Source organism: Triticum dicoccoides, chromosome 3B (assembly GCF_002162155.2).
Source record: "Triticum dicoccoides isolate Atlit2015 ecotype Zavitan chromosome 3B, WEW_v2.0, whole genome shotgun sequence".
NCBI classification, from domain to species: domain Eukaryota; kingdom Viridiplantae; phylum Streptophyta; class Magnoliopsida; order Poales; family Poaceae; genus Triticum; species Triticum dicoccoides.
Genome location: NC_041385.1, coordinates 561,752,213 through 561,824,301, shown reverse-complemented (window position 1 = coordinate 561,824,301; position 72,089 = coordinate 561,752,213). Strand labels below are relative to the sequence as shown.

General features: G+C 46.2%; 3 protein-coding genes across 3 annotated transcripts; 1 reads left to right on the top strand and 2 right to left on the bottom strand.

Moving 5' to 3' along the window:
* Nucleotides 1-27,009: 27,009 nt before the first annotated feature.
* Nucleotides 27,010-30,249, bottom strand: LOC119277080 (exocyst complex component EXO70E2-like). The gene is made up of 2 exons (XM_037558298.1): nt 29,963-30,249; nt 27,010-28,990 (listed from the first exon to the last, which is right to left on the bottom strand). Exon 2 carries the CDS (start codon nt 28,949-28,951, stop codon nt 27,152-27,154), a length of 1,800 nt encoding a protein of 599 aa, XP_037414195.1. The 5' UTR covers nt 28,952-28,990; nt 29,963-30,249; the 3' UTR covers nt 27,010-27,151.
* Nucleotides 30,250-30,559: 310 nt separating this feature from the next.
* Nucleotides 30,560-40,339, bottom strand: LOC119277081 (glycerophosphodiester phosphodiesterase GDPD6-like). Its single transcript, XM_037558300.1, has 11 exons — nt 40,176-40,339; nt 38,293-38,471; nt 37,857-38,040; nt 37,309-37,383; nt 36,719-36,828; nt 36,168-36,386; nt 35,862-36,017; nt 35,098-35,293; nt 34,314-34,475; nt 31,232-31,380; nt 30,560-31,072 (listed from the first exon to the last, which is right to left on the bottom strand). Exons 1-11 carry the CDS (start codon nt 40,189-40,191, stop codon nt 30,803-30,805), a joined length of 1,716 nt encoding a protein of 571 aa, XP_037414197.1. The 5' UTR covers nt 40,192-40,339; the 3' UTR covers nt 30,560-30,802.
* A 17,471-nt stretch (nt 40,340-57,810) lies between these two features.
* On the top strand, nt 57,811-61,846 carry LOC119277079. Its single transcript, XM_037558297.1, has 2 exons — nt 57,811-58,320; nt 61,547-61,846. The coding sequence occupies exon 1, from the start codon at nt 57,917-57,919 to the stop codon at nt 58,313-58,315; it is 399 nt and encodes a 132-aa protein (XP_037414194.1). The 5' UTR covers nt 57,811-57,916; the 3' UTR covers nt 58,316-58,320; nt 61,547-61,846.
* The last annotated feature ends 10,243 nt before the right edge of the window (nt 61,847-72,089 follow it).

Here is a 72,089-nt window from a genome sequence, read left to right as displayed (position 1 = left end):
ATTCAAACGAGCCCTTATAGAATTACTTCTCTTACAGATAGTTGTCAAAGAAAACCTTGTGTGGTTTGTCCCGCTCCTGCTGCGCCATCGTCCACCCCAGCTCAGCTACTCCAACGATAGAAGGGTCTAGCACAGCAGGGATCCGGCCTCCAGACTGTCTTTCGCCGCCTCAGATCTTCTTCCCCGCCGCCGGTAGCCATGAAAACTGCATTACCATCATCAACCGAGCAGATGACCTCGAGGACTACATGGGTCCGCAACAGAGGTCGCACTCTTTCGTGTCAGCTTACGTTATGCATCGCTTAATATTACATGCTACTTTATTGTCCTGTTCACCGATTAGACTCTGAGTCAGCTCCAAACTAATGGTCAAACTTGAGTTTTTAAATGGTTGTGGGGTACATATCGGAGGCCGCAATCAATAGTATATATCTACTATCTGGTTAATCTCCGGTGTCTACTATGAGTTTCATGTTGGGTGGGAAACAAACAGTAAAGAAGCCATTATCTGTATTTTTTAACTGAAGCCATTATCTGCCTGCTATTATTGGTTTTGGGTCTATCCATAGGTTGCTACCATCACTCTGGATTTCTGCATGCAGTCCTTACATAATCTCACTATGTTTTATTCCTATGCATGACAGTTATTGTAAACAATGGAACTGAACATGTAGAGCAAAAGGGACGAGCCTTGCGTGGCAATAAAATTTCATGCAGACGTCGCTCCATGGTAGGCGCAAAGGCAGCCCCCCCTCCACGCATTTTGGATTGTAATCAAGAGGAAGATATCTGTTCTGAGGGGGATTCAAAAGGAGAAGACAACTCCTATTTACCCCCTGAGGTCTTCGCTCTAACTTGGCATGCTGATGGTTGTTATATCATGCATATGGTGTCTTGCATTGCTTACTTTATACATCAAATATGTCATCTGCTTAGTTTATACATCCTTTGTTGGAATGTCATCTGTTTAGTTTATTCATCGTTTATGTTAATTATGCAACTCCATCTTGTTTATCCTGGCATCATATATGTGAATTTTGCAATGCCATCCTGCTTAGCCATTCATCTTATATGTAAATTATATCAGGCCATCCTTTTTTTCGTTACATATTACACTTGTCAACAATGTTAGTACATTCGACTGCTCTTCGTGTGCATCAGCCATTTGACACGGTGATGGCAAATTCTGGAGTGAAAACAAGGTCTACAGAGCAGACTATGCTATCTGACAAAGCGCATATCTCGCTGGTTACGAATAGCTCCTCGGAGGAGGATTCAGAGACAGATGACCAGTCCTATCCCCCCCCCCCCGAGGTGTATGCTCTAACTTGGCAGGGTTATGTTGCTCATATCGTGCGTATGGTGTCTCGCATTGCTATGTCATTTGATTAGTTTAGACATGCTTTGTGTGAATGCCACCTGTTCAGTGTCTAATTACCATATATGTGAATTATGCATTGCCATCTTGTTGCAAGACATTATATATCTAAATTATACAATGCTATCTTGTTGCAAAGGCATTATATATGTGAATTATGCAATGCCATGCTGTTTAGCCAATCATCATGTATGTGAATTATATCATGCTATCATTTTTTTGTATTACGTGTTCCATTTGTTGACAACGTTTGTATATTCAACTACTCTTCCTGTGCATCAGCCATTTGAAGCGGTGATGGAAGTATCTGGAGTGAAAATAAGGTATTCAGAGCATACAATGCTACCTGCTGAAGCAGACATCTTACTGGTTATAGAGAGCTCCTCAGAGGAGGAATCAGAGACTGATGACCAGTCCTGTTTCCCCCCTGAGGTCTATGCTCAAACTTGGCCGCGGTAACCTTCTGTATCCCTGAGATCCCATCTTGGAGCCTTCGCCGGTGCTTCGCAGGAGGGGGAATCGACCATGGAGGGCTTCTACATCAACACCATAGCCTCTCTGATGAGTTGTGAGTAGTTTACCATAGACCTTCGGGTCCATAGTTATTAGCTAGATGGTTTCTTCTCTCTCTCTTTGAATCTCAATACAAAGTTCTCCTCGATCTTCTTGCAGATCTATTCGATGTAATTCTTTTTGCAGTGTGTTTGTCGAGATCCGATGAATTATGGGTTTATGATCAATTTTATCTATGAGAAATATTTGAATCTCCTCTGAATTCTTTTATGTGTGATTAAGTTATCTTTGCAAGTCTCTTCGAACTATCAGTTTGGTTTAGCCTACTAGATTGATCTTTCTTGCAATGGGTGAAGTGCTTAGCTTTGGGTTCAATCTTGCGGTGTCCTTTCCCAGTGACAGCAGGGGCAGCAAGGCACGTATTGTATTGTTGCCATCGAGGATAAAAAGATGGGGTTTATATCATATTGCATGAGTTTATCCCTCTACTTCATGTCATCTTTCTTAATGCGTTACTCTGTTTTTATGAACTTAATGCTCTAGATGCATGCTGGATAGCGGTCGATGTGTGGAGTAATAGTAGTAGATGCAGGCAGGAGTCGGTTTACTTGTCACGGGCGTGATGCCTATATACATGATCATGCCTAGATAATCTCATAATTATTCGCTTTTCTATCAATTGCTCGACAGTAATTTGTTCACCCACCGTAATACTTATGCTATCTTGAGAGAAGCCACTAGTGAAACCTATGGCCAGCGGGTCTATCTCTTATCATATAAGATTTCAATCTACTTTTGTTTGCATCTTTACTTTTCCAATCTATATCATAAAAATACCAAAAATATTATCTTATCATATTAACTCTATCAGATCTCACTTTCGCAAGTGGCCGTGAAGGGATTGACAACCCCTTTATTGCGTTGGTTGTGAGTTCTTGTTTGTTTGTGTAGGTGCGTGGGACTTTTGAGGAGCCTCCTACTGGATTGATACCTTGGTTCTCAAAAACAGAGGGAAATACTTACGCTACTATTGCTGCATCACCCTTTCCTCTTCAAGGAAAACCAACGCAAGCTCAAGACGTAGCACTGAACTCTAGGATCGGCGCCCAGTCAGACTCGATGGGCGCGGATTCACGCAGTTCGGAGCCTGTAACCGGAGACGAGTCCGAGGCTCCGATGACACGGGCCTCGTTGGAGGTAAAATCTGTGTTCAGCTCTAGCGCCGTCGAGTCTGCGGCTTCCGTGTCGGGGTTGAGCCTCCCGTCCTCTGATGGCGCGCTCTGCTCTAGATCTAGGGCCAGTGCGGCTACAGGTGCAATCTCCCTCATACCATCTAATGACATATTTAGGTTGTGTTCATCGTGGCGGCAGGGCACGGCTGTCATGGGATCGAATCCGTCAAATATCAAGTCTCCGCGGATGTCGGCGGTGTAGTTCAAGGTTCCAAACCTGACCTGATGGCTAGGGGCGTAGCTGTCGATCTGCTCCAGATGGCCAAGCAAGTTAGCCCACAGTGCGAAGCCACCGAAAATGAAGACCTATCCGGGGAGAAAAACTTCACCCTGGACCGCGTTGTTGATGATTGAAGGAGCCATCAAGCCTTATGGTGACGACACAGTGGAACTCTCAATGAAAGCACCAATGTCGGTGTCAAAACCGGCGGATCTCGGGTAGGGGGTCCCAAACTCTGTGTCTAAGGCTAATGGTAACATGAGGCAGGGGACATGATGTTTACCCAGGTTCGGGCCCTCTCGATGGAGGTAATAACCTTCTTCCTGCTTGATTGATCTTTATGAGTATTACAAGAGTAGATCTACCATGAGATCAAAGAGGCTAAACCCTAGAAGCTAGCCTATGGTTATGATTGTCCTTGTCCTACGAACTAAACCCTCCGGTTTATATAGACACCAGAGGGGGCTATGGTTACACAGAGTAGGTTACAGAGAAAGGAATCTTCACATCCGAATTACCAAGCTTTCCTTCCACGTAAAGGAGAGTCCCATTCGGATACGGGATGAAGTCTTCTATCTTGTATCTTCATAGTCCAACAGTCTGGCATTCGCATATAGTCCGGCTGTCCGAGGACCCTCAATCCAGGACTCCCTTAGCAGGCACTAACTAGCCACTTCACAAGCCTGAAGTAGCTGCTAGGGATGGCTTTGGCAGGCCATAGCCGGATTATCAAATCCTTCATGGCTAGTTCGGCCGCTTTGTGCAGTTTGACCAGCTATTTTAGCTGGTCGCTCAACGGCACCGGATATTCTGGCGCAAGGTATTGCGACCAAAATAGCGCCTCCGTAGAGCTCCCCTCTTCGGCTTGGAAGAATTCCGCAGCGTCTGAAACGCTGCGCGGCAGATCCACAAATGCCCCTGGAGAACTCCAAATCCGGGCCAGTAATAGGAACCTTTTCTTCAAATATTTGCTCTGTATGATATAGGCCTAACCTGGCGCGATTTCCTGGCCTCCTGGACTTCTTGGAGGGTGCCTTGGGCTTCAACCCGGGCATCGTGTGTGTTCTGGATGGCCTTATCCAGTTCGTACTTTTGATCCGCAAGGTCGTGCTCCAAGGACTTGCACTTCTTGACGGTGTCCTGGAGCTCCTGCTGGACCTCGCTGACCCTAGCCTCATGCTTCTCACAGGCGGCCTTCTCCTTGGCCGCTTTCACCTCGGCCTCGGCCAGCGCCTTCTTGAGGGTTTCCACCTCGGTCTCCGTGCCTAACAAATAAAATGGCAGTTCAGCCACTATAATTTATTCATCCTTCCTGACTGTATACAAGATTATTGCATACCACGGCTATCCTCCAACTGCTTTTTAACGTGGCCGAGCTCCTCCTCGGTCTACTCCAGACTTTGCTTTAGTCCAGAGACTTCCGTAGTATGCGAGGTCGCAGCCAGCAGCGATGCCTGCTTATTCACATGGACATTTTAAGTTAGCCTCCTGCAAAAATTATTTGATCCTCTGTTCAGCTTTTCTTTCCAAACACTGGATAGAGTATCAGGGGCTACTGTCTATACTATGACATTCTCTTACCTCAAAGCCTGTTAGAAGGCTTCTGCAGGCCTCGGTCAGTCCGCTCTTCACGGAATGATTCCTCTTAATCATCGTACCCATAAGGGTACGGTGTTCTTCAACAATGGAAGCACCTTGCAGCACTTCCAGCAAATTATCAGGTGCCTCTGGATGGACAGAGGTCACCGATGGAATATGCGCACTGCATTATTTTGAAAAAGGCAGTTGGCCTGATTCCGGAGCTGTATATGTCTCCTAAATGGTATTCAGCTAGGGGCCGAACTGGATATGGCCCCCATCGTCGGTATCCATGAGGGTTTGCTCCCCCATGTGTCCGGCACCCGAGGCCTCATCCTCCGGCGCCACCCTGACGGCTTCCTGAATCTCCCCCGGGCCTGGGATCCTTCAGGACGACGCCTCGGTGCCATCTAGGTCCCTGGGAGAGTTGGCCGCTGGAAGGGTCCCGATGTCCATCGCCGCCAGGTCCAGCGAATCCTCTTTAGATAAGGACCTATCGAGGTCAGACCGAGCCGGACTACAAACATATGACTCGATATGTCAAAACAATGAAGTAGAGGGGCCGAATATATAAATGTGTCCGGATACTTATGATTTGCCCAGGGGCTTAGCCCTAGGGCGCCACTCCGAACTACTGTCGGCGGCCGCGATGGAGCTGTCTGGAAGGGAAGCTTTCCCCTTCTTGGACGCCTCGGCCTCCAGATGTGTGGAGGCCAGCCTCTTCTTTCTCCCCCCTGCAGGGGGGAACGACTTTCTTCTTCTTCCTCCTCCTCCTCCTCATCCTCGGCGACGGAGGAGTGAGTCTCGCATCTTCAGACGTCGCGTCCGAAGTGCCCTTGCGACGGAGACCACTTTTGGTCCCCTTGGCCTTCTTCTTGGGCTTCTTCTCCAGCACCTGATAAGGCGCCGGAACCAGCATCTTTGTCAGAAGCGGAACTTCTGGGTCTTCGAGCTGTGGAGCCGGATAGTTAATCCGCTCCACCATCTCTGTCCAGGCCTGAAAAAATTAATAGGGAGGCTTAGATGCCTTCCTCAAGTATGCAAAGGGTATACCTTGAAAGCATGAAAGAACTTACCGGACTAGCAGGGTGCATCAAGTCATGCCCGCAATCCTCGATCGTGGGCGGCGGCGCCTCATTGGCCTTGAAGAGCACCTTCCAGATATCTTCGTGCGTCGTGCCAAACAGCTCCAATAGGGTCTGGTGCTTGGCCGGATCGAACTCCCATAGATGGCAAGTCCAGTGTTGGCACGGAAGGATCCAGCGAACAAGCATCACCTGGATCATGTTGACGAGCTTGATTCTCTTGTTTATCATGTTCTGGACGCACGTCTGGAGCCCCGTCAGCTCATCCGAGGAAGACCAGGTCAGGCCTTTCTCTTGCCAGGAGGTGAGCCGCATCGAGACTCCGGACTGGAATGCGGGAGCCGCGGCCCAGTTGGTGCTGCACGGCTCTGTGATGTAAAACCACTTTGACTGCCACCCTTTGACAGTCTCCACAAAGGAGCCTTCGGGCCATGTGACATTAGGCATCTTACCCACCATGGCGCCTCCGCACTCTACTTGTTGGCCACTCACCACCATCGGCTTCACATTGAAGGTCTTCAGCCATAGCCCGAAGTGAGGTGGGATGCGGAGGAAGGCCTCACACACGAAAATAAATGCCGAGATATTGAGGATGGAGTTGGGGGCCAGATCATGGAAGTCCGGCCCGTAGTAGAACATGAGTCCATGGACAAATGGGTGGAGAGGGAATCCCAGCCCGCGGACAAAGTGTGAGATGAACACCACCCTCTCCTGGGGCTCTGGGGTGGGGACGATCTGTCCCTTGGCCGGAAGCCGATGAGCGATTTTCCTTGGCCAGGTACCCGGCCTCCCGAAGCTTTGTGATGTCCTTCTCCTTGACAGAGGAGGCCATCCACTTGCCTCCTGCTCCGGATCCGTACATGGTTGGGGTGCTTCTTTTTGGACGGAAAAGGTGAGAGCTTGGGCGCTAGAGCTCGAGAATGGATGGGCAGAGGAAGGAGAAGGCATGGGTGAAAAAGGGGTGAATCCTTATCCCTTTATAAAGGTAGTGAATATTATGCGCCTCCCCACTCGCCTTAAAGCTCGTCTATTCCCCAAGGGCCGTGAGTATGGCACGGTTGGGTTACCCATGCCTGTATTGATGAGAATCCCGCAATAAGGGGACACGATCTCTGCTTTGACAAGACGTGCCAATGAAACCGCACCTCGAAATATGGAGCGGCAGGCTAAAAAATGGTTCGAATAATAGCCGGGCGGTGACGTGATGTCAAGCTACGAAAAGTTGTCAGCGGATTGGACTCGTGAAATATTATACTCTCTACGGTTGTGTGTGGTACCTGTTTTGCAGAGCCGGACACAATTCTTGTGTTCGAAGTCTACTTTGAAGTATTCGGAGAAGGAACCTGCCTTGCAATGTCAAAGACAATCTTCATGCCGGACTCATCGTCATTGAAGCCTGGTTCAGGGGCTACTGAGGGACTCCTGGATTAAGTGGTCCTCGGACAGCCGGACTATATACATAGGCCGGACTGTTGGGCTATGAAGATACAAGACAGAAGATTTCTTCCCGTGTCCGGATGGGACTCTCCTTTGCGTGGAAGGCAAGCTTGGCGATTCGGATATGTAGATTCCTTTCTCTGTAACCGACTTTGTACAACCCTAGTCCCCTCTGGTGTCTATATAAATCGGAGGGTTTATTCCATAGGGCACAATCATAATCCCATAGGCTAGACTTCTAGGGTTTTAGCCATTACGATCTCGTGGTAGATCAACTCTTGTAATACTCGTATTCATCAAGATCAATCAAGCAGGAAGTAGGGTATTACCTCCATAGAGAGGGCCTGAACCTGGGTAAACATCGTGTCCCCCATCTCCTGTTACCATCGACCTTAGACGCGCAGTTTGGGACCCCCTACCCGAGATCCGCCGGTTTTGACACCGATAGGGTCCCGGACTGTGGATCTAGGATCGATGGGTGGACGACAAACACAGTGTTTACCCAGGTTCGGGCCCTCTCGAAGAGGTAATACCCTACATCATGCTTGATTGTATTGGATGTATAATATGGTTTACAGAGTAGATCTACCTCGAGATCATCACGAGCTAAACCCTACGTAATGGGGTGATGAAAGAAGCTCTAGCCCTAAAGACTAAAAACCCTCGGTTTATATAGACACCGATAGGGTTAGGGTTACCGCAGATAGATTACAATACGGGTTTAAAGAGATCCTGCACGTTCTTGACTTGGAGGGCACACCACAGCTTCATAGATCTCCTGTCACTATACGGCTCCACCAGTCCGGCCCATGTATAATGGGTCATCACCCCGAGGACCCCTTAGTCCATGACAACCTCAATTACACATGATGATTTTGATGGCTATAATATGCATGTGCTTTCTGCTCCTACTTGCATTTATTATGAAAGAGGAACCACATCTTCACCTCTCTATGTTTCCAACACAATAAAATTGCAAGAAACTGCTTATGCTATGTATCAGCCTTTATTGTGTGCATGAATTGTTCTTTTATGACATGCCGATGCATAGGAAGAGAGTTAGAGTTCCTCATTGCATGATATATGTTGCTTTGTTCTCACTACTAAATTACAAATCATCGTTAATTAAAATTGGCTTTGATATACCTTGGGATCCGGGTGGATCAATTACTTGAGCACTTTATGCCTAGCTTATAATGGCTTTAAAGAACGCACTGCTAGGGAGACAACCCAGAAGTTTTAGAGAGTCATTTACTTCTGTTGTGTGCTTTCATAAAGTTTAAAAACAAAAAATATAGAGGGGAACCTAAAACTTCACAAAAGGAAAAGTGAAAGTGAGGAAGACAAGCATCGTGGAAGTGGGGGATATCCTTGAACTTGTTCATGCCTATGGAAACTTTGTGAACCTTGATTACAAAAACTTTTCAAGAAAAATAATTATCCCCTTGTACAAATCCATTTTATTATAAAAATAATGTGCTAAGATTTACCTTTAGGATGTTTAAATTTCTTGTTTGGTGTGTGCGGTCAAAAACATAAACTTTTGTTGTAGTGCATGAATTTACATTTTTAATGGAATATGAAAAATTCTGAATTTTTTACACAGTACTATTATGAAAATTTATTACTTTTTTCCTAATTTTTCAGAATTTTTCGAGTGACATAAGTACGGTCAATGTTGAAATTATTACAAACTGTTCTGTTTTTGACAGATTCTATTTTTGTTGCAATGTTTGCTTGTTTTGATGAATCTATGGATTGTATCGGGGGGTATAAGCCATGGTGAAGATAGAATATAGTAGGTATAAAGAAATATAAAATTTGAATGGGTTTACAAAAGTACTTAAAATGGTGATTTGCTTTATTATACTAATGGATCTCACGAAGGTTTTGTTAAGTTTTGTTTGGATGAAGTGTTCGAAGATTGAGGAGGTATTGATATGAGAAGAATGAGGAGAGGCAAGAGCTCAAGCTTGGTGATGCCCAAGGCACCCCAAGTAAATATTCAAGGAGACTCAGGTGTCTAAGCTTGGGGATGCCCTGGAAGGCGTCCCATCTTTATTCAACAATTATTGGTATGTCTTGGTTTTTGTTTTGTTCACATGATATGCGTAAATTCTTGGAGCGTCGTGTGCCTTTTATTTTTCTTTTAATAATGCACCATGCTAGTATGATATAGTCCTTGGTTGATTTATATAATGATCTTTGCACTTCACTTATATCTTTTGAGTATGGCTTTCTAAAATACTTCAGGTGCTTCACTTATATCATTTGAAGTTTGGATGCATGTTTCTCTACATACAAAAAACTGTTATTTGTAAATGCTCTTTTGCTTCACTTATATTTGTTAGAGTGTGGGCAAGTATTTTATAGAAAGAATTAAACTCTCATGCTTCACTTATATATATTTAGAGGGGATAATTGATTTTATACCTATAGTTGGGTCACACTCGACAGTTTTGCCCCTAGTTCTTAAAATCCCTCGGTGTTGCCCAAGTGTGTTTGGTCTTCTTATGCTTTTGCCCTTCCGTCTCAATTCTGTCCAGTCAAAGGTGTTTGACCGTTACAGAGATATTTCTCTAGACCATTTTGCCCCTCCTTATAACTCTAGTAAAAATTATGAAGAGAAAAAACATGACACTTACAAGTGGGTTCAGCCACATTGAAAAGAAAAAAATTACCAAATAGAAATTTAGTATCTCTCTCTCCTCTCTCACTCTCTTTGTTGCTGGGCAAACAACAACAGCAACGACGAGCAATTGCCATTGAAAAGTCGGGGCAGGCCGGCGAGTTGGCGAGCTGGGCCGGAGGGCGCGAGGAGGCGTCAGGCGAGGTCAGCTGCAAGGGGCGGCGACGGATGCAGGGGAGGCCCGAATCAGCATGGGGCATGCGGGCCCGATGGAGAGACTGGCGGATCCCGCTGCGGGAGGCTCGGGATGGACTGGATATGGCCGAGATGGAGGTCGGGGAGGCGCTGGTGACCGGCGGCGAGGTAGATGGCAGTTGTTTCCATCCCGGGGCTCAGGGCACCATGGACATGGTGGCTTGAACCTACGGGAGAATGGTGGCGCACTCAAACAGGAAGAAATAGAGGGGGGAGGAAGGAGAAGGGCGGCACGGTCCTGCTGCTTTTCTCCAGTGGTGGTCTAGTGGTGCGGTGGCCTAGGCAGGCGCCAGATCGACCGGCGCAGCATGCATCCTCTGCTGGTGGTGGCGCTATCTGGAGGGAGCGAGGGATTGGCGCTGGCGGTGGCGTTGTTAGCAGCGCCATGGCAGCCATCGGTGTTGGACTGCGGCGCTTAGTGGCCGCGATGGGCATGGCGGGGCCAGACACTCCACCGACAGGCTGGGCGTGAGTGGGGAACGGGGCGGCACCAGAGGTCAACGGTAACGAATTCTGGCAGGCGAGGTAGGGGGTCGCGCAGATCCAGTGGATGGGTCGATGGATCTGGCACGGCTGCTCGCGGTGGTGCTCAAAATGGCTGGTGGCTGAGAACTACTAGGGCGGCGGTGACCTCCTGTTGCTCGCAGAGAGAGAGGGGAGGCGGGCACGCAGAGAGAGAGAGGAAGGGTAAAATAGTCCAGAATGGTGTCTAACTAACGGCCAAACGCCTTTGACCGGACGGAACTAGGAGGGAAGGGCAAAAACATAAGGAGGCCAAACGCACTTGGGCAAGACTAAGGGTTTTTTGAAATTAGGGGAAAAACTGCTGAGTGGGACACAATTAAGTTGGTAATATGTGGGAGGTACTAATGAATGATTGTGGCTTAGTAGGAATATTGGTGTTAAGGTTTGTGATTCCTGAAGCATGCACGTATAGTCTCTCATTATGCTAAGAAGTTGGAGCATGATTTATTATTGATTGTCTTCCTTTGTGTGGAGGTCGGGAGCGCGCGATAGTTAACTCCTACCAACCTCCACCTAGGGGCATGCATAGTAGTACTTTGCTTCTAGGGCTAATAAACTTTTGTAATAAGTATGTGAGTTCATTATGACTAATATGAGTCCATGGATTATACGCACTCTCACCTTTCCGCAATTTGCTAGCCTCTTCGGTACCGTGCATTGCCCTTTCTCACATTTAGAGTCGGTGCAAACTTCGCCATTGCATCCAAACCCCGTGATATGATACGCTCTATCACACATAAGCCTCATTATATCTTCCTCAAAATAGCCACCATACCTACCTATTACGGCATTTCCATAGCCATTCCGAGATATATTGCCATGCAATTTCCATCATCATCATATACATGACTTGAGCATTCATTGCCATGTTGCTTTGCATGATCGTAAAATAGCTAGCATGATATTTTTCATGGCTTATCTGTTTTTTGATATCCTTGCTATGCTAGATCATTGCACATCCTGGTACACTGCCAGAGGCATTCATATAGAGTCATACTTTGTTCTAGTATCGAGTTGTAATTTTTTTAGTTGTAAATGTGATGATCATCGTTATTCATTATTAGAGCATTGTTCCAGTGAGGAAAGGATTATGGAGACTATGATTCCCCCACAAGTCGGGATGAGACTCCGAACAAATAAAAAAAGAAAAAATGATGGCCAAAAAGAGCCCAACAAAAAAAGCAAAAAAAGAAAGAAAAGAAAAATGAGACAAAAGGAGAGAAGGGGCAATGTTACTATCCTTTTACCACACTTGTGCTTCAGAGTAGCACTATCTTTTTCATATAGAGAGTCTCCTATGTCGTCACTTTCATATACTAGTGGAAATTTTTCATTATAGAACTTGGCTTGTATATTCTGATGACGGGCTTCCTCAAATGCGTGAGGTCTTGAGCAAGCAAGTTGAATGCACACCCACTTAGTTTTCATATTGAGATTTCGTACACTTATAGCTCTAGGTGCATCCGCTGCATGGCAATCCCTACTCCTCGCATTGACATCAATTGATGGGCATCTCCATAGCCCGTTGATTAGTCGCATCGATGTGAGACTTTGTTCCTTCTTTTTCTTCTCCATATTAATCTTTACCACCATACTCTATTCCACCCATAGTGCTATATCCATGGTTTGCGCTCATGTATTGCGTGGGGGTTGAAAAAGCTGAAGCACGTTAAAAAATATGAACCAATTGCTTGGCTGACACCAGGGTAGTACATGATATATTTTGTGTTAAGAAGATGGAGCATGACAAGGCTATATGATTTTGTAGGGATAACGTTCTTTAGCATTGATATTTTGAAAGACATGAATGTTTGTTGGTATGCCTGAGTATTGATGTCTTTATGTCAAATTATAGACTATTGCTTTGAATCACTCGTGTCTTAATATTCATACCATGATTAGATTATATGATCAAGATTATGCTAGGTAGCATTCCACATCAAAAATTATGTTTTTATCGTTTACCTACTTGAGGACGAGCATGAATTAAAGCTTGGGTATGTTGATACATCTCCGTCGTATCTATAATTTTTTATTGTTCCATTCCAATATTATACAACTTTCACATACTTTTGGCAATAATTTATATGATTTATTGGGCTAACATATTGATCCAGAGCAGTGTTAGTTCCTGTTCGTTACATGTTTTTTGTTTCGCAAAATATCCATATCAAACGAAGTCCAAAAGCGATAAAATTTTACAGAGATTTATTTTGAAATATATGTGATTTTTGGGAAGAAGAATCAATGCAAGACGGTGCTTGAGGGGCCCAAAAGGCACCATGGCGCACCCAGGTGTGTTTTGGGCACCTCGTAAGTCGGTTGCTACCTGGGGGAGTCCTGGATTAGGGGGTCCTCGGATAGCCGGACTATATGCTTATGTCGGACTGATAGACTATGAAGATACAAGATTGAAGACTTCGTCCCGTGTCCGGGTGGGACTCTCCTTTGCGTGGAAGGCAAGCTTGGCAATTCGGATATGTTGATTCCCTTCTCTGTAACCGATTTTGTGTAACCCTAGCCCCCTTTGGTGTCTATATAAACCGGAGGGTTTAGTCCATAGGACAACGACGATCATAATCATAGGCTAGCTTCTAGGGTTAGCCTCTACGATGTCGTGGTAGATCAACACTTGTAATACTCATATCATTAAGATCAATCAAGCAGGAAGTAGGGTATTACCTCCATAGAGAGGGCCCGAACCTGGGTAAACATCGTGTCCCCCGCCTCCTGTTACCATTAGCCTTAGACACACAGTTCGGGACCACCTACCCGAGATCCGTCGATTTTGACACCGACATTGGTGCTTTCATTGAGAGTTCCACTGTGTTGTCACCATAAGGCTCGATGGCTCCTTCAATCATCTACAACGACGCGGTCCAAGGTAAGGTCTTCCTCCCCGGACAGATCTTCGTATTCGGCGGCTTCGCACTGCAGGCCAACTCGCTTGGCCATCTGGAGCAGATCGATAGCTATGCCCCTGGCCACCAGGTCAGGTTTGGAAGCCTGAACTACACTACCGACATCCACGGAGACTTGATCTTCAACGGATTCGAGCCCATGATAGGTGCACCCTATAGCCACGATGAGCATGACCTAGATCTGCCATCGGACAGTGTTCAGGAGATCTCACCTACAGCTGCCCTGGCTATAGATCCAGTGCAGATCGTGCCATCCAAGGACGGGAGGATGGACCCCGCCACGGAAGCCGCACACTCAACGGCGACAGAGCCGAACACAGATTTCACTTCCAATGAGGTCTATGTCATCGGACCCTCGGACTCGTCTCTGGCCATAGGCTCCGAACCGCGTGTATCCGCGCCCATCGAATCTAACTGGGCACCAATCTTGGAGTTCAGCTCCGCGGACATCTTTCAGCACTCGCCCTTGGACAACGTGTTAAACTCATTAAAATCTCTCTCCTTGTCAGGAGACTCTTGGCCGAACTATGTCCGGCTTGAGTGGGAAGCGGACGACGAAGGAATTCGTTACCCACCCACCACCCACTTAATAGCCACTGTCGACGACTTAACTGACATGCTTGATTTCGACTCCGAAGACATTGACAGTATGGACGACTATGCCGGAGAAGAATAGGAACCACCGCCCACAGGGCATTGGACAGCCACCTCATCATATGACATATAGATGGTGGACACACCCAAAGAAAACAATGGCAAGGATCAAAAGGATGTAGCGAAGGATAATCCTCCTGAGAAACAACTGAAGCGCCAACGTCAGCGGTGCCGCTCTAAACCATGCCAGGGTAGAAACAACGATACCGGCACAAGAGACAATAGCACTCTGGATGATGCCGAAGACGAAAACAATCCCGCCAGCCAAGCTTCGAACAGGCCGGACGGGAGGACGGGCAAGCTAGCCCCAATGAGCATGCCATGAATGAAGACTCAGAGGATGACAATTACATGCCCCTCTCCAAAGACGAGGTGAGCCTCGGCGACGAAGAATTTACCGTGCCTGAGGATCCCGTCGATCAGGAGCGCTTCAAGCGCCGGCTTATAGCCACTGCAAAGAGCCTGAAGAAAAAATAGCAGCAGCTTCAAGCTGATCAAGATCTGCTCACTCATAGATGGGCTGAGGTCCTGGCGGCCAAGGAATATGGACTCGAGCGCCCAACAAAAAGTTACCCGGGGCGTAGGTTGTTACCTCAATTCAAGGACGGGGCACTAGAGCCTATACTACCAGCGCAGGATGCGGCTGACCAACCACCTCATGGCCGAGACAAAGTGGCATATCAATCCGAACACCAGCCGCACCCCGTCGCCAAACAAATAGAAACACGAAGGCCCGGGGCTACACGCATGACCTGCGAGATGAATTGGAAAACAAAGCAGGACAGTCAAGATCGATCTACGGATCGCGGGGGCGCGCCCCAACACGTGACGATGACCGCCACGCCGGATATACTAAATACAAATCCGTCCGGGCCGAATACAGTAGACCAGCTTCATCCGAACTGCGTCGTGATGTAGCCCAGCATAGAGGCGCCACACACCCCCTATGCTTCACTGACAAAGTAATGGAGCATGAATTCCCAGAAGGGTTTAAACCCGTAAACAGCGAACCTTATGATGGGACAACAGATCCCGCGGTATGGATTGAAGATTTCCTTCTCCACATTCACATGGCCCGCGGTGATGATCTTCACGCCATCAAATATCTCGAACTAAAACTCAAGGGACCAGCTCAGCACTGTCTGAATAGTCTGCCGGAAAACTCCATTGGCAGTTGGGAGAACCTGGAAGACGCATTCCTTGACAACTTTCAAGGCACTTATGTGCGGCCACCAGACGCTGATGACTTAAGTCATATAACCCAACAGCCCGGAGAGTCAGCCAAGAAATTCTGGACTCGATTCTTAACTAAAAAGAACCAAATCACCGACTATCCGGATGCCGAAGCCCTAGCGGCCTTTAAGCCTAACATCCGTGACGAGTGGCTCGCCCGACACCTCGGCCAAGAGAAGCCGAAGTCCATGGCAACCCTTACGACACTCATGACCTGCTTTTGTGTGGGCGAGGATAGCTGGTTGGCTCGTAGCAACAGCACATCAAGAAATCCTAGCACTTCAGATGCCAGAGATAGCAACGGCAAGCCTCGATGCAACAGACACAAGCGTCACAATAATGGCGATAACGCCGAAGACACAGCCGTCAATGCTGGATTCAGTGGCTCCAAGTCCGGTCAACGGAAAAAGCCATTTAAAAGAAACAATCTGGGCCCGTCCAGTCTGGACTGCATACTCAATCGTCCATGTCAAATCCACGGCACCCCCGATAAACCAGCCAACCACACCAACAAAGAATGTTGGGTATTTAAACAGGTCAGCAAACTAAATGCCGAAAACAAGGAAAAGCGGTCGCATAGTGATGACGACAAGGAGCCCCGGCCACCGAACACGGGGGGACAGAAGAAATTTCCGCCCAAGTCAAAATGGTAAATATGATATACGCCACCCATATTCCCAAGCAGGAGCAGAAGCGCGCACTAAGGGACGTCTACACGATGGAGCTAGTCGCCCCAAAGTTCAACCTATGGTCTTCCTGTCCGATCAGCTTTGATCGCAGGGACCATCCGACCAGTATTCGTCATGGCGGCTCAGACGCACTGGTCCTTGACCCTATTATTGATGGGTTCCACCTTACACGAGTCCTCATGGACGGTGGCAGCAGCCTGAACCTGCTTTATCAGGATACAGTACGCAAAATGGGCATCGACCCCTAAAGGATCAAACCCACCAAAACCACCTTCAAAGGTGTCATACCAGGTGTAGAGGCCTGTTGTACAGGCTCAATCACACTGGAAGTGGTCTTTGGATCCCCGGACAACTTCCGAAGCAAGGAGTTAATCTTCAATATCGTTCACTTCCGCAGTGGTTATCATGCACTGCTTGGACGAACCGCATTCGCTCGATTCAATGCGGTGCCACACTATGCCTACCTCAAGCTCAAGATGCCCGGACCTCGTGGTGTTATAACAGTCAATGGAAAGAGCGCTCCCTCCGTACAGAGGAGCACACCACGGCCCTTGCAGTAGAAGTACAAAGCAGTCTCCTTAGGCAGACCCTCAATTCGGCAGTAAAGCCCCCGGACACCATCAAGCGAGTCCAAACTACTCTGCAATAGGATCGTCCGGCTGCAATAGGATCGTCCGGCCCATCCAGAGCTCACCTAGCAATTCGGCCTCCGTCCTAGTCCCAATCAAGCGGTGAAATTCGTGCCGCGCGTACATAATTACGCACTTAAAATACCATGGGCATAGACGGAGGCACAGCTAGACCGCGGTCCACAATGCGGCTCAACCGCCCCGAGATCCGCATACCTTCACCTTTTTCTTTCTTTCAGGTTCCTCTCCTCTTGAAGCTCTTCCGGTAACCTGATCATCGGACCCATTACAGGACAGATACACCAAGGAAGCAAGGAGCTTTGACGTGCAAGGGAATCCCCAGGTGGTCTCTGCTGACGATCGCTATACCTGTTTTACATACCCACACGCAGCTCGCTCTTGGTTAGGGCAGGTCAAATAGCCCTATTTGCTTATCGCACTACTTGTATACATACGCCTTGACGTATTACTCAAATAACAATGGAAAATAATTTGCAGCGTCAGCTTATTACTTTATTTTTTTTCCTTGACTGTTTATTTATTACAAATCGCACCCGTACATTTTGGTACGTTCAGTTTGCCAGGGGCTTCAGTGTACCCCATAACACGGCAAGAAAGTCCAAACGCTTTTAACAATGCGGCACCCCAAACTTATAGCATTATAGGCATCAACTTCGAATCATGTCTTGGGTCAATAGTTGGGTTGCCCGGCTCCTGTGCTTACTACCCTATGTTCCGCTATATCGGCTAGGATAGTAAAGAGAGAACTACTGCGATTGTGTCCTAGTTCTTCCGGATGAGCACCTCAGTAGAGAAAGCCGAAAACTAATTGTCATGATGCGGCGAGAGCTGGTCGCTGTTCGAGAGGTTTCAAATCCTTAAAGATTTTTTCCGCTTTATGCGAGGAATCGGTCTTTGTCCGATTTAGGCGTGCATAGCGCCCCAAGTTCGGCCTTCCAAATACTAGGGGCTATGCCAAAATTTAAAATTATAGAACTTCTATGGCTAAGTGAGGGTGATAAAGTTGTATAGTCTGATTGCCTTGTTCGTTGCGCTAGACACCTCCTTAAAGGACCAAAAACTTGGATAAAGAGTGTTTAGATTTATCCCGAACACCCCTGTACTAGGTACATGGGGGCAGAAATTGATGACTGCCCAACTCTCAGATTTTATAAACGGTCGCACAGGAGGTAAAATTTTAAATCAACAAGCATTATATTGCGCAAATGAACGTGTTTCATATTACAGGATAAAATGAATGCATTCATTCAAAGATTACATCCTTTGTACATTGCTCCGCCACAAGGCGGGATCCCTTCAGGACACTGTCATAATATTTTTCGGGTCGGCGGTGCTCCTTGCCCTTTGTGGCCCCTCAGTCATCAGCGCCATGGCGTCCATCTTCGCCCAATGCATCTTTGCACGGGCAAAGGCCATCCGCGCACCTTCAATGCAAACCGACCGCTTTATGACTTCAAGTCGTGGGCAGGCACTCACAAGCCGCTTCACGAGTCTGAAGCAGCTACTGGGCATAGGCTTGGCAGGCCATAGCCGGACTATGAGGTCCCTCATGGCCAGTTCGGCTGCCATGTGCAGCTCGACCAGTTGCTTCAGCTGGTCGCTCAAGGGCATCGGATGTTCTATCCCAAGATATTGAGACCTGAACAACTTCTCCGTTGAGCTCCCTTCTTCGGCTCGGTAGAACTCTGTGGCATCTGATATGTTGCGTGGAAGAACCGCAAACGCTCCTGGAGAACTCCAAATTCGGGTAAGTAAAAAGAATGTCTCCTTCACATGCTTGCTTTGCATAACAATGCCTTACCCGCCGCTATCTTCTGGGTCGCCTGGATCTCCTGGAGGGCCTTCTGGGCTTCGGCTTTGGTGTCTTGTGCGCTCTGGAGGTCCTTGGCAAGCTCGGACTCTTGAGTCTTAGAGTCACGCTCCAAGGACTTGTACTTCTGGAAGAAATCCGGGAGCTCTTACTGGACCTTGCTGACCCGGGCCTCTTTCTTCTTGCACGCGGCGCATTCCTTGGCCGCTTTGTCTTCGGCCTCGGCTAGCGCCTTCTTAAGGGCCGCCACTTTGGTCGTGGCCCCTATAAAAGTTCATGACGCTTTTATCAGCAGAAACCATTTATCCTTCATAAGTATACAGGCAGGGTATTACATACCTTGACTTTCCTCCAGTTGCCTCTTCACGAGGACGAGCTCTCCCTTGGTCCGCTCCAAGTCCTGCTTTAGTCCAGAGACCTCTGCAGTACGAGCGGCAGCGGCCAGCAGCGACGCCTGCTTATTTACATAGACATCTTATGTTAGACTCCTGCGAATATTATTTTATCCTCTGTTCGGCTTTTCTTTCCAAACACCAAACAGAGCATCAGGGGCTACTTTCTACACTATGATATTCTCTCACAATTTTATTACTTACCTCAAAGCCTGTTAGAAGGCTAGCGCAGGCTTCGGTCAATCTGCTTTTGGCGGACCGGACCTTCACAATCACCGTACTCATAAGAGTACGGTGTTCTTCATAAATGGAAGCGCTGTGAAGCATTTCCAACAAGCTATCTGGTGCCTCTGGATGGACAGAGGTCATCGGTACAGGCGGCTCCCCCCTTAGGGAGAGGTTGCCTGCCTGAATCCGGAACCACTTGGGTTTTCGGAGCCGTATTCCGCTAGGGGCCAAACTGGCTGCGGCCCCCATTATTGGAGTCCGTGGGGGTCTTTCCCCCCGTGTGTCCGGCGACTGGGGTTTCGCCTGGAGGCGTCTCTAGAACTGTCTCCCCTTGGCCTGGTATCCTTCGAGACAACACCTCGGTGTCGTCCGCGGCCTTGGGGAAGGAGGCTGTCGGAAGAGAATCGTTGTTCATCGCCAACGGGTCCAGCGATCCCTCTGAAGAGGAGGATATCTCGATGTTGGATTTGGCCGGACTGCAGGTGAACGTCTGGCACGTTAAGAAGCGATAAAGCGAACATACCGGAAATACTATTGTGTCCGGATACTTACGACTTAGCCAGGGGCTTGACCCTGGGTTCCCACTCCTCGCCGTTGTTGGTGGCTATGGTGGAATGGCCCAGAAGGAAGGTTTTTCCCTTCTTGGACACCTTGGTCTCCCCATGAGTGGCGGCCTTCCTCTTCTTTCTTCCCCCAGTAGGGGGGATGGATTTCCTCCTCCTCCTCCTCGTCTTCGGTGGAGGAGTGCGTCTCAGTGTCTTCGGACGTCATGTCCGGTGCAACCTTGCGCCGGAGACCATCTCTGGTCCCCGCGGCCGTCTTCTTGGCCTTCTTCTCCGGCACCTCATAGGGCGCCGGAAATAGCATCTTCGTTATAAGAGGCGATTCTGGATCTTCAGGTAGTGGAGTCGGACAATTAATCTGCTCCGCTATCGCTACCCAGGCTTGTAAGATTGGCATGGAGGCTTAGATTCCTCTCGCGGATGTGCTAGTAAAGGGCATATCTTGCAAATATGAAAACTTACCGGATTGGCTCGGTGTTTTGCGTTGAGCCCGTGATCTTCGGTTATGGGCGGTGGTACCTCGTTGGCCTTGAAGAGCACCTTCCAGACGTTTTCGTGCGTTGTGCCGAAGAGCTCTCGTAGCATCTGGTGTTCGGCCGGGTCGAACTCCCACAGATTGCAAATCTGTCTCTGACACGGAAGAATCTGGCGGAGGAGCATAACTTGGACCACGTTGATGAGCTTGATTTTCTTGCTTATCATATTTTGGACACATGTCGGAAGTCCGATCAGTTCTTCCGCTGAGCCCCAGGCTACGCCCTTCTCTTGCCAGGAGGTGAGCCGCATGGGGACGCTGGATCGGAATTCGAGGGTCGCCGCCCAGTTGGCGTCGCACGGCTCGGTGATGTAGAATCACCCTGATTGTCACCCCTTCACAGCCTCCACAAAGGAACCTTCGGGCCAGGTGACATTGGGCATCATTCCCACCATGGCGCCTCCGCACTCCGCTTGTTGGCCGCTCACCACCTTTGGCTTCACGTTGAAGGTCTTCAGCCATAGGCCTAAGTGAGGTGTGATGCGGAGGAAGGCCTTGCACACGACGATAAACGTCAAGATGTTGAGGATGGAGTTGGGGGACAAATCATGGAAGTCCAGCCCGTAGTAGAACATTAGTCCGCGGACGAACGGGTGGAGGGGGAATCCCAGCCCGCGGACGAAGTGGGAGAGGAAAACTTCCCTTTCCTGGGGTTTTGGGGTAGGGATGATCTGCCCTTCGGCTGGAAGCTGATGCGCAATGTCTTTGGACAAGTATCCGGCCTCCCGAAGCTTCTTGATGCCCTCCTTCTTAACGGAGGAGGCCATCCACTTGCCTCCTGCTCCCAGACATGTTCGGGATGTTTTTGCGGAGAAGGTGAAGGCTTGAGCGTTCGAGCTCGAGAATGGATGAGCAGAGGAAGAAGAAGGCGTGGGTGAAAAAAGGGGAATCCTTATTGTTGGGGATGTGACTATTTGTGTAAGCCGCCCAGGAGGGGCCGGGTTACGCAAAGAGGATTCATCAGAGGAATCCCAAGGCCAAGCATGAAGATGGCGGTTCAATAAAGGGCTTGAGGCCCACGGGCGGCTTAAGCCCATTGTAGTAAACCGCCATGATGGCATGACTTGTAACGTAAGGTAGATTTAACTGGTCACCGAGCCGGACTCTATTTATAAGCCGGCCGGGACTCTGTAAGCCATAGGGCGTCAACCCTTGTATATAAGGGGACGACCTGCTGGTGGCTTAGGGCAAGAAACAACTCATCGAGATCCGGGCATAGCGTATCTCGCTCCCTGGTCATCGAGACGGCAATACCAACCCAACTAGACGTAGGCCTTACCTTCACCGTAAGGGGCCGAACTAGTATAAACCCTCTTGTGTCTCTTGTCCCGATTTAACCCCTTCAAGCTTCCTAGTTGCGATGGCTCCACAACTAAGTCCTTTCACGAGGACATCTAACGTGACTATTCCACGACACTTATCTCTTTATAAAGGCGGCAGAGGTCATGTGCCTTCCCACTTGCCCTAGAAACTCACTTATTCCCCAAGCTTCGTGCTAATGGCACGGTTGGGTTACCGACGCCCGTATTGATGAGAATCCCGTGATAAGGGGACACGATCTCTGCTTCGACAAGACGTGCCAATAAAACTGCCTCGCAAGATGTGTAGTAGCAGGTTGAGAAAATGGTTTGAATAATGACCGGGCCACGGCGTGATGTCACGCTATGGAAAAGTTGTCAGCAGATTAGACTCGTGGAATATTGTACTCTCTACGGTGGTATGTGGAATTTGTTTTATAGAGCCGAACACAATTTTTGTGTTCAAAATCAACTTTGGAGTATTTGGAGAAGGAACTCGTCTTGCAATGCCGAAGACAATCTGCGCGCCGGACTCATCGTCATTGAAGCCTGGTTCAGGGGCTACTGAGGGAGTCCTGGATTAGGGGGTCCTCGGACAGCCGGACTATATGCTTATGCCGGACTGATGGACTATGAAGATACAAGATTGAAGACTTCGTCCCGTGTCCGGGTGGGACTCTCCTTTGCGTGGAAGGCAAGCTTGGCAATTCGGATATGTTGATTCCCTTCTCTTTATCCGACTCTGTGTAACCCTAGCCCCCTTTGGTGTCTATATAAACAAGAGGGTTTAGTCCGTAGGACAACGACAATCATAATCATAGGCTAGCTTCTAGGGTTAGCCTCTAAGATCTCGTGGTAGATCAACTCTTGTAATACTCATATCATCAAGATCAATCAAGCAGGAAGTAGGGTATTACCTCCATAGAGAGGGCCCGAACCTGGGTAAACATTGTGTCCCCCGCCTCCTGTTACCATTAGCCTTAGACGCACAGTTCGGGACCCCCTACCTGAGATCCGCCGGTTTTGACACCGACACTACCCTTTCACAGCAAGAAAGATAATATCCAGAAAAAAAAACATGTTAAAGTTTCAGCCCAATCGAAGTTACGAATCTCTGGGAATTTAAGAAACGGTTTTAGACCAGAAAACATGAACACGAAACAAAAGAGAACAAAGAGAATCTAGGAGGGGCTCATGTCCCTCCGCCGCCATGGAGACCATGGACCAGAGGGGGGACTCTCCTCCCATCTATGGGGGAGGCCAAGGAAGAAGAAGACGGAGGGGGATCTCCCCCCCCCCTCTCACGGTAGTGCCGGAAGACCACCGGGGCAATCATCATGATGGCGATCTACACCAACAACTTCGCTGCCGTCATCACCAACTCTCTCCCCCTCTACGGTGGTGTAACACCTATTCTCCCAACTGTAATATCTACTTAAACATGGTGCTTAATGCTATATATTATTATCCAATGATGTATGTCCATCCTATGATATTTGAGTAAATTCGTTTTGTCGTACGGATTGATTAATGATCATGATTGGTTTGAGTTGTATGTTTTGTTTTGGTGATGTCCTATGGTGCCCTCCGTGTCACGCAAGTGTGTGGGATTCCCGTTGTAGAGTGTTGCAATACGTTCATAATTCGTTTATAGTGGGTGGCGAGAGTGATAGAAGCTTATAAGGGGGTTGTTACATATGAGAGTAAAGAGGACTTGATACTTAATGCTATGGTTCAGTTTTACCTTAATGATCTTTGGTAGTTGCATATGCTTGCTAGAGTTCCAATCATAAGTGCATATGATCCAAGTACGGAAAGTATGTTAGCTCGTGCCTCTCCCTCATATAAAATTACAATAATGATTACCGGACTAGTTATCGATTGCCTAGGGACAAAATACTTCTCTTGTGTTACCAAAATCTCTCTACTAAACAATTAAATTTATTATCTTGCAAATTACTCGTAGTTTTATTCTTGCTAAGTACACCTAGTTTTATTCTTGCAAACTATCCTATCACCTACAAAATATATCCTATCACCTACAAAATAGTTTCATACTTGTTCTAGGTAAAGCAAATGTTAAGTGTGCATAGAGTTGTATCAGTGGTCGATAAAACTTGAAGGGAATATAAATCCTATCGTTAGCTCCTTGTTCGGTTTGACACTCTTATTTATAGAAAAAAAACTACAATTCATCCCCTATACTTGTGGGTTATCACCGTCCATTTTAGCAGGACCCTGATGAAAATTGCAGGCAATTAAGGTACTCCTTTTACAAAGTACTAGAATAAAGCATTAACAGTCAATGAATACAGGTAATCCTCAAATCATAGTCATCCTTGTCGATACCCTGATTATTCTCACTTCAACGTCTAGGGTCCAGAACTATAACGGGTGCATATAACTTGCATATAAGATCCAAAACACACAAATATTCATGAAAACATAAAAAGTACAGATCTGAAATCATGGCACCCAGAGCTCTAATGACAAGCATTAAGAATAGCAAAGTCATAGCAAAATCAATCTTATAACATAGAGGGAACTAGGGATCAAACTAACAAATCTCGCATCTATTACATAGAAAATCTCATCCAATTCCAGCCACCCCCATGTGCGTACATCGATATTACTCACACATGAGAGAGGAGATCATGATGGTGGTGATGAAGAAGAGGTTACTGATGGCGACGAATTCCCCTCTCTGAAGTCCCAGAACAACCTCTAGATTAGCTCTTCGAACGAAGAACGAAGGTGGCGGCAGCTCTGTACCACGAAAACTACTCAAAAAATGCATGTGTTTTAAGTCGGGGTGATTTTATAGCCAAAGAAGAGCATACGGCGGTGCCCGAGGCCCCCACACAGTAGGCATGTGTGCCTCCCTAGGGCAGGTGCATGGTGGGGGCGTGTGCCCACCTCGTGGCCGCCTCCGGGTGTCCTTCTGGCTCTATGGCTCTCTTCTTTCAGAAAAAATTCAATAAAATTTTGGGCTCGATCCGGAAAACTTTATTTCTGCACAAAAATTAACTCTAAGGGGTAATTATGCTGAAAACAACGTTAGTCTAGGTTAGTTTTATCAAAATCATGCAATTTAGAGGATAAAACCATAGCAAAAGAGCTCTCAAAATTAGATACATTTGAGACGTATCAGCTTCCCCAAGCTTAGCTATTGCTTGTCCTCGAGCAATTCAATTGGCAATCTGACGCGACAAAGAAAATTGTTACATGTAGCTAGTTACTAATTTTCAGTCGCATATGCGCAATATTAGTTACTGGATAAACTTAGTTCGATCTAGATTTTGAAAATATTGGTAAGGATCGACATGAATTTGCTGGTCGATTCGATCCATCGATCGCAAACTAGCAAAGGAAACGAAATCGCAATTTTGGCCCTCACCAAATTGGTACCGAATGCAGTGGCCTGACGTACGTACTGTCGCGAGCCGACAATAACAGCAGGGAAGGTGTGTTGCACGACATGTCGCTTCTGCGAGTAGCAGAGGCTCCTCTTCTAGTCTGTCGCCTTTGTGTAGTAGCATTACCTCCTTCGACAGTGTCGCCTACACAAGCAGTAGCAACTCCTCCTCTAGCGCACTACCTCCACGTAGTAGCAGCACCTTCTCTGGCACCGTCACCTCGCGAGCAACAACTTCTCCTTCGACAGCACCGCCTCCGTGAGAGGCAACACCTCCTCCGACGCACCACCCCAGCAGATCAAGTGGTGAGGGCACCGACCCATCGACGAAAAGCAGTGGTGAATGGAGGAGCAACACAGGACGAGGTCCACCATGCATGCCCCGTGTATGGCCAGTGGCTTGAGAGGGGAGGAGGGGTGCTTGTCCTCGTCGATGGCCCCGCCCGTGCAACCCGCCTCAACCTCGTCTCCCGTCGGTGCAGCCCCGTTGTCGCCTGAGAGGTGATTGAGATGGGTGATGGTGTCCTGAATTAGGGGTCATCCACCACGTCGTCTCCCAGACAGTAGGCCGGGCCAAGGACCCTCATGACGGTTCGTCAAGGGACCAGAAGGCCCATGACGCATACAAGGAAGAATCAAGAAGCCTTGGCGTTTAAGACAAGGACTCATGATCCGTGGAGGACTCCTCTCCATTAACATAACCGACTAGAGCTCCTGTTAACCTAGGCCTCCGGTATTCTTATATAAACCAAGGCTAGGCTAGTCGGCGGATCATATTCTAGTCACACAGCGATCATCCGGTAGATCAACCTATAATATGTACTCCTCCGAAATCAATACAATCAAAGAAGGACGTAGGTTGTTAGCTCTTCGAGAGAACCCGAACCTGGGTAAATCCTTGTGTCTCCTTTCACCATCGCACCAAGGCTGCCTGTTCGGACCCCCACCCGAGATCTGCTGGATTTGACTCCATCAATGGGGAACTGGGAGAGAGATGAGAGGAGAAGTGAGTGAGATGGAAACTGGGAGTGAGAGATAAGTTGTGCAGGTTTTCGTTCACGTCAATGTGCAGTTCCAACGAACAATTCCGCGAAGCTTATATGTCTCATGTACTGCTTCAAGGTCTGTTGTGTTCTTCCAATGACAACGAGTGCATTCACGTGAGATGGTGATAAACCGGACACCAGATGTATAAAGTTCTCGTTTAAGAAAGGATTTTGTCAGGGCCTACCCTACAACCAGCAAGATGCATGCTGCAACTGGTAGCAAGATATGTTGCAAACGTAGGGACAAAATGCTGCAAGGTCTGTTGGACAGTGCTCAGTCCCGCACGAATCTCCATGCTAAGATCTAACGGCTATGCAATCAACTGAGACTTGATTAAATCTCATTCGACTGACTTTTAGCAAGCCCGTTAATTAGGGGTGTTGTTGGATGCGCAGGCGGCAGCTAGAAACCATGTTTAGTAGCTCATTTATATTTTCTTCATGTAATAGTTTGCACACTTGGAGGCGACAAGTGGGCGTACCCATACGGAAACCAGAATAGGTTTGTCTAGTTCTAAGGAAAAACATACCCTTCCACCCGTGTGTGGAAGATTACTAAATCAGTAACCGAGTGGTGTTCAGAGACTATACAGGCTTTTTGTTAAAAATGTTTTGGCAAAAAACGTATTGCTACCTACATCTAAGCATCATCTGTACTTCGGTTACATATATAGTACATGAAGCACTTTAAGCACCATGGCTGCCATGAAGGAACTGATACACTTCTGCAAACACAAGGCATCCAAAAATATATTCTTTTGAGCATGGACAACAATACAACAAAACAAGCAATAAAATTCTTTTAATTGGTACAAAGCAAAATTACAACCACCGCGTTATCCCTCGAAGAACTGTGCTTTCAGCTTCAAGCTCGGCCAGAATGCTGCAATGACTTTTGAGTTCCTTCAAACAGATCCAGCAAAAGTTCCTCCAGATCCTCAGGCCTGTACTTTATGTAGCGATCTCTCTGCTTGGTGCCATCAAGGAAGGCAGAGTATCTTCCCACAAATGTCCTGTAAGCCTGTATGACTTTCAGTGATATGGAAATCCTGACATCTTCGCGGAGTTGGTCATCAGGGACAGACCATGCAGTCTGAACTCGATAAACATCTTCAAAGGACAGGTTGAAGTTTTTGAACTTCTCCCTGATGATTTTACGAGAAGCGGCACCTCCGGCGGCACATAGACCATCATCACTCAGGTAAGAGAGCACCTGACTCCACGACGCCCTCTCGTAGTTGGTCGCCTGATGCTGAAACATCCGGTTGTGCAGCCGGATCCAGTCGTCGCCAAGAAAGCTCTTGAGATCCGAGTTCTTCACTTTTTGGACCATGTAGCAGATATTGTTCATCATAAAGATGTTCCGCAATCGACAATCTCTGTACAATCTAGACCCGGCTTCAAGATTTGCTTCTAAAACTGCAGCAACAGACTGCAGATGCAATGCTGTAGCCGTGAAATGAGTGCATGAGTTTGGTATAGGCTGTTGATCTGCATCCTTCAGCAGTGAATCAAGAGTTTTGCTGTAAACAGTGACAGCCTTTATATAGTTCATGACATACTTGGTGAGGGGATGCACTGCACCAGTAGGCACCGCACTGGATGACGTGTAGGATTGGATAGCATACTTGAATTCCGCAAATGTTTTCCTTGCTGATTCTCCCAGCTGGAGTAGGACTTCATGATACTCAGCTAAAACCATATCATTGCCCCCTGCTTGAAACAAGAACTCTGCTTCAGGCAGCAGATCATCCAGGACCTCATACATATCAAGAATCCGGAAAAGCTTTTCTGGCTTAGGTGGTCCAATTGCTACAGACTCATAAAAGCTCAGAAGCTGCATGACCGAGCTAAATGAAATCTCATAGAAGCACAAGTCTACAGCTGTTTCTGATAGGTCACCAAAGACAAGACTGCTAAGGCTCCTCTCGCTCGCAAGGTAGACTCGGACAAAAGCCTTCATTGCCCGATTCCACCGCTTTATCGATGCGCTCAGTTTGTTCCATTTAGTGCTCATAAGTTCTTCCATGCTGTGCTTGTCGATGTGAAGAGTCCCAATGAACTCATCTATTGCACCCTGCCGTGCATTGATATAAGCCTGGCAACACTCGTTATTGTAGTCACTCAGGAACATGAAGTTGGCAATGGACTTGACAGCAGAGAGTGCACCAGGTTGGATCAAATCAGCCACAAAATATTCAGATCCTCCACTGCTACCGGTTTGTGTTGACTTGCCTTCACTTTGTTCCTCACTGAATGAGCTGCTTGAAAACTCATCCGTGCTGCCATCCTCTGTAGAACGGAACGAGAGAAGTTCCTGTTCTAACGGCTGTTTGTAGTATGTAAGAAGGTAAACAAACTCCTCTTCGAGCCTCGCCATCGCCATTTCAAAAAGGTCATCAGCATACACGGTGAGTTCCTTGTGCTCTTTGGCTTCTCCACCAGGGTCCAAATTACCTAACTTCTCAGACAGCTGCCGCAATCTGTACAACACTTCTAAGTACTCAAATGAGTTCTGTGGATCATGAACATGCAAGGAGTTATGAAAATCCAAACTAAGGATCTTCTTTCGCAATGCCTTGAGCGCAAGCTTGATATCACATATCTCTACTTCTTCTCCCAGCTGGATGTTTGAGCATTGCTTATCTAACTCAGGAGCCATCATTCTGTAGATTTATATTCAGCGTCTTCGCATTTCCTTTCCCTGTTTCACATGTTTATAACAAAGATCAGGTCCAACTCCAAATTTGGAAAAGCTTCAGATGAAGAACACTTAAGGTAGTGAAGATCATATGATGAGAAGTATCGCAACACATCGACAATGCAAAAGAACCAAGAAAGTAGACACTGGGAGCTAAATTAGCGAAAAATAATCTTTTGAGCACCTCGAGAGACTGATATACAGGGATGTCATAACACAATTTACCAGTAATGGTAGCAAGAGAACAGGGCAGCCCTACGGTTAAAGGTGGTATTATCCTTTTTCCCCTAGTTTGTTGTTAACCACGCAGTTATCTTTATTTACTCAAATTTCAAAAAGTTAAAAACATGAATGCAAATTTCCTAGGTTGGATTTGATTAGGTTGCCACAAAGGAGGCCTGTAGCAGGAACGCCACTTGCCACTTCTTGTTCCGGAAACATAAAACAACTTATTAACTTTGAGCTATAAATAATATTCATTAGGTTAATTTGATCCACATAAACCAAAAAAACGGATGATTCCTCAGTACTTTTAGAACACCTTTTGCTAGCATCTCCATCAGAAGTTAAGGATACTGCCGATTGGGCCATGGTGACTTTCCAAAAGAAAAAACGGCAACAAACGACAGCTACAAAGGATAGTAGTACTATTGTTACAGATTACTATGTTACTACTACTACATAAGTTCGTCCATATTTACCAGTTTAAAAGAATTACGCCAAAGTTTTCTCTACTAGTTACCACTTTCTGTAAAGATCTTCCCTCCCTACCGGAAGAGGAAAATCCAATACCAAGGACAACCACAGCCAGTCCGTCTAAAACTCTGAAAACTGGCCGTTCAGATGCCCACCGCTACCATAACAAACCAGCCCAAGTTCTAAACCGGAAAAAAGTTAAGAAAGCGGATGCTGCTCCCCCCAAAAGAAAAATGAAAAATAAAGGCCCTGGCTAGAAGGGTGATATGAGGAACTCACCGCAGCACTGGCGAGCTGCTGCTGCTTCGCTTTCCCCGGCCCCGGCGGCCGTACTGGAGCCCGCCGGCGCAACCCAAGATTGGTTGCAGAATAGAGAGAGAGAGAGAGAGAGAGAGAGAGAGAGAGAGAGAGAGAGAGAGCAGGGGAAGAGCAGAGTAGAGAAGAGGGGAGAGGGAGACGGGATTGGAGTGGGCAGGGGAGGAAGGTCAGGTGTGGGAGGGCAAGTCAAGTCAACCCGAGGGTGGCGACGGCGACGGCGACGGGAGCGAGACAGGCTGCGGAATGGTCCGTGGAATGGAATTCGGAACGGATGCCGTGACGCCGGGGTCTCTCTCTCTCCCTGTGTTCCTTTCCTTCACTCTATGCCGCTCCGTTCTGACGGGAGAAAAACACACACACACACACACAGAGACACAATAGGCTCCGGTTTTCTCTAGCCCTGTGGAAAACGGAGGAAGAAGGGCGAGCTTTCGCACTGGACTGACCGGCTTCCGCTGACCGCCTGGCCGTGACCTCACATGGACACGAATCATGTTCTTACTAATATTGTTTGTTCATTTCCGGGACTATGATAACGTCCCTGGCTCCACGTCCGTATCAAAACAAAACTATTGGTTTCTCGATGGCCGTCGGGCCCCGCGACAGACTGCGAGCTCTCCGCACGCAACAGCAAACGATTTGTCTAATATAACACGGTTCAGTTTCTCCGAAAGTACTCACGTTCGCGGTCCACGGGCGCCAAAGGGCCCCATATATCTCCGGCCAAAATTGCGTCCCTTCGAACCACATACACATGCAGTCACGCAGCATTGGACGGATGGTTCTACCAGCTCTAGCTATTCATTCGATCTGGACCTGGTACCACTGCACGGAGCCCACCTCGCCGTCGACCTCGAGCTCGCACACCGACCGGACGAGGTACGAGACGGCGTCGTCCACCGTGTCGAACCTCGCGAGGTCCGGCGGCAGCGCGCCCCCCGGCCACCTCTCCAGCCACCCACGCAGCCTCTCCTCGAGCTCCTCCTTGGACACGAACTCCTCGTCCATCCCGGGCTCCAGCAGCACGTACGTGTCCGACTGGATGTCCGCCCGCCTCCTGCGCCCCGCACACTGCATGCCAAACCAAAACTCACATCACACAGAAAATACAGTCATTATCAGACACTGCACAACGTAGAAAATTGTTGCCATGATTGATCGACTGAACAGTAACGATGTCTATCTTGAACCGTTCCACGATGGAAATGGATGGATGGATGGGACTCTGACCTTTGTCCCGGGGCCTCGGCGTTGAATTCTCGGTGGTCTCGTAGTGGGAGGTGAGCTGGAGAAGAAGCTCGCGACTCCGGGCGGCGAGGCCGCCAGTGCTGTCGCCCTGGGCGATCGCCTCTGGGCACGGGGTAACGACCATCTTTTGCCTGCACGTCGTGGTGGGGCATGAGAAGAGAAAATCACAGGAAATCAAACGAAGTGGTAGCGCTCTCTGACTATTGATGGAAATCGGGGAGCATTTGACGGGTATGCTGCCACGATTGTGCGATCTTTTTGGTTGCTCTCTCCCGCTTTCTCGCTTTTGCTTTTGAAAGACGGAAGCGTCCCTCAATTCAAAGGTGGGCTGCCGGCCGCCCGGTGTCGATTTTCCGTACGTAGGAGTACAAAAGTTGGGAAGGTGCGGCAAGCTTTCTCCGAGGAGATATTTCCCAGACTAAAGGAAGGCGAGCTTCCATGATATTTCTCAGCAGGATTCCGGAGCTGCTGGTCATGCTCAGCTAAAGCTGGAGTACTAGGTTTCTTTAGCCAAGTTGCAGGTCCCGGTCAAAAGGGTTGCGAGCGAAATAAATACCGGTCATATTCTGAAGATTCAGCATATCGTCTGATAGCATACAGCACCCATCGAGCTCGCGCAAGCAGCGCAATACTGCGCCTGTGATTTGCATGGGTAGTTTTGTGGAGGTTGACTGCAAAATTTAGGACCAACGGGTGCGGTTAACCAAGAGGTCACATGATTGACTAGTAGAAAAGTCCACAATATCCGGTAACCACATACTTCAGGGAGTAGACATGCGTACCCATGCCAGTTGGAATAGCACCGATTGGGTCAGAAGTTTTTTTTTTTTTTGAGTCAATTATACCGGTGGTGCTAGAACTTGGCGTAAACGGTCACTTTAGTGCTAGAACTTGCGGTATACATTAAAGTGATGCAAAAACTTGGCTTGAACGTGCAAATACGGTGCAAATCTTGTTTGTATACGCCGGTGAAGCTGACGAGGCATGACAACATGGCATAGGGCCCGCTGTCAGTGACCATATGGTGCAGATTGGGCATGTGTTTTCTTTTTGCAAAAAAACCTCAATTTTTTTATTTTTCGTTTTTTCTCAGGTAAAGGCCCCTGTCAAGTGTACCTAGAAATTGTATGTGTGGCATCAGGTGGTCCCACCTGTCAGCCAAACATCACAAATTTTATTAGTATTAGAAAGAAAAATAGAAGCCAGGCAAGGATTCGAACCGATGACCTATTGTCAACCGAGAGCGTGGCTAGGAAACACACCAGTTAACAACTGATGTTCTATAAGTATAATCAGTCTTTGTATCTTCGCCAAATAACGTAAAATAAGAATTTCCATTCAAATAAAAAAGATACTGCCATGGGATTTCGTACCAGCGACCTGACAATTACCACGAGGAGGACCTAGCAAATATACAACAAATGTCATTTCATGCCTTAATATAGGATTGTTAACCTTTATGTGTACAACAGTACCCCCGCTCACCCGGAAAAAAAAAGACAGTACATCCGCTGGCCTAAACAGACTGCAGTTAGTGCGGTTCATTTTAAACATGTTATTTTTCTTTTCTTATTTTTAGCCCGAAAAACTGTAAACTGTAATTGTACATATAATTGTAAATACGTATTCATATGAGAACCTGCAGTCCGAGGCATACTAGGCTAATTTTTTACGCACATATTTATATTGATTTAAAAATGCATAACCTGTTTTTAGAAGACACACAAAGTTTATTAAAATGCATGAACACTTTAAAAAAACATAAAAACATCAAAGCTTGCACAATTTTATATACAACATGAATATTTTATTAAAAAAATTGTAAATTTTTTGAACTGATATAATAATTTTTTAGGTACACATATTTTGTAAAATTACTTCGATATTTTATTTAATATGCAAAAACTTTGTAATTATACAATTAATTCATAATTCAATTTGATGGATTTTTAAAAATTAATAGATGAGCACTTTTAGTCTAATATATTTTACTTATATGTATATTATTTACAATTACAATTTACATTTCTTTACAACTTTTGAAAAGTGAAAAAATAACATAAATTGTAGCCCAGGAGCAGGTACTGTTATAGACATAAACTGTAACAATTATATTTACACATGAGAGTACATTGTTGCAGTGGCACACCCTCCTAATTGTTTTACTTTGGTAGCCGGCTCGAAACCCTATGGGCGTAACCCTTTTTAGGATTAAAAATTCTTGAGTTATGTTACTTAATTTCAAGATATAAAATGTGTGTATGCTTCTATGTCATGTTGTGAGCTATGGGCTACGCACCCAGTTTACACCGAGTTCGCCGGTACGAATCCATTGGCGGCATATTTTTCATTCGAATAAATTTGTGATGTTTCACTAACAAGTGGGACCGACTGGATGCCACACACCTGACAGGGCCTTTTCGTGAGAAAAAAATTCAGGCATTTTACAAAAATAGCACGCCACACTTCCAGTTTTCACCATGCAGTCACTTATGAAGGGCCCTATGCCACGCTGTCATGCCTCATCAGCGTCACAGCCGTATACAAATGAGAGTTGCGCCGTAGTTGCAAGTTGAAGCAAGTTTTTGCACCATCTTAATGTATGCCGCAAGTTCTAGCACCAAAGTGACCGCTTACGCCAAGTTCTAGCACCACCGGTGTAATTGACTCTTTTTTTTTTGCGAGTAGATTGGGTTAGAAGTTGACTAAACAGCTGATTCTACTACTACTACTCTAGATCGGTACAGAAATTTCCTAAAATTCTCATAACCTAACCTTTTGAGTCAAAGATGCAATCTAGTGCCTTGCCCGTTTGCTAGTAGTGAACTATATTAATATATATTACATGGTTCTCTTGCATTGATTTGATGAGCAGTGCAGCTTTAAACAAAGTACGACTGACTCTGTTTCTGCAGCTCAGCCGACCTTGACCCCTGATTAGCAGACCCCTATGATTCAACGCCCTCTCTTTCCAGGATAACATCACATATGACCTACTGCCACTACTACTACTCGTACTTAGCAAGCGATTAGCTGAATGAGCACGGAGAGGAGCTGACGTTACCGCTGAAAGGCGCGGTGGTGGAGGCATATTCCGGCAGCCGGGCCAGAGCCGCAGCCTCCATCCTTCCGCTGCTGGAGCTGTGTGGCCTAAAATCTTCTTTATCCTTCAATGGCTCGCCCGATACAACTCCGTTGGGCTCTGTCCAGCTTATCCTCCCCCCTCTGCCCCTGCATTGAGATTGGTGAGGGAAACATCCATCCAAAAGCCAAGAGAAGACCGGTTCCTTACAAAATTATCAAGAATTGACAGGGACCGCGCAGCCACCAACAAACACACGCTGGGGCTGTGGCTGCGGCTGCCAGATCAAGTGGTTAGCTAGTTACAACAGGGCACAGGTCGCAGACAGGTGATGCCTATTTACCTGAACCACAGGTCAACTGTCAACACTAACTTTTAGCATTTCAACACCAATTCCACTTGTACATATGAACACCCCAACTTGGGAGATTGTTGAAACGATATCCCATCGGATGAGCTATACATCAACCATTACATTTTCTTGTGGAAACCTTCCGGGAAAAAATGGTTATTGCGATAATAGAGATCTCCCCCTTGAGATTCAGGGGTTCAATGGAGAGGTATACATAAACTCGTGTTAACACTATATAACAGCGTAAACCAACATCATCTATTAGTGACCTTTCAAGGTCACTGCGGGTCATCAAATGTCAACTCATTGGGGTCTTGCGGCTTGCGCATCAATCACTGAAAATGGCAGTGATATTGCAGGAACACAAACTTATTCAGTGGCCTTCGTATGCCGCGATCAACTGAGCAATTTTTACTAGGAGGCTGTTCGCGGTTGCGTCCTTCGGGTGTGGAGATTTCAGTTCTTGGTACTTGTGTACGCTTCCAGCGAAATCTGTGAATAATCCGTCAACCCCCATCGTATTTATCCAGAAATCGAACTCGGCATAGGGATCCTGATGAAAGTCGAAGTGCAGAAACTGGTCCTCGTTCCTGTATGTGTAAGGGTGTACCTGCAGAAACAATGGAATTCAGTTTAACATGTGTCCAGGTACAAACTACCTGTCATCAAGTTGTAGTTGACATGTAGTACGGCTTCGGTCCATTGGGATCATTTAAAGCAGAGTTAACACACTAGTTAAATCTGAGTTTATGAGAATAGATTGCAATGGTTAGTTCAGCTAGAACTTTAAATGAGAGCATTCGTCCCAAATCAGTGCATTGCAAGGTGAGGACCAGGAGGACACAGCTGAGAGTTCCTGATGCAGATGTCGACAGTCATATCATGTGTTTTCTTCCAATGAATTCAGTTAATAATTTGTCAAATCCTAATGAGATAAAAAAAAATACTCCCTCCGTCCTAAAATATAAGATGTTATTACAACCAATGTAGTCATATATTGACAACCATGACATTTAATTGGTTCTTCTGGTGATTCATACTTTCAGAGTGACCAAAAAGGCACTTGAACAAAACAATGCTGAAGGTGGTCAGAACTGATGTCGGTCTAACATCAATTACTTTATGAGCATGTGTGTGTAACTCTAGACAATTGTAAGGAATACAAACAAATAGCACACCTGGAGATTATGAGCATGCGCTCTTGCAACAAGATCAGTTGGTTCCAGCAAATAGTTTTTTGCAACTGGAACAATAGTATCTTTCCATGGACCAAGGCCGACAACATAGTTACTAATATATGCAAGGTAGTCATCTGAAGTGATTTCCCAGTATGACTGCAAGCAAAAAATAACATAAGTAATATCCATACAATCAGATGCTTCTGCGGAAGTTGCAAAAAACACCAAAAGTACATACTACTCACTTTTCTTCCATACAATTGACATTGATGTAGTATAAAATAATTTATTACTCAAGATCTATACCTGGTTTGTGTCTTGAGTTCTCACTGTGGTATCATCAATCAGAAAGATCTTCGGAGAGTCTGTCAAATTTGATATATGTACAAGGGAAGAGGGAGCAAATGATTGTATAAACAATGGCTGTTTTAGCCAATTTTCGGACATATATTGACCCCTGTATCCATACTTTAGTAAGGTATCCACAAATTTGTCCTCGAACTTCTTTCCATCTGCCCACTTTACCTGTCAAGAGTAGAATACAAGCTCATTGCTTGAAGCAATTCAGAAATTGGAAAATCCGCCTAAGATTGTACTGAATAAATCCAAAGCTTTTGAATTGTACATCTCATCAAAGTCAACGTGAAGTACTTAAATATATCAGCTGCAGCATTGCTCTCTCCACCCATATACTATCAAAATATCTTTGCAAAAGCTAATCCATTCCCTACAATAACCATTTTCATAGCAAATTTCCGTATAGCTTCTAAGCACATTTCTTGCCAGAAAAGGCTTGATTAGAGAATTACGAGAATCCTTAAAATACCCTATTGCTTATTGAGAGCAGGGGGACTTACATGCTTGTTGATAAAAACTGGATCTTTTATCTCTGGATATATTCCAACGGTTCTGCTTGCATCTAAGGCAACTGAAATGAATTCTTCAAATGTGATGATTGAAAATTTGCCTGCATGTCCAGACAATATCATTGATGATTCTTAATTCACAAATATGCCATCAGATTGCATCTTTCAGATTAGTTCATGTATTCTGTTAGTTTAAATAACTGAAATGCAAAATGGGTCTACTATAAATAAGAACATGCTAGCTTTTAAAAAAAAAACTTTGATGAAGTAAATGAAAAACACATTTTGGGAGAAGACTAAAATGCATACATCAACCATGGAATAAATTCCCAGGTATTAGTTGGTGGGAACTGGAAGGCAGGTTATTGAACAGAGAACTAGTCATTAATTACAACACCTATGAGCTTTCTAAAAAAACATAAGAATCCCTCCAAATAGATTCTTTTTGTGAGGCTCTGAATACATACTTTTTACGAGGCTCTAAGTTTATTTTGGAAGTGCAATACCTTGATTCGTAGAGAGGATAATGTGATCACGGTAAAGAAAAATAAAAGCAGAAGCTCAAGGACACAGCCACATACCATTATATTGTTGATCTCTGAATGAGTATCGCTGCTTCACTTTAAGTGTTTTAAGTTCCTCAAGCGTGAAATCCACTGCATATGGATACAAGTATCAGAAAAATCAAGAAATAATAGGCTCACAGGTTCACCATTCACATTCAATTCATATCCTAGCAATATGCAGGTAGTGTCAGTTCAGCAGCAGGTGCAGATAAACCAATATGATATTGCCATGATTTATCAACCACAGAGCTATATGCTATCTATGCTGGTGGGCCATGGTAAGTTAGCCACAGGCCAGTCTTGCCACTAGATGCTCATAGCTTGTGGCATTACATTGAAAATACCATATATACCAATTGTTAAATGCTGGCAGAATGCAGCAGGTAATGGTTCTTGGAAATCATGCACGAAGTAGTGTCAACTTCCTAAATTTGAGTCAAGGGATAGTATAATTTGATGTATTTTTCTTGCATTCTATTGCTAACTTTTGATGCTGCAAATATATATCTGAATAGATTTACAAGAATGAATGAAGAAATCAGGATTGGTAATAATAAGCAGACCTACGAACCAGCCAGTAACGTTGGCCCATTCCACCTCATAGGTTCTCCTTCGATTGGCGAATTCCTTACGGCCGGAAATATCAGTTGTATCATCAAGTGTTACATCATGAAAGCAGATCAATGCACCATCTTTGCTAGCAAGGATGTCAGTCTCTATAAAATCTGCACCTTCTTCAATAGCCCTCTGCAATAGGATTTTTTAATGAAATATGTTAACATTAAAGGCTTTGTTGTTGTTGTATCTGTTAACTTAATTTTCCAACGGTGAAAAATCACATGATTGAAACTTATCAGAATTGAATTTTCTAGCATTTGCAGTAGTCAATTTAATAAATCTAACCATCAAATGGTATATCCTCTTAATAAGGGCATCATCTTCCATATGCAAAAAAGAGATATACTATTTTATTTGTCATATAAATTCTATGAACTGTACCAGGTAAGCAGCACTTGTTTCCTCTGGGATTTCCCCGTTTGAGCCACGGTGAGCAATGTTATACGGTCGAAATGTCTGTATGGGCTTCTTCTCTTCATTACTAGTCTTACTTGGCAGTGGAAAGAATGGTCTAGCAATGACCACATGTAATAGTAGCAGAAGAAGAAAAGGAACATGACCTGCCAAGGATGATAATAGACTATAATAAGATAGCTTGACAAAAGTTAATATTTCATCGTGACCTTTGTAGACAGTTTAGAGATACACAATCGAGATTCCTTTAAATCTTTGGTGTATAAATGTTACATATTTAACACTGTTATTAGAATCCTCATATCCTGTCCGAATGGAAGAGTTCAACCATATTCCAGCAGTGACAAATATAACTACCACAGAGGTCCCTCTGAATAGTTTTTTTAAAAATAGCCATGTGAACATGCAATGCTGAAAACATTACATGGCACTAAATATGGGTAGTGTCAAAACTATCAGAGGAAATAAATTGAGTCAAATACGTCCACAGAAAATCATTTAAAGACAAAAGATGCCACCTGTTGTTCATGAAGATTTCATTATGATTGGAAATGAGTTAGCATAAGTGCACAGATTTAATTTGGAGTTATATGGATAGAATATGTAGAAGTATGGATGCTATATAAATAAGACGCGAGTAACCATGATATATGTGACCGGACAAGAAACTAATCTAGCTGCCCTTCTCCCTATATTTACTATACTTCTGAACATATTGATGAAAGAATATGCATGTTTGCACTATGGATACAGCCAATGAAATATTCTTTGTGGACTAGTGCTGTTCAAAAGAAGTGATTCCTCAGTTTTTAATGTATATAATTTCTTGAGTTATGTTGCATTATATATTGTAAAGGTCATAATTCACACAATCGAGTTTGTGCGTTTCTTCAGTGGCACTTGTTTAGAACTTATCTTGACTTTTTTTAAAAGATAATGTCAGGGCTTCCCACAGCAACGATTTCAATTAAAGAAACCACTAACATCAGGAGTTCACAGCAGGTTCTACGGCATGAAAGAAGCGAAGAAAAAAACTCTCGGCATAGCAGAACATATCAACTGAGGAAAAGTCTTGAGACCAAAAACTTGTCTACATATCTTCTCCTGCAGTCTAAATATGAGCACCCTGGTCCAATTTGCCCAGCCAAGCAACAGTTTCCCCACAAAAATAAAGCACTAAAACAGGCATAATAACTAACTAAAAATAGTAATGCACAAAGCACTACCGACGATTCCCTTGACCACAGAAAGAGGAATTAGCAGTCTACCACTAAAAAAGGGCAGCCCGGTGCATGTAGCTCCCGCTTGCACAGGGTCCGTGGAAGGGTCCAACCACTTTGGGTCTATTGTACGCAGCCTTTCCCTGCATTGCTGTAAGTGGCTGTTTCCAGGACTTGAACCTGTGACGTCATGGTCACAAGGCAGCAGCTTTTACCACTGCGCCAAGGCTCCCCTTCCAACTAGCAGTCTACCACTAACAGTGCAGAAATTGTACATAATCGCGCGGACTAGCAATAGGTAAGCAACCTCAGAGCAAGTTCATTGGCTAGTTGCCGCCCACCCCAATTCTAGCTAGCACAAACTTCTATAGTCCTAAATCTAACCATCCATTGCCTAATAATAACAGCCATTGCCTAATTGCCGCATCAAGAATCACCTCAATTCGTGCCTGCACATCGCCACTTCCCAATTTATCGCTCAACCGCGCGTATGGTATCAGAAAAAGAATCAGAGTCGTACAGGAGGAAAAAGAGGATAAACAACTCGACGGGCTCCGCTCGACAGATCGGCGCGGCGGGGAAGTATCGGGGGGAAGGCCAGCTAATCGGAGACGGGGGAGGGGAGCTTACAGAGGGACGGGCGCATAGTGCCGCTGCTTCGTCCGCTGCGGTTCCGATAACAGTGGGAGGCGAGCAGCGGCGGAGACCCGAGAGCTCGGTTCTAATGGAGCGAGGAGGAAGACGACGTGACGGCCGGGCCCCCTCTCTGTCTATTCGCTCCCGCTTTTTCTTTCCGTCACGCCGTTACGTATCATCCTCTTCTTCCTTTTTTTATCTTCTGGCGCCCGTGACGGGGACGTATATACACCCACCGATGGTACTGCACTCCGACGTTGACGGAATATTCGGGGGATAAGCTCTTTGGGATGAACAGCTAGTATTACCGGGATTATGTAGGACAGCAGGAGTACTTGGGAATCGGAATATGATCCGTGTTACCTCGCTTACATGCGGGTCCCCCGTATAACATCCGATCGTTGGACAGCGATGTGAGCCGTGCCGGCCTCTTTCCGGCCGGTGTGTGTGGGCGACTAGTAGGGCGACGGGTCGTGTGCGGTGAGCCCGTGTGCATTAGAGCATCTCCAACAGCCGCGCTAAACTAGCGCCGTGCCGTAAATTAGTTCGTTTTAGTGCGCGCGCAACGTGGCGGGTCGCTTCAACGGGTGCGAAAAAACGGCACGCGCGCTATAATGAGTTGGGCGCGCGGTCGGAAGCATTATCCCGCGCGCGGTGTATTTCGGGCGCCCGCTACCGCGCGCGGCACACTCGAGCGCTCGCGCTCCCACTTCCACCCCCATCCGGCAGCGCCGTCGTCGCCGCCCGCGCCCCCGGCGACCGTTCAGGCGCTTCCCCGGCGTATCCCCGCGCCGCCGCGCTTCCGCTGCATCCCCTCCTAGTCCCGCCGGCCCTCGCGCGCCTCTGTCGTCCGAGGAACAGCGCCCAAGCGCTCGCTGCCGCGCCGCGCCCGCAAGGTGTTCGACAAAACGCCTACAAGGTATGTATTGCTCAAACTTCATGAATTTGGTGCATGTTTTGAATTGTAGTTTTTATAGTATAGTAATGAACATTGTAAATGAGTTCGTCGTATGATTCTTCCGAAGAAGAGTTTGATATGAAAGAGGAGGAGGATCTTGCAATGATCATAGCTATGCATATCAATAAAAAACCGAAGCACGGTGGTTCGGTTATGGGTTGGGAGAAAATTTGAAAAGATAGGATTGATGCCCATAACAGATTGATGAGGAACTATTTCGTGGAGAATCCCACATACCCGGAGTCGTATTTTCGTCGCCGGTTTAGGATGAGCATCGACTTGTTTAGGCGCATTGCAGAGAAACTAGCGAGCCATGACCGGTTTTTCCAGCAAAGGAAGAATGCCGCCGGAGAGCTCGGGCATAGCACCTTTCTAAAGGTGACAGCCGCTTTGCGTATGTTGGCATACGGTATCCCAACTGATCTAGTTGATGATCACTTGGCTATGGGTGAGAGACAAGCCATCATGTGTGTCAAGCGCTTTGCAGTGAGAATTGTGCAAGTGTTTGGCGAGGAGTATTTGAGATCTCCCACTGCTGAAGACACCGCAAGGCTATTGGCGATGAACAAAGTGCGCGACTTTTCTGGCATGCTTGGCTCAATAGATTGCATGCATTGGAGTTGGAAGAATTGTCCAAAGGCATGGCATGGGCAATTCCACGGCCAAAAAAAGGGTTCCACTATAATCCTTGAAGCGGTGGCCGATTAGGAGACTTGGATTTGGCATGCATTCTTTGGAATGCCTGGATCTTTGAATGACATTAATGTTGTCAACCGGTCACCACTGATGAATAAGATTGCAAACGGTGAGTTTCCACCGGTGCAGTTTGTAGCAAATGGTCGTACGTACAACTATGGCTATTATCTAGCGGATGGCATCTATCCAAAATGGAAAACCTTTGTGAAGCCGTTGAAAAAGCCGGAAGATAAGAAAAATCTTGATTTCCACAATGCTCAGGCGGCGGCTAGAAAAGATGTGAAGAGAGCATTTGGGATTTTGCAAACCCAATTTGCTATTGTGAGAGGAAAGGACCGGCTAGATTTTGGGATCAAAAAATGCTTTGGTACATCATGCACGCTTGTGTGATCATGCACAACATGATCATCGAGAATGAGCGTGGCCAAGATTTAGACTACTCACAGTATGAGCTCTTGGGACATCCCGTGCGAGTGCGACGGAGGGCTGAAAGGGTAGCCCGTTTTATTGCCTCCTATCATGCCATTCGGCGTCCCACGACGCATAATGAACTTCAGAATGATCTGATTGAAGAGTGGTGGGCATGGCATGGACGACAAAGAGCATGATTTCTGCATTCGACATTGTATTGTTCATGAACTATTTGTTGTATTGAACGATAAACTATTTGTTTGAGTTGTAATGATAACGAAATTGAACTATTTATTGTTGATTTATTTTGTTTGTTTGATCATTTTTGCTCCTCTTTTTTAGAATGTATATGTGGTTTGTGCATGCTACGCGCGCTGTATTTTTGCGTGTTGCTGGAGCAGCGCGCGCGCTGCATTATAGCGCGGCTGCTGGAGCCAGCGCTGGCGGCCGCGCTAAACCGGCCGAAGCGCACGCGGCAAACAGGTTTTTTGCGCGCGGCGCGAAGCGCGGCTGTTGGAGATGCTCTCCAGCCTTTTGGCCTCAACCCACCCGACGATAGGCTTTTAGCGTTTGCGCCGACGGTTTTTTCGTCCTGTGGGTGCTCGAGTTTTTAGCCGTGCCCCCAGGTTTCGGTCCCAGACGCCAATAAAATTTAAACTTGTCCTTTCCGCTGCCAAAAAGCGCCACAAGTTCGGCGATCATCTCATGCCACAAGTCGGCGATCATCATGCCACAAGTCGGCGACCATCATGCCACAAGTCGGCCATCAAACACACCCAAAAGTTCGGCAATCAAAAGGAAGGAATCATAGACATGGAACGCATCTCAAACGACAGGCTCCTCCGCCACGGGACTGGTCGGGGTCGGCGTGGGTGTAGTCGGGCTCAGCATCGGCGTGGCTTCTGTGCTCGGGCTGGTCGTCGACGTCGGCACCGCTTCATTTTCTCGGGCTGGGCGTCGTCGTTGGTGTCGTCGTCGTGGGCGTAGGAGTGGCGGGCATCTAGTTCAGGATGATGCCGCGCTCGGCCAGGTACCACGCCTTCACTTGCTCGTCCATCATCAACATGTCTGCCGCCATCAAGAACGCCAGGTCGGTGTTCCTCTTCTTCGCCGCGACGTTGGTCTTGAGAAGGCCGAGCTTAACGGCGCTGCTCGTCATCAACGTCGACCACCTCGCATCGGATTTCTCCTCCCTCTTAGCGGCGATGTTCTTGGCGTCGGCGATGCACTGCTCGATCGAAGATTGCAGTCGTTCGGCAGCAGGCGCCACGTCCCTCGCCGCTTTGGCTCTCTTGTTGCCATCAGGCCGCCCTTCCGCCACCGCCGGGGCAGGCGCGTCCGACTTGTAGGCTCCTTGGCCTTGGCGAGAGTGAGTCGGACCTCCCTCCACTTCTCGCACGACTTGAACCTGGAGAACACGTGAAGGAACTTGAACTCTTGGTCGGCGTTGTCCTTGCGAAACATGTTGAACATCCGAACCATCTGCGCAGCCGAGGACAGAACGTGTTGACGAAGTGTACACAGCGATGAACCTGGGCCGGGGAAGTATGGTCATACCTGACCCTCGACGTCGGCGCCGCTTTCCGGGTGAGCCGCGACCTCATCGACGATCCCATGCCACTTGTTGCACGCCGTCTGGATTGTCGCGTAGTGATTGGCCATGGCCTTCTTGCCGTGGTCCATGTGGATGTTGGTGAAGTCGGGGTCGACCAATTTGCGCCCGTCAAACGACATCTTGATCCTTATCCAGTACGTGTCGCCATTCTGATTCGAGCCGGTGATCGGGTCGATGCTGACGGTCTACCACGCTTCAGCGAGGCACTTGTCTTCCTTGGACGTCCACTTGAGGCAAGGTTCGCCCGGCCTGGCGTTGGGCCCCCGCTTCTTCCTTCTTCCTTTTCGCCGCTGGTTCAGGCTCCGCCTCCGCCTGTTCTTCCTCCTCCACCTCCTCCTCAGCGTCATCGGGCTCATCGTCCACATCGACGATGGTGTCCATCATTTCGTCTTGTGCTCCGAACCCGGCGCAAGAAGTGGCGGCGACCGAACCGCTCATGATAATCTTGTCCATGTCGGCGTCGGGTGTGGCTGAACTGTGGCGCCGAGCCGGGTGCAAAGGGTATGGAGCCCCGGTGCAGAGGCGGTGCAGGGTGAGGCTGATGAGTACGCCGGCTGCCAGTAGCTATACTGGGTGTTGAGACCGGTGTTGAATGCGGGGGAGGGAGTGAACAGGTCAGGGTTGAAGCCGGAGGGGGAGGAACGCTGAGGCGCGCCATGCGGAAAGGTGATGTTGGGGTTGAAACCGCCATGCGCGTTGCCATCAGAGTAGTCAGGCGAGGGGGGCGTACCCACACGCGCCTTTTCGCTTCGAGCGGTGCCCCCAGGCGCCCCCCGGGGGGGCTGGGTTCGGCTCGGGTTCCCCGACTGTTATTTTGGCCCAAACACGTGATAAATGAGGCGTTGGGGGCGCGACTGGGCCTATTTTTCGCCGTCGGCACTAAAAAGGCGCCCTGGGGGGCCTATTGGGGGGCGAGTGGAGATGCTCTTAGCGGATACGCACCTTGTTCGAACTCTACGAAGTTCTTTTTTCGTGCTTATAGTACTAGCTTTCGTCCGACGGGGACGCATAGGACGTTGGCAATGGAGACAGACATCGGCAGTCGTAGCTGGGCAGGACCGCCGCCCAGGCCCTTTGTTGGTCCTGCCGACAACCACGCCTCTTTCAAGTATTGACACAAAGCCTGCCACCATGTGGAGACTGCAGGACCGAGGGTTCTCACTGCTGGGGAACATTGCAGAAAATTAAAAATTTTCCTACGGTTTCACCAAGATCCATCTATGAGTTCATCTAAGCAACGAGTCAAGGGAGAGAGTTAGCATCTACATACCACTTGTAGATCGTGTGCGGAAGCTTGCAAGGTGATGATGGAGTCGTACTCGACGTGATTCGAATCACCGATGACCAAGTGCTGAACGGACAGCACCTCCGCGTTCAACACACGTACGGGACGGGAGACGTCTCCTTCTTCTTGATCCAGCAAGGGGGAAGGAGAGGTTGAGGAAGACAGCTCCACCGGCAGCACGACGGCGTGGTGATGGTGGAGAGGCAGTTCTCCGACAGGGCTTCGCCAAGCACACAACGGAGGAGGAGAGGTGTTGGGGAGGGGAGGGCTGCGCCTTGGAGGGTGGTCCGGCTGCCCTCCCCTCACCCCTCTATTTATAGGGGGAAGGGAGAAGGGGGCCGGCCCCCTAGAACCCATCTAGGGGGGGTGCGGCGGCCAAGGGGAGAGGGAGAGAGGGTGGCTTGCCCCCCAAGCCAAGGGGGGCGCCCCCTCTAGGGTTCCCCCCTCAACCCTAGGCGCATGGGCCCAAGGGAGGGGGTGCGGCCAGCCCACCAGGGGCTGGCTCCCTGCCCCACGCAGCCCATGTGGCCCCCCGGGAGGGGTGGCCCCTCCCGGTGGACCCCCGGAACTCTTCCGGTGGCCCCGGTACAATACCGGTATGACCCCGAAACTTCCCGGTGTCCGTTTGACAACTTCCCATATATAAATCTTTACCTCCGGACCCTTCCGGAGCTCCTCGTGACATCCAGGATCCCATCCGGGACTCCAAACAACATTCGGTAGTCACATACTAGTCTTCCTAATAACCCTAGCGTCACCGAACCTTAAGTGTGTAGACCCTACGGGTTCGGGAGACATGCAGACATGACCTAGACGCTCTCAGGTCAATAACCAACAGCGGGATCTGGATACCCATGATGGCTCCCACATGCTCCTCGATGTTGTCATCGGATGAACCACGATGTCGAGGATTCGATCAAACCCTGTATGCAATTCCCTTTGTCAATCGGTACGTTACTTGCCCGAGACTCGATCGTCGGTATCCCAATACCTTGTTCAGTCTCGTTACCGGCAAGTCACTTTACTCGTACCGTAATGCATGATCCCGTGTCCAACACCTTGGTCACATTGAGCTCATTATGATGATGCATTATCGAGTGGGCCCAGAGATACCTCTCCGTCATACGGAGTGACAAATCCCAGTCTCGATCCGTGTCAACCCAACAGATACTTTCGGAGATACCTGTAATGCACCTTTATAGTCACCCAGTTACGTTGTGACGTTTGATACACCCAAGGCACTCTTACGGTATCCGGGAGTTACACGATCTCATGGTCGAAGGAAGAGATACTTGACACTGGCAAAGCTCTAGCAAAACGAACTACACGATCTTTTATGCTATGCTTAGGATTGGGTCTTGTCCATCACATCATTCTCCTAATGATGTGATCCCGTTATCAACGACATCCAATGTCCATAGTCAGGAAACCATGACTATCTGTTGATCACAACGAGCTAGTCAACTAGAGGCTCACCAGGGACATATTGTGGTCTAAGTATTCACACGTGTATTACGATTTCCGGATAATACAGTTATAGCATGAATAAAAAACATTTATCATGAACATTGAAATATAATAATACTTTTATTATTGCCTCTAGGGCATATTTCCAACAGTCTCCCACTTGCACTAGAGTCACCAATCTAGTTACATTGTGATGAATCGAACACCCATAGAGTTCTGGTGTTGATCATGTTTTGCACGCGAGAGAGGTTTAGTCAGCGGATCTGCGACATTCAGATCCGTGTGCACTTTGCAAATCTCTATGTCTCCATCTTGAACATTTTCACGGATGGAGTTGAAACGACGCTTGATGTGCCTGGTCTTCTTGTGAAACCTGGGCTCCTTGGCGAGGGCAATAGCTCCAGTGTTGTCACAGAAGAGTTTGATCGGCCCCGACGCATTGGGTATGACTCCTAGGTCGGTGATGAACTCCTTCACCCAAATCGCTTCATGCGCTGCCTCCAAGGCTGCCATGTACTCCGCTTCACACGTAGATCCCGCCACGACGCTCTGCTTGCAGCTGCACCAGCTTACTGCTCCACCATTCAACATATACACGTATCCGATTTGTGACTTAGAGTCATCCAGATCTGAGTCGAAGCTAGCATCGACGTAACCCTTTACGACGAGCTCTTCGTCTCCTCCATAAACGAGAAACATGTCCTTCGTCCTTTTCAGGTACTTCAGGATATTCTTGACCGCTGTCCAGTGTTCCTTGCCGGGATTACTTTGGTATCTTGCTACCAAACTTACGGCAAGGTTTACATCGGGTCTGGTACACAACATGGCATACATAATAGATCCTATGGCTGAAGCATAGGGGATGACACTCATCTCTTCTTTATCTTTTGCCGTGGTCGGTGACTGAGCCGAGCTCAGTCTCACACCTTGTAACATAGGCAAGAACCCCTTCTTGGACTGATCCATTTTGAACCTCTTCAAAATCTTATCAAGGTATGTGCTTTGTGAAAGACCTATGAGGTGTCTCGATCTATCTCTATAGATCTTGATGCCTAATATATAAGCAGCTTCTCCAAGGTCCTTCATTGAAAAACACTTATTCAAGTAGGCCTTAATGCTGTCCAGAAATTCTATATTATTTCCCATCAAGAGTATGTCATCTACATATAATATGAGAAATGCTACAGAGCTCCCACTCACTTTCTTGTAAAAGCAGGCTTCTCCATAAGTCTGCATAAACCCAAACGCTTTGATCATCTCATCAAAGCGAATGTTCCAACTCCGAGATGCTTGCACCAGTCCATAAATGGATCGCTGGAGCTTGCATACTTTGTTAGCGTTTCGAGGATCGACAAAACCTTCCGGCTGCATCATATACAGTTCTTCCTTAAGATGCCCGTTAAGAAATGCCGTTTTGACGTCCATTTGCCATATCTCATAATCATAGTATGCGGCAATTGCTAACATGATTCGGACGGACTTCAGCTTCGCTACGGGAGAGAAAGTCTCGTCGTAGTCAATCCCTTGAACTTGTCGATAACCCTTAGCGACAAGTCGAGCCTTATAGATTGTAACATTACCATCCGCGTCCGTCTTCTTCTTAAAAATCCATTTGTTTTCTATCGCTCGCCGATCATCGGGCAAGTCTGTCAAAGTCCATACTTTGTTTTCATACATGGATTCTATCTCGGATTTCATGGCTTCAAGCCATTTGTTGGAATCCGGGCCCGCCATCGCTTCTTCATAGTTCGAAGGTTCATTGTTATCTAACAACATGATTTCCAGGACAGGGTTGCCGTACCACTCTGGTGCGGAACGTGTCCTTGTGGACCTACGAAGTTCAGTAGTAACTTGATCCGAAGTACCTTGATCATCATCATTGTTTTCCTCTTCAGTTGGTGTGGGCATCACAGGAACGGTTTCCTGCGCTGCGCCACTTTCCCGCTCAAGAGGTAGTACTTCATCGAGTTCTACTTTCCTCCCACTTACTTCTTTCGAGAGAAACTCTTTTTCCAGAAAGCATCCGTTCTTGGCAACAAAGATCTTGCCTTCGGATCTTAAGTAGAAGGTATACCCGACAGTTTCCTTAGGGTATCCTATGAATACGCATTTTTCCGACTTGGGTTCGAGCTTTTCAGGTTGAAGTTTCTTGACATAAGCATCGCATCCCCAAACTTTTAGAAACGACAGCTTAGGTTTCTTTCCAAACCATAATTCATACGGTGTCGTCTCAACGGATTTAGACGGTGCCGTATTTAAAGTGAATGTAGCTGTCTCTAGAGCGTATCCCCAAAATGATAGCGGTAAATCGGTAAGAGACATCATAGACCGCACCATATCCAATAGGGTGCGATTACGACGTTCGGACACACCGTTTCGCTGAGGTGTTCCAGGCGGCGTGAGCTGTGAAACGATTCCACATTTCCTTAAGTGTGTACCAAATTCGTGACTTAAGTATTCTCCTCCACGATCTGATCGTAAGAATTTTATCTTTCGGTCACGTTGATTCTCTACCTCATTCTGAAATTCCTTGAACTTTTCAAAGGTCTCAGACTTGTGTTTCATTAAGTAGACATACCCATATCTACTCAAGTCATCTGTGAGAGTGAGAACATAACGATATCCTCCGCGAGCCTCAACGCTCATTGGACCGCACACATCGGTATGTATGATTTCCAACAAGTTGGTTGCTCGCTCCATTGTTCCGGAGAACGGAGTCTTGGTCATTTTGCCCAAGAGGCATGGTTCGCACGTGTCAAACGATTCATAATCAAGAGACTCTAAAAGTCCATCGGCATGGAGCTTCTTCATGCGCTTGACACCAATGTGACCAAGGCGGCAGTGCCACAAGTATGTGGGACTATCGTTGTCAACTTCAAATCTTTTGGCATCTACACTATGAACATGTGTAATATTACGCTCGAGATTCATTAAGAATAAACCATTGACCATCGGAGCATGACCATAAAACATATCTCTCATATAAATCGAACAACCATTATTCTCAGACTTAAATGAGTAGCCATCTCGTATTAAATGAGATCCAGATACAATGTTCATGCTCAAACTTGGCACTAAATAACAATTATTAAGGTTCAAAACTAATCCCGTAGGTAAATGTAGAGGCAGCGTGCCGACGGCGATCACATCGACTCTGGAACCATTCCCGACGCGCATCGTCACCTCGTCCTTCGCCAGTCTCCGTTTATTCCGCAGCTCCTGCTGTGAATTACAAATATGAGCAACGGCACCGGTATCAAATACCCAGGAGTTACTACGAGTACTGGTAAGGTACACATCAATCACATGTATATCAAATATACCTTTGGTGTTGCCGGCCTTCTTATCCGCTAAGTATTTGGGGCAGTTCCGCTTCCAGTGACCCTTCCCCTTGCAATAAAAGCACTCAGTCTCAGGCTTGGGTCCATTCTTTGACTTCTTCCCGGTAACTGGCTTACCAGGCGCGGCAACATCTTTGCCGTCCTTCTTGAAGTTCTTCTTACCCTTGCCCTTCTTGAACTTAGTGGTCTTATTGACCATCAACACTTGATGTTCTTTCTTGATTTCAGCCTCTGCTGACTTCAGCATCAAGAACACTTCAGGAATGGTCTTTTCCATCCCCTGCATGTTGTAGTTCATTACAAAGCTCTTGTAGCTTGGTGGGAGCGACTGGAGGATTCTGTCAATGACCGCTTCATCTGGGAGGTTAATGTTCAGCTGGGTCATACGGTTGTGCAACCCAGACATCTTCAGGATGTGCTCACTGGCAGAACTGTTTTCCTCCATCTTACAACTGTAGAACTTGTCGGAGACATCATATCTCTTGACCCGGGCATGAGCTTGAAAAACTAGTTTCAGCTCTTCGAACATCTCATATGCTCCGTGGTGCTCAAAACGCTTTTGGAGCCCCGGTTCTAAGCTGTAAAGCATGCCGCACTGAACGAGGGAGTAATCATCAGCACGAGACTGCCAAGCATTCATAATGTCTTGGTTCTCTGGGACGGGAGCGTCACCTAGCGGTCCTTCTAGGACATATTGTTTCCTGGCAGCTATGAGGATGATCCTCAGGTTCCGGACCCAGTCCGTATAGTTGCTGCCATCATCTTTCAGCTTGGTTTTCTCTAGGAATGCGTTGAAGTTCATGTTGACAATAGCGTTGGCCATTGATCTACAAGACATATTTGCAAAGGTTTTAGACTAAGTTCATGATAATAAAGTTCTAATCAAATTATGAACTCCCACTCAGATTAGACATCCCTTTAGTCATCTAAGTGTTTACACGATCCGAGTCGACTAGGCCGTGTCCGATCATCACGTGAGACGGACTAGTCATCGTCGGTGAACATTCTCATGTTGATCGTATCTTCCATACGACTCGTGTTCGACCTTTCAGTCTCCGTGTTCCGAGGCCATGTCTGCACATGCTAGGCTCGTCAAGTTAACCCTAAGTGTTTTCGCTGTGTAAAACTGTCTTACACCTGTTGTATGTGAACGTAAGAATCCATCACACCCGATCATCACGTGGTGCTTAGAAGCGACGAACTGTAGCAATGGTGCACAGTTAGGGGAGAACACTTCTTGAAATTTTATAAGGGATCATCTTATTTACTACCGTCGTCCTAAGTAAACAAGATGCATAAACATAATAAACATCACATGCAATTATATAGTTGTGACATGATATGGCCAATATCATATAGCTCCATTGATCTTCATCTTCGGGGCTCCATGATCATCTTGTCACCGGCTTGACACCATGATCTCCATCATCATGATCTCCATCATCGTGTCTTCATGAAGTTGTCACGCCAACGACTACTTCTACTTCTATGACTAACGTTTAGCAATAAAGTAAAGTAGTTTACATGGCGTTATTCAATGACACGCAGGTCATACAAAAAATAAAGACAACTCCTATGGCTCCTGCCGGTTGTCATACTCATCGACATGCAAGTCGTGAATCCTATTACAAAGAACATGATCTCATACATCACAATTCATCATTCATCACAACTTCTGGCCATATCATATCACATGATCAATTGCTGCAAAAACAAGTTAGACGTCCTCTAATTGTTGTTGCATCTTTTACGTGGCTGCAATTGGGTTCTAGCAAGAACGTTTTCTTACCTACGAATCACCACAACGTGATTTTGTTAACTTCTATTTACCCTTCATAAGGGCCCTGTTCATCGATTCCGCTCCAACTAAAGTGGGAGAGACAGACACCCGCCAGCCACCTTATGCAACTAGTGCATGTCAGTCGGTGGAACCGGTCTCACGTAAGCGTACGTGTAAGGTTGGTCCGGGCCGCTTCATCCCACAATACCGTTGAGCAAAAAAAAGACTAGTAGAGGCAAGTAAGATGACAAAATCCACGCCCACAACAAAATTGTGTTCTACTCGTGCAAAGAGAACTACGCATAGACCTAGCTCATGATGCCACTGTTGGGGAACGTTGCAGAAAATTAAAATTTTTCCTACGGTTTCACCAAGATCCATCTATGAGTTCATCTAAGCAACGAGTCAAGGGAGAGAGTTAGCATCTACATACCACTTGTAGATCGCGTGCGGAAGCTTGCAAGGTGATGATGGAGTCGTACTCGACGTGATTCGAATCACCGATGACCAAGTGCTGAACGGACAGCACCTCCGCGTTCAACACACGTACGGGACGGGAGACGTCTCCTCCTTCTTGATCCAGCAAGGGGGAAGGAGAGGTTGAGGAAGACAGCTCCACCGGCAGCACGACGGCGTGGTGATGGTGGAGAGGCAGTTCTCCGACAGGGCTTCGCCAAGCACACAACAGAGGAGGAGAGGTGTTGGGGAGGGGAGGGCTGCGCCTTGGAGGGTGGTCCGGCTGCCCTCCCCTCACCCCTCTATTTATAGGGGGAAGGGAGAAGGGGGCCGGCCCCCTAGAACTCATCTAGGGGGGGTGCGGCGGCCAAGGGGAGAGGGGGAGAGGGTGGCTTGCCCCCCAAGCCAAGGGGGGCGCCCCCTCTAGGGTTCCCCCCTCAACCCTAGGCGCATGGGCCCAAGGGAGGGGGTGCGGCCAGCCCACCAGGGGCTGGCTCCCTGCCCCACACAGCCCATGTGGCCCCCCGGAAGGGGTGGCCCCTCCCGGTGGACCCCCGGAACTCTTCCGGTGGCCCCGGTACAATACCGGTATGACCCCGAAACTTCCCGGTGTCCGTTTGACAACTTCCCATATATAAATCTTTACCTCCGGACCCTTCCGGAGCTCCTCGTGACGTCCAGGATCCCATCCGGGACTCCTAACAACATTCGGTAGTCACATACTAGTCTTCCTAATAACCCTAGCGTCACCGAACCTTAAGTGTGTAGACCCTACGGGTTCGGGAGACATGCAGACATGACCTAGACGTTCTCAGGTCAATAACCAACAGCGGGATCTGGATACCCATGATGGCTCCCACATGCTCCTCGATGTTGTCATCGGATGAACCACGATGTCGAGGATTCGATCAAACCCTGTATGCAATTCCCTTTGTCAATCGGTACGTTACTTGCCCGAGACTCGATCGTCGGTATCCCAATACCTTGTTCAGTCTCGTTACCGGCAAGTCACTTTACTCGTACCGTAATGCATGATCCCGTGTCCAACACCTTGGTCACATTGAGCTCATTATGATGATGCATTATCGAGTGGGCCCAGAGATACCTCTCCGCCATACGGTGTGACAAATCCCAGTCTCGATCCGTGTCAACCCAACAGATACTTTCGGAGATACCTGTAATGCACCTTTATAGTCACCCAGTTACGTTGTGACGTTTGATACACCCAAGGCACTCTTACGGTATCCGGGAGTTACACGATCTCATGGTTGAAGGAAGAGATACTTGACATTGGCAAAGCTCTAGCAAAACGAACTACACGATCTTTTATGCTATGCTTAGGATTGGGTCTTGTCCATCACATCATTCTCCTAATGATGTGATCCCGTTATCAACGACATCCAATGTCCATAGTCAGGAAACCATGACTATCTGTTGATCACAACGAGCTAGTCAACTAGAGGCTCACCAGGGACATATTGTGGTCTAAGTATTCACACGTGTATTACGATTTCCGGATAATACAGTTATAGCATGAATAAAAGACATTTATCATGAACATTGAAATATAATAATACTTTTATTATTGCCTCTAGGGCATATTTCCAACACTCACCACGAGCTCGTGAGGAGAAGATTATGGCCCTGTTTGGAATCTCTTCACCCCCTGGAGTTGTGGAGCTTGGTTTTGGCAGCTCCGTCAAAGTGAGCTGCAGTCTGGTCCGCTCCGGGAGCGGAGTTAGAGGAGCTGAGAGGAACCGAACACTCCCTGTGATCCCGGGGTAGGAGAGCTCCAGGAGGCGGCAATATTTCGTAAAGAGGCTCCTGGACGGACGGGGCCCCTACGGGCCCACTAAGCCAAGCTCCCATTATTTGACAATCAAGACCAGGAGCCCTCCCGGGTTCTCAAAATCAAAAGGGACTCAAACTTCAGACAAACTCGGGAGCTACTGACGGTGCCACATGGCACGGGTGGCCTTTCTCAAGGGAGCCTGACAGAGGGCATGTCCAGGGGTCCTGGAGGCCCATCTAAAAGCTAGGGACAGAAGGGAGCCCCAAGGGGTAGGCTTGCACCCTGAGGACCATCTTGGCTTCCAAGTCATCATGGTGGCATTCAAGATGAGATCTATCCTTGTAAAACCCTAGCCCTCACCGTGTATATTAGTGAAGGGCTACGATGCTCTCAGATCTATCTACTCCCACATACTAGACTCCTGGTAGTAATTCATACACCCCATAGTAATGCCTCACACGAGATATATCCACCACGAATAACAACACGAAGCAAGATGTAGGGTATTACTCATCATCGTTGGCCCGAACCTGGGTAAACTGTGTGTGTGGGCTTCTCTCTGGTACTTCCAACCATGTTCACCACCCTACCAAGGGTGTTGACGACTGTTCGCTCCATCGAAGGCGGAGCCTATTTGATTTTGAGGCTTTGGACCCGAAGTAGTTCTCGGATATAACTTGGAGGCTCCGGCCCCTAGAAGTTTCGTACTTTCCAGGTACCATAGAAACTTTGTATAACGGGTAGATTTTTGTGGGGCCATAGAAATATCCCCATTCTTCACCAAAAGTTGGTTGTCGACCAGATCTCAAGCCCCATCATTGTTGAGGACTTCCAAGCTTTCACTCTCCATCCCACCCTCTAATCAGATAAACTCAAAAATCTATAGAGGAAAGCAAAGAGAAAATATGAATATGTGTTTGCACCAAATTGCATCGGCCAAGTGCTTTGTGTGATTTGTTATACTTGGATTCATGGGAAATCAAGGCAGATTGGTGATGCCCGGGGGCTTCCAAGTAATGGATTTGTTTCGTGGAAACATTTATGAGGGTTTGTGGTTTGCCCCAAGAACTATCACTAGTGAAGGGTGTTCGAGCTTTCGATGGCATGAGCACTCAAAGAACCAGGTGAGGCATTCCTTGTCGTGAGGCCATTCGTTGGCCTCCACCTTCCTAGCAGAGATTAGCCTCCCAAGGGTATGAGCTTCGAGATACATTTTGCATAACCTTTGATGGATCTCGCACCGCGTCCACTTCACTAAAACCAGGAAACAATGAGACAAAAGAGTCCATGGGTGAATAATTTTAAAAATAAAATGCTAAATAGAAACCATGCGGCAGAGCATGCATATGCTTTTGTGTGCTTGTTGTTGACTTAACTTTTTTATGGTTGCTCGGAGAATTCATTTATTTTCTTTAAAAAATGAAACTCGTGCATGATTTTCATGTCTAGCGTTTTTCTTCAAAAGAATATTCGATGTAATGCAATTACAATGAAAAAATCATGAAAAACATGTTTGAAACTTTTCCAAAATTACCAACATTTAAAAAGGGTGATCTTCTATTAACACTAATTATTCTTGAATTTGTTTTTTCATATGTCGTAAATGAATTTATGTTTTTTTGCAAGTAAAAGAGTTTTATTGCTAACTAATCAGGCATACAATCACGATACAACATGTTCGTTAGGAATACTGGTATGCAATTAAGCCATAAGCATCTCCTCCTAACATTTGTCGCCTGCTTCGCACATAAGTGAGCCGCCTCATTAGCGCCTCTTTGTACGAACATTAGCCTAAAACTCTCAAAGTGTGCACTCAGCTCACTGATCTCATGGAGAACACCAGCAATCTCAGCACTATCCAAATCTTCTGTCTCCTGCAGCTTTATGATTGCTTGAGCGTCGCTCTCGACGACAACTCTACGAAAGCCTCTCTCCAGGGCCATTCGCACCCCATCCCAAACCACCTCCGCTTCCATTGCCGTCGAGCTTGCTGCAAACTCATACCAGAGGGCTTGTGCACGTAGGAGATTGCCACAACTATCACAGATCACTAGCCCCGGAAGATCCTTGATTGGTATTCTCATCAAAGGAGGCATCAACATTCACCTTGATCACTCCATTTTCAGGTGGTGACCATTTAGCTTTCACCTTCGGCGGCTTAACTATGGTTTCTTTTCCTGCCATAGCCAAATCCATCATTGTATCACTAACCCATTTGACAGATTGCGCTATGGTACATCCAGCCTCCCCATGTCTTCTTGCATTTCGCTCAGTCCATATTGCCCACACACCACAACAAATAATGCAAGCATCCCGCGTAAGAAAAGTTGGTTCCATCAACTAGATCAAGTGTCCATGACTGCGAGTGAAGTTTGGGAATTTTAACGCCCGTTAGAATTTTCATCTCGTCCCAAAAACTTCGAGCCCAAGTGCAGTAAAAAATTGCATGCATCGAAGTTTCCGGCTGCCCATGACTTTCACAGAAGTCAATTTCCTCCATATGTCTTGGCTTCAGCACTGCACGACAGGGAATGAAATCATGACAAATACACCACCAGAAATTCCTAGCCTCTGGAGGAACTTCAAGTTTCCACATTTTCTACCATTTTTTTGCTTGACTACTGCTGGAACTCGGCTGGAGTCTTTGATGGCATTTAGCTACTAGCTCTATGTATACTGACCTTAGTGTGAAATTCCCATGCTTTTCAAAGTGCCACGCCCATGAGTCCTCAGTGAAACGACCGAGGGGGATCCTATAGATTGCACTCACATCAGGTTCAACAAAATGCATTTTTATCATATTGATATTTCATGCCCCACTGTCTTCATCTACCAGTTCTTGTACTCTGTTCATGGCTGCACCAGGGAGCTTCACAACAGGTTTGAAACCATAATCGGATGGAATCCATGGATCTTCCCAAGGCCGAGTAGAAGAGCCATCTCCAACCCTCTTCACCAATCCCAGTTTTAGTGCCTCTCTACCATGGAGAATTGCCCTCCAAATATGTGATGACCCTCTCTTGTTCGTGGCTAACATAAAGTCATGATCATGAATACTTGCCCTTAGGAATTCTAGCACACGACGATTCCCGTGTGGTAATCAACCTCCAGCCCTGTTTTGCAAGCATAGCCTGATTGAACATTTCAAAATCCCTAAAAGCCCATGCCTCCTTCTCCTTTTGGTATAGCTATATCTCTCCATTTTTTCTAATGTAGCTTCCTTCAGTTTTCATCTCCACCCCAGAAGAATCGAGCCACTATATCAGTCAACTTCTTACATAGTTTTTTGAACAACCTGAAACAACTCATGGAATCTGTGGGAATTGCCTGACAAACCGCTTTGATCAGAACTTCCCTTGTTGCGGTGCTCAGAAGTTTGGGAACGTACCCATTTACTAGTTTACGGATACTAGTGGCAATGTGTTCAAATTAAATATCGGACGAGCAACCAATGGCCATTGGCAGCCCCAAATACTTATCAACTAGAGCTTGAACTTATGTTTGAACTTGAAATTTTACACGTCTTCCTGCAAAAAGAAAAAAGAAAATTTACATGTCAATAAAAAACCATTTCTTCAACATACTGAATTTTTTGAGTTTTTTTTTTCAAAACTAAATTTGGTTCCCCGCAAAAAACAACAAGTAAACATAGTTCTATTGATCCATTCACCATAACTTTGGTTTGCATTATTCTAAAAAAAAACTTTGGTTTGCATCGATAATTTCTCCTTCCTTTCCACCACTGTGCTCTTTTCTTCGGCCTTCTTCCCGGTCAGACGGTCCAGATCAGGCCACGTTGTGCAGTGCAGCCATAGCTAAATCCAGGTTTCTTCGGTCTTCACCGTCGCTGAACAGCCCGTTTCCCGCATCTGCCGATCTCCCCCGTTCCCCACCTCCCCCTTCCCGTCGGGCCGTAGCCACCGCACCGCCCCCGATGGCCTCCTCCGCTGCCGGCGCCGGCAAGTCACTGATCCAGACATTCCGCAAGTTCTTCAAGAAGCCGTGGGAGATCACCGGCCCGTGCTCCTCGCCCGAGTACCGCAGCGCGGTCCCGGGTGCGCTCGAGTACCGTCAAACCTGCCCGGCCACCCTTCGCGAGGACTCCCTCAGGGCCGTCATCCCCACCTCCGACCCGGAGACCGTGTTCGACATCAAGTACTACCCGCGCGACTGCCGCCGCAACCGCCCGCCCGTCCGCCGCACCCTCCTCCGCAAGCCCGATCTCGAGCGCTACATGGCCGCCAAGCAGTTCGACCCCGCCAAGGACTTCCCCGTCCCCTACGTCAATTCTGCTGTCGAGTACAGCGAAGTCGGCGGCGGCTACACCAAGTGATCCAGGTGAGGGCTGCTACCTTTAGATCGGGGGTTAGAGCTAGGGTTCCGTGTCATGCATGCCTAATTGCAATCTTTATCTTAATCAGTGTGTGTCTGTTGTTTTAGAATCAAATGTAGATTCGGGGCGTCAGTACGTGTGAATATAGTTGATAACCCAACCTTGCTTTGTGAAATTAGATTTCCTGTCTTGTTGCAATTCATGAAATAGTTAACTATATGATGATTGGTTCAACTGTAACCCAACTTCATCACCATCTTTTTAGAGGGAAATGCATCATGCCGCATAAGTCAAGGTTAAGTATATCATTGTGAATTGCTAAGTCTCTGGTTTTTCAAGTGTATATCAAAGATATATTGGTTGGCTTGAACATCATAATGTAAAATGAGGATGTCATTTAAACGAGCTACGAGAATCACAAATCCTGTTTTCCATTCCCTCTGAGCCTACTGACGCCACAAGAATCGGTTTCCAGCACCATCCTACCCTATCCTTTCAAAACAGCTGGCTTGCGCCTGAGGGTTCATGTCGGTAACCATTCGAACCACTCACAACTTCTTGCATGACAACATCTAATCAAAGCAAAAGAAAGGATGGCAGAAAGTTAGGAATAATCCAAACTACAAAGTTCATTTTTTATACTGCAGGTGGTTCCATTTCTTTCCTGATTGGAGTTCTGGGTATGGGCTTATATGGTTCCAGTGAACCAGGATTAGATTTGGAATGATAAATTAATCAATCATAACCTGGGCTTCCCACAAGGTGACACCGACGGTTACCTCCTTTTGTGCGCCCATCACCTCCTCCATGAGGATGATCCACTGGATTCATTGCAAATATGGACGGGGAGCGGTCTCAAGTTTTTTGAGGTCCTCGAGATCACATTTTAGGCCGAGTAGAGACGCTAGGGAGTCTCAAACAAATACGATGAACATGGCCAAGGCTCTAGGATTTTTATATTTTGTTTATTGCATGCATTTCTTCCATGGTCCGTTGCTATATTATGTGTATGTATACTTATTAATGTTGTCTGGAAGGAAGAATCATAATTTGTTTGTGTTGCCTGTAAGTTTTATTTATTTTGAGTAGGTTGTGTTTCAAGTTAGTTGGTTCATGCTAACTTCAGTAGATGTAATCTTTCACTCTAGAGTGCACAAATTTTGTTTTGAATTTTGTAGATGTAATCTTTCACTCTAGGGTGCACAAATTTTGTTTTGAATTTTTGATTAGTTAGCTCTATACTTCACTTTACATAGAGCTATGATGTTTTGTTGTACATTTGGGAGAACAGGAATTAGCAGGACTCTCATCTTGTAACATGCCTAGAGGTAACAAATGAGATGACCTTGCAATATATGGAACTGGTTCTAACCAATTAATTGCTGGCTCAATCTTAATGCAACATGGATATGAGGTTTACACTTTTTTTAGCGGGATATCTAGCGGGCATTATAAATATAATTCTCTTTCAATTCTGAATGTGGACAGTTCCAGGTACATTGTTGTACGGACCAACAGTGTCTGATTGATTTTCTCTTAACATGTTTTTGAGTAAATCAACATGGATCGATAGTGTTTTTCAAAACAAAAAACATGGATTGATAGTTGGCAGAGTAGCTTCTGATTTTTTGCAGTGGGTTTGGAGATATGAACCATGATTAATTTTGATCAGTAACTGTCTATGCGATATTTTTGAAATCATGGCAAAAGATCTCCTAGCTAATTCATGCATATGAAGCACCTAAATACCAACCTTATTTTAATTGTGTTACACATCTGTGATATATCCGAGTTATTATTATTTTATAAAGGCACAACCGTGCAAGAGATGAAAAAACAATCTGTCACAGATGAGATGCTTTCAGTATTTGAGTTTGACATGCTAGGTTTCAGAGGTTCAAGAGCCTTCTAATAGTTTCTATTTGGTGTGCTGAAATTGACTGGAGATAAAAAATATTATATGCTATGGTTATGAAGCCAGTTCTATTCTACACCAGCTATGTTATTGGGGTCAATAAATGGTTGAACCAACTAAGCTAATGTATTTACCACCAATTTATCCTCTTTGGGACTAATGTGATCAAGATGGCTACCAAGATGTTTGGCTGGCAAAAGTTGAGCTATGCTATTGCGTTGCTGAGGCAAGTAAAGTAGGCCGGTTAGGTCCAGAATTTATGCGGCAGATTCAAAATGTTTAATCTACCGTAATAGCAGCTTTGCATGTATTTATTATGTCAGCGTGCTGATTTCCCTCGAACCAAGAAAATCGTTTTGAAGGTCAATAAGTATGCTGAATACAGATCAGTCAGTTTGTTTACTTTTTGTGATTCAATGAATAATATATTTATCAATGTACACTGGCACGCCTAGATGGCGTGTCGCATATTGGAAAGTGCTTATACCTTTCCAAGTTTTCGTCGCTACGATAATGTTCTTCCATGCAGAAATTTAAACCATTTTATTGAGGGAAAGTTTGGTTTGAGCCATTCGGCAATTGTTCTTTCTCGTTGGCGTTTTAATTTTCTTTCCATAGTAGTCGTTAACAGTGACCTACATACTCTCCATATATTGTTACTATAAACGCTTAAAACTGCCATGTGCTCAATTCTGCTTGGAAAAATATATATTGCTAACTGAATCTAACTGATTTTCTTGTATCATTGTCATCGTGTTTGTTATCTTATGTTCAGAATATTTAGTTCTTTCCTTGCTTCCCTTCTCATTTGCATTATCTGTGTCATATTCATTTAATGAGTTTCTTTCATGAATATCATCCTGCCAATGTCTGTCTTGTAGCATGCGTAATAATTGCATCAGGGCAACTGTTATCGGCATCTACTTTCAACCTGTCATACATTTTCACTGGCAGCATCTGCATTGTAGTACTACCCTGTTACTCACTTTATTGAGTGGTACAGGCTGTATGCCTATATCTGGAATTGCACATGCTGGTCTTTTATCTAGATTTCTGGGTGCCTTCTAGAGTTTGGGCCTTTGCCTATCTAAATCTATGATGAGATAAGACACTTGCTACCAGCCACTAGCTAGAGTTTGGGCCTTTGCTTATCTAAATCTATGATGAGAGAAGACACTTGCTCCTAGCTACTAGCTATAGTTTGGGCCTTTGCCTATCTAACTCTAGACCTGAAGTTGAAGTCATGCCTAATTATTTCACTTCGTTTAGTATCATCATAACAAGGATTATTGATTCAACACTGCTTAATTTGCCAGGTCTTGTGGTCAAGCTGCAGCAGAAGCTGCACTCACTTCATTTCCGCTTTTCCTTGAAAGTCCCTTCCTCTTTTGTTTCGGAGAAAAATTTCTGGTTGTAAAAGATGATGGTGGCAATAATATGGCTCTTGGGGAGTAAACCGGATGCACCTACCTTGTAAGTTGTGTTCTAAAAGTCAGCCAGCCTAATGCTGATTTGTGGTTTAATTAAATTTATGAAAAACTCAAATCTTCTGCTGGAATCCGCACATGATCTACTTTCACTGCGTTTTGACAGACCAATGGAATGATTTCTTTGTACAATGTAGAACATGGTCTACACATGGCTTGGGGTTGTAACTGCCATTCACACGCCTTTTAAGTTTTTGTTTTTGAAATACGTGCTTCGCTTGTGGCCGCTGGTCCATGGTGTCTGTGTGCATGCTGTTTTACACAGTTGGCTTACTGTGGCTGGGAACGCGCAAGCTGCATCATCAGACCTTTGTATACTGAAAGAAATCAAAATCAAAATCAAAATTGCTGGCCATGGTTGAATCCAGCCAGAATTTAGCTTGAAGCCACTGATTGTGATTGCCCTATAAATTTCTCAGTACGGGTGTGTCCAATATAGTCTTGCCTGGAGTTTAAAAATGCACACCGGCCGTCTGCTCTTTTGCTTTGCCCAGCAGCGTTACTACCTTTGGCGGTGAATAAGTAAGCATGCATGCATGTGTACAATGGTTTGCATGTTTCTTCTGCTTGTCTCTTTAGCTCTACCGCCGCATGCATGCCGCCTGATTTGCTGCTACCGGTGAGATCAGAGATGGTCGAGCCTTTGAAGGATCTGGCGGGCACGAAGCAGCAGCGTGACGTCGTGGTCTCGTAGGGATTGTCATGATGCATTCCTCGCTGCCACTAACGGTCAAAAGTCTGGCAAGATGGCCAGACAGGCGGTGGACCCTGGCTAACTTTGTCACGTTGTTTATGCAACAGTGCTCTTTAGTCCTTGCCCATGTGATTGTGATCGAGTACCAAGTCTTTTGTGCTAGATCTCCTGGTTTATGGAACGGGGCTCATGGTCATGGACCGTTCGCTGGCTACAGGAGGAGGAGTACCGAGTCGAAAGGAGCAGCTATCGCGACGGCGCACCAAAACTTCAGTAGGTACTACCACACGCGAAGACTTGTGATGTGTTTGGTTGCTTGCACACACCCCAACCAAGCCCGCGCTGAAAGAAAATGACCCTTTTAGTCGCTTGTGTTTACTATTTGGTCTGCACAGCACAAAACTTAAATCATCTTTGACCCAGGCACGTTGGGAACCGCCGAGTCGACAATTTTTTCACAGCCAGGCCCGCAGGATACACGTGGATGGCGGCGGCTGCACGCAAGGAGCCACATTTGAGACGTCACGTTGTTTCTTTGTTGGGAATCGTTGCATGAAAAACAAAAAAAAATTCTACGCACACACACACACACAATGATCTTTTCATGGAGATGCATAGCAACGAGGGAAAGAGTGTGTCTACGTACCCTCGTAGCCCCTCGTACACCGTAAGCAGAAGCATTTCACAACACGGTTGATGTAGTCGAACTTCTTCGCGCTTCAACCGATCAAGTACCGAACGCACGACACCTCCGCGTTCTGCACACGTTCAGCTCGGTGACGTCCCTCGCCTTCTTGATCCAGCAAGACGTCGAGGTAGTAGATGAGTTCTGTCAGCACGACGACGTGATGACGGTGATGGTGAAGTGATCTCCGCAGAGCTTCACCTAAGCACTATGAAAATATGACCGGGGGTGTAAACGGTGGAGGAAGGCGCCGCACACGGCTAGGCAATTGTCTGGGGTGTGCTAGGCGCCTCCTCGAGAGGCTAAGGGGCGCCCCAAGTAGGTCCGAATCCTACTTGGGCTCCTGCCCTTGGCCGCGCCCCTGCCATATTTGTCGGAGGGGGAAGGAAAGAGGGGGGGGGGAGGGAAGGAAGGGGGAGTCCTATTCCACTCTTTCCTTTCCCTTCCCCTCTTTCCTTCTCCTCCTAGGCCGGTCCATACGGGGGGCGCATTGTGGCTGGTGCGTTTCCCCTCTTGGCCCATAAGGCCCATATCTTTTGCCGGGGGTGCCCGGAACCCCTTCCGGTGACCCGATAAGTACCCGGTACCCCCCGAAACACTTCCGGTGTCTGAATACCCTCATCCTATATATCAATCTTTACCTCTCGACCATTTCGAGACTCCTGCTCATGTCCGTGATCTCATCTAGGACCCCGAACAACATTCGGTCACCAAATCACATAACTCATATAATACTATATCGTCATCGAACGTTAAGCGTGCGGACCCTATGGGTTCGAGCACTGTGTAGACATGACTGAGACACCTCTCCAGTCAATAACCAATAGCGGAACCTGGATGCCCATATTGACTCCTACATATTCTACGAAGATCTTTATCGGTCGAACCGTTATGACAACATACGTAATTCCCTTTGTCCATCGGTATGCTACTTGCCCAAGATTCGATCGTCGGTATCTCCATACCTAGTTCAATCTCGTTACCGGCAAGTCTCTTTACTCGTTCTCTAATACATCACCTTGTGACTAACTCCTTAGTCATTTGCTTGCAAGCTTATGATGTGTATTACCGAGAGGGCCCAGAGATACCTCTCCGATACTCGGAGTGACAAATCCTAATCTTGATATATGCCAACTCAACAAACACCTTCGAAGATACCTGTAGAGCATCTTTATAATCACCCAGTTACGTTGTGACGTTTGATAGCACACAAGGTATTCCTCCGGTATCCGGGAGTTGCATAATCTCCTAGTCGAAGGAACATGTATTTGACATGAAGAAAGCAATAGCAATAAACTGAACGATCATTATGCTAAGCTAACAGATGGGTCTTGTCCATCACATCATTCTCCTAATGATGTGATCCCATTATCAAATGACAATACATGCCCATGGTTAGGAAACCTTAACCATCTTTGATCAACGAGCTAGGCTAGTAGAGGCTCACTTAGGAACACGGTATTTGTTTATGTATTCACACATATATTTAAGTTTCCGATCAATACAATTCTAGCATGAACAATAAACCTTTATAATGAATAAGGAAATATAAAATAACAACTTTATTATTGCCTCTAGGGCATATTTCCTTCAGTCTCCCACTTGCACTAGGGTCAATAATCTAGTTCACATCGTCATGTGATTAGCACCCATAGTTCACATCGCCATGTGACCAATACCCAAAGAGTTTACTAGAGTCAATAATCTACTTCACACGCTATGTGATTAACACCCAAAGAGTACCAAGGTGTGATCATGTTTTGCTTGTGAGAGAGGTTTAGTCAACGGGTCTGCCACATTCAGATCCGTATGTATTTCATAAATTTCTATGTCTACAATGCTCTGCATGGAGCTACTCTAGCTAATTGCTCCCACTTTCAATACGTATCCAGATTGAGACTCAGAGTCATCTGGATCGGTGTAAAAGGCTTACATTGATGTAACTCTTTACGACGAAATCTTTATGACCTCCATAACTGAGAAATATTTCCTTAGTCCTCTAAGGATAATTTTGACCATTGTTTACTGATCTCATGGCAAGGTACACAACAGATTTGATACACAGCATGGCATACTTTATGGAACCTATGGCTGAGCATAGGGAATGACTTTCATTCTCTCTCTATCTTCTCCCATGGTCGGGCTTTGAGTCTTACTCAACTTCACACCTTACAATACATGTCAGAACTCCTTCTTTGACTCATCCATTTTGAACTCCTTCAAAATCTTGTCAAGGTATGTACTCATTAAAAATCTTATCAAGCGTCTTGATCTATCTCTATAGATCTTGATGCCCAATATCACTACACCATGAAAAACTTTAAGGGCAATCAACTGCCGGGAAAAGTTAAGCATTTGGGTCACTTATATTGTTGGCAAAGCTTTAGCTGCCAGGAAAAATATTATAGGGCATGCTATGTGCCGGCGATAATGAACTTACAAGGGCAGTCTATTTGCCGACGTCTTTAGGGTCAGTTCATATGCCCTGGAAATTAAATGAGGGCGGATGCACTGCCAGTATGCACGTTGGCAGGGATTAAAAAATTCGGACCAAAAAAGCACGCGAGGCAGCTGCGGAGAAGCGAAAAGATAGTAGTCATTGAAAGCGCACGGCCGCACGCAGCCCTAATTTCTTTCCCCACATCCAGTCCCCACCTCTTCCCTCAGCGACGCACTCACCAAGTCAACATCGATCCCCATCGCCTCGCACCATCGCCACCCAGTGCCGTCGCCTTGGACCCCCCACCCACGCCACCGCCCAGTGCCATCGCCCCCATCCCCTTCCGTCCAGTACCGTGCGCCCCCTCTCTCTCGTCGCTCCTACTCTACCCCGATCTGGATATGGAGGGAGAGAGCCTGGTCGCCGCCCTACCTTATCTACCCGTTGCTCCCCACCTCTTCCTCCCTCCCGCTGTGCCTGCCTTCATGAGCTCCGGCCTCTCCCCAGCCGGCGACGCCCTATCCTTCCACAACCAATGACGACCAATTATCTCAGACGAGACGCAGTGGCGTGCCCTCCTCCTCCTACTTGAGTCAGATCCTTCCACCCCGTCCTCCCAACCGGCGTCCACCGCCCACCTGCATGCCTCATCGTCGTAGGACACCGCCAGGATTGTTGAGCTGCTGCTCCTTATGCTGTTGTTGAAGTGTTGTGTCGATTGGTTGCTTGCCGTTGGGGAGCATGGCATCTGGGAGCCAATAACATTGGAGTATGGAGATTGGGTAAGCATACTTGAGCACTTGAAAAATACTACACCATGGCATCCGACTGTATGATAACCCACAAGTATAGGGGATCAATTGTAGCCTCTTTCGATAAGTAAGAGTTTCGAACCCAACGAGGAGCTAAAGGTAGAACAAATATTCCCTCAAGTTCTATCGACCACCGATACAACTCTACGCACGCTTAACGTTCGCTTTACCTAAAACAAGTATGAGACTAGAAGTACTTTGTAGGTGTCGTTGGATAGATTTGCAAGAATATAAAGAGCACGTAAATATAAACTAGGGGCTGTTTAGATAAATAAGCAATAAAGTTAGTATAGCGAGTGTGGAAAAGTGGTGGTAGGAGTTGTGAAATTGTCCCTGAGCAATTGATTACTCTACTAGACCGATAGCAAGTTTTATGTGGGAGAGGCCACTGCTAGGATGTCATCCCTGACTTGGCATTCTATGCACTTATGATTGGAACTATTAGCAAGCATCCGCAACTACTTACGTTCATTAAGGTAAAACCCAACCATAGCATTAAGATATATTGGTCCCCCTTCAATCCCGTATGCATCAATTTCTATGCTAGGTTGAAGCTTCTGTCACTCTTGCCCTCCAATACATAGTCCTATCAACATACAACTAACCCTATGGTGTGATCCACGCGCGCGCTCATATGATGGGCACCAAAGGACAGCAACATAACCACAAGCAAATTAAACCAATCATAGCAATTCACCAACTACCGATAGGACAACGAAAATCTACTCAGACATCATAGGATAGCAACACATCATTGGATAATAATATGAAGCATCAAGCACCATGTTCAAGTAGAGGGTACAGTGGGTTGCGGGAGAGTGGACCGCCGTAGATAGATGGGGGAAGGTGATGGAGATGTTGGTGAAGATGATGAAGGTGCTGATGTAGATCATGGTGATGATGATGGCCCCGGCGGCGTTCTGGCGCCACCGGGAGAGAGGGGGAGAGAGCCCCCCTTCTTCTTCTTCCTTGACCTTCTCCCTAGATGGAAGAAGGGTTTCCCCTCTGGTCCATGGTCTCCATGGTGTGGGAGGGGCGAGAGCCCCTCCGAGATTGGATCTGTCTCTCTGTCTCTCTCTATTTCTGCGCTCCTTGATTCTGCCCTTTCACAGTTTCTTATATTCCTGGAGATCCATAACTCCGATTGAATTGAAACCTTCAACACGATTTGTTTCCAGATATTAGCTTTCTTGCGGCAAAAGAAGAGCAGCAAACACCTTACTGGGTGTCCACGAGGGCCATGGGCGCGCCCACCCCCCTGGGGTGCGCCCCCTGCCTCGTGGGCCCCTCGAACATCGTCTCGCGTCGATTCTTCTTCCCAAAAATCATAAATATTCCAAAAATATTCTCTGTCCGTTTTTATCCCGTTTGGACTCCGTTTGATATGGGTCTTCTGCAAAACAAAAAACATGCAACAAACAGGAATTGGCACTGGGCACTTGATCAATATGTTAGTCTCAAAAAATTATAAAAAGTTGCCAAAAGTATATGAAAGTTGTAGAATATTGGCATGGAACAATAAAAAATTATAGATACGACAGAGACGTATCAGCATCCCCAAGCTTAATTCCTGCTCATCCTCAAGTAGGTAAATGATAAAAAAGATAATTTTTGATGTGGAATGCTACCTAGCATAATCTTGATCATGTAATCTAATCATGGCATGAATATTAAGACACGAGTGATTCAAAGCAATAGTCTATCATTTGACATAAAAACAATAATATTTCGGGCATCCCAACAAGCAATCATGTCTTTCAAAATATCCATGCTAAAGAGCGCTATCCCTACAAAATCATATAGTCTTTTATGCTCCCTTTTCTTAACACAAGGTACCCCTCATGCCCATCCCGGTGTCAGCCAAGCAATTGGTTCATACTTTTTAACGCGCTTCAACTTTTTCAACCCTCACGCAATACATGAGCGCAAGCCATGGATATAGCACTACAGGTGGAATAGTGTATGATGGTGGAGGTTGTGTGGAGAAGACAAAAAAAGGGAGAAAGTCTCACATCGACGCGGCTAATCAACGGGCTATGGAGATGCCCATCAATTGATGTCAATGCAAGGAGTAGGCATTGCCATGCAACGAATGCACTGGAGCTATAAGTGTATGAAAGCTCAAACTAAAAATAAGTGGGTGTGCATCCAACTTGCTTGCTCATGAAGACCTCGGGCATTTGAGGAAGCCCATCATCGGAATATACAAGCCAAGTTCTATAATGAAAATTCCCACTAGTATATGAAAGTGATAACTCAAGAGACTCTCTATATGAAGAACATGGTGCTACTTTGAAGCACACGTGTGGTAAAAGGATAGTAACATTGCCCCTTCTCTCTTTTTCACTCATTTTTTATTTTCTCTTTTATTTTTTTAATTTTTTTTGGTGGGCTTCTTTGGCCTCTTTTTTTTATTTGGGATTCTTTGGCCTCTTTTATTTTTCATAAAGTCCGGAGTCTCATCCCGACTTGTGGGGGAATCATAGTCTCCATCATCCTTTCCTCACTGGGGCAATGCTCTAATAATGATGATCATCACACTTTTATTTACTTACAACTCAATATTACAACTCGATATCTAGAACAAAGATATGACTATATGAATGCCTCCGGCGGTGTACCGGGATGTGCAATGATCTAGCATAGCAAAGATATCAAAAAATGGACAAGCCATGAAAACATCATGCTAGCTATCTTACGATCATGCAAAGCAATATGACAATGAATGCTCAAGTCATGTATATGATGATGATGGAAGTTGCATGGCAATATATCTCGGAATGGCTATGGAAATGCCATAATAGGTAGGTATGGTGGCTATTTTGAGGAAGATATAAGGAGGCTTATGTGTGATAGAGCGTATCGTATCACGGGGTTTGGATGCACCGGCGAAATTTGCACCAACTCTCGAGGTGAGAAAGGGCAATGCACGGTACCAAAGAGGCTAGCAATGATGGAATGGTAAGGGTGCGTATAATCCATGGACTCACATTAGTCATAAAAAACTCATATACTTATTGCAAAATTTTATTGGCCCTCAAAGCAAAGTACTACTACGCATGCTCCTAGGGGGGAGGTTGGTAGGAGCTAACCGTCGCGCGCCCCCGACCTTCACGCAAAGATAAACAATCAAAATACAATGCGCGCCAATTGGTTACATAGTTAGGAGACCATACGTGCATGCTTCGGGAATCACAAACCTTAACACCAATATCCTTACTAAACACAACAATTTACTAGAACCTCCCACATATTATCATCTCTATATCGCAAAACTATTGCAAGGAATCAAACATATCATATTCAGTGATCTACAAGTTTTATGTAGGATTTTATGACTAACCATGTGAATGACCAATTCCTGACATCTCTCTAAATGGATATAAGTGAAGCAAGAGAGTTTAATTTTCTACAAAAGATATGCCCACGCTCTAACAAATATAAGTGAAGTAAAAGAGCATTCTACAAATGGCGGTTTTCTATTTGAAGGGAAACATGCAATCCAAACTTCAAATGATATAAGAGAAGCACATGAAGCATTCTATAAAGCCATGCTCAAAAGATTTAAATGAAGTGCAAAGAGCATTCTATAAATCAACCAAGGACTATCTCATACCAGCATGGTGCATAAAATAAAAGTGAAAACTAAACGCAAAAGACGCTCCAAGATTTGCACATATCACGTGAATGAAACGAATCCGAAGACATACCGATACTTGTTGAAGAAAGATGGGATGCCTTCCGGGGCATCCCCAAGCTTAGACGCTTGAGTCGCCTTGAATATTTACTTGGGGTGCCTTAGGCATCCCCAAGCTTGAGCTCTTGCCTCTTCTTCTTCTTCTTCTTCTCACATCGAGACCTCCTTGATCTTCGAACACTTCATCCACACAAAACTCAACAGAGAGCTCGGTAAGATCCGTTAGTATAATAAAGCAAATCACTACTCTAAGTACTGTTGCAAACCAATTCATATTTTTTTTTGCATTGTAGCTACTGCAATATAACTTTTCCATGGCTTAATCCACTGATAGAAATCGATAGTTTCATCAAAACAAGCAAACTATGCATCGAAAACAGAATCTGTCTTAAACATGACACTCTATAGTAATCTGAACATTCACCATACTTCTGGTACTCCAAAAAATCTGAAAATAGTAAAATAAACAATCTGTATAGCAAGACAGTGCAAAAAGTTTCAGAATCGTTTGGCGTTCCAGTAAAAAATTTAAAATCGCGCACTACAACCAAAGTTTCTGTCCTGCACCGCACAAACCAACAAGCATTGTAAACATCCTAAAGGCAAACCTTGGCACATTATTTTTATTATATAAACTTTATTAAAGCACACAAAAGAAATAAATGACTCTCTAAAACTTCCGGGTTGTCTCCCTGGCAGCGCTTTCTTTAAGCCATTAAGCTAGGCATATCGTGCTCAAGTAATGGATCCACCTGGATCCCAAGGTATATCGAAGCCAATTTTAATTAACAATGATTTGTGATTTAGTAGTGAGCACAAATTAACATATATCATGCAACAACGAAGTCTAACTCTCTTCCTATGCATCGACATGTCATAAAAGAACAATTCATGCACACCAAGTAATGGCCAATGCTTAGTATAAGCAGTTTCTTGCAATTATATCGTGTTGGAAACATAAAGAGGCGGAGAGGTAGTTCATCTCCCATAATAATTGCAAGTTGGAGCAGAAAGCACATGCATATTATATCTATCAAAATTATCATGTGCAATGGTAAAATGCAACCCATCAACATAATCCTTAATAAGAGCAAACTTCTCTGATATAGTGTAGTTTGGAGAATTCAAAGAGATAATAGGACTATTATGTGTGGGTGCAATAGCAACAATTTCATTTTTAACATAAGGAACTATAGCAATTTCATCTCCATAAGCATCATTCATATTGGCATCATGGCCACAAGTATAGGGGATCAATTGTAGCCTCTTTCGATAAGTAAGAGTGTTGAACCCAACGAGGAGCTAAAGGTAGAACAAATATTCCCTCAAGTTCTATCGACCACCGATACAACTCTACGCACGCTTAACGTTCGCTTTACCTAAAACAAGTATGAAACTAGAAGTACTTTGTAGGTGTCGTTGGATAGATTTGCAAGAATATAAAGAGCACGTAAATATAAACTAGGGGCTATTTAGATAAAGAAGCAATAAAGTTAGTATAGCGAGTGCGGAAAAGTGGTGGTAGGAGTTGTGAAATTGTCCCTAAGCAATTGACCACTTTACTAGACCGATAGCAAGTTTTATGTGGGAGAGGCCACTGCTAGCATGTCATCCCTGAGTTGGAATTCTATGCACTTATGATTGGAACTATTAGCAAGCATCTGCAACTACTAACGTTCATTAAAGTAAAACCCAACCATAGCATTAAGATATATTGGTCCCCCTTCAATCCCGTATGCATCAATTTCTATGCTAAATTTCTATGCTAGGTTGAAACTTCTGTCACTCTTGCCCTCCAATACATAGTCCTATCAACATACAACTAACCCTGTGGTGTGATCCACGCGCGCGCTCATATGATGGGCACCAAAGGACAATAACATAACCACAAGCAAATTAAACCAATCATAGCAATTCACCAACTATCGATAGGACAACGAAAATCTACTTAGACATCATAGGATGGCAACACATCATTGGATAACAATATGAAGCATAAAGCACCATGTTCAAGTAGAGGGTACAGCGGGTTGCGGGAGAGTGG

Excerpts from the sequence above, each read along its gene's own strand:
- LOC119277080 (XM_037558298.1), bottom strand. The coding sequence starts at position 28,951 with ATGATGGCTCCTGAGTTAGATAAGCAATGCTCAAACATCCAGCTGGGA.
- LOC119277081 (XM_037558300.1), bottom strand. Across the intron at positions 38,041-38,292 it reads AAACAAGTGCTGCTTACCTG|AGGGCTATTGAAGAAGGTGC; the intron begins GTACAGTTCATA and ends ATCCTATTGCAG. Across the intron at positions 31,381-34,313 it reads CACCACCGCGCCTTTCAGCG|GCAAAAGATGGTCGTTACCC; the intron begins GTAACGTCAGCT and ends CACGACGTGCAG.
- LOC119277079 (XM_037558297.1), top strand. The coding sequence starts at position 57,917 with ATGGCCTCCTCCGCTGCCGGCGCCGGCAAGTCACTGATCCAGACATTC.